The sequence below is a fragment of the Tympanuchus pallidicinctus genome, unplaced genomic scaffold (assembly GCF_026119805.1).
Source record: "Tympanuchus pallidicinctus isolate F22 unplaced genomic scaffold, pur_lepc_1.0 scaffold3, whole genome shotgun sequence".
In the NCBI taxonomy this organism is placed as follows: Eukaryota; Metazoa; Chordata; class Aves; order Galliformes; family Phasianidae; genus Tympanuchus; species Tympanuchus pallidicinctus.
The window spans coordinates 14196280-14262158 of NW_026294747.1; the positions used below are offsets into that span (position 1 = coordinate 14196280).

Consider the following 65879-nt stretch of genomic DNA (forward strand, 5'->3'; position numbering starts at 1 on the left):
GAAAATGGGTTCTGGCCTGAAGCATAAGGAACAGCATACATAAGGCTGTTTAGTAACTGAATATGGTGTGTAGTTTAAGCAACCCTTATTCTCTGTGTTCTCACACAGAACTTTGTAAGTTGAGAATATTCTCCTTCATTTTCCTAGAGAGAAATCTCGGATGATAGGAAGAATTATCTAGCTCATTCCAGACTCCTTATTCTCCTAAAAGATAGAAGTGACCCAAATAACAACAGGAATAGATGCTGGAAAACCATAATTGCAGAGAGATCTCACATCGTGTAAGGGTAACCATGCATGAAATGAGTTGTGAAGGGCACTGACTTCTGAGGGGCCTTTCACCTTAAGACTAGTTTTTAATGTCCTTACACTGGTTAATTTACACCAAAGATGGATGTGTCCCAACCAGAGCTGGATCATTATTCAAGATGCATATTTTAATATGTTTCATGTTAGAATGTGTTCCACTTACTTTACAGAAAGTCTTGTTCAACTGGGGACCAGAAAATGATGTTTTTAGCTTTTTAATTCTCATTTTATATTATATTTCAGCAATGTTGCTCTTTTTGCTCATGTTTTCCTTTGAAAGAAATGCTATAGGCCAATAGCAACTCTGGCTATCAGCTGTTCTGATGGTGCTCTTGGCAATGAATGCAGAAGGCTGGAAAATGATTTTACTGGTGGAATTTCCTCAATACCTTTAGCATTAGACACAATAGAGGGAACATGACTTTGACGTAATAAACCCACTAGGATATTTGCTTAAGGCCAGCCCTCCATGACTCTTGCACATAACTCAATCAAGAGGGGATGGGTTAGGAGCACCATAATTTGCCTTTTTAAAGGTAAAGTGTCCCTCCCTCCCTTTATGTATTTCAGGGGAAAAAAAGTCTTTAGGATCTATATAGGCAATACGTTGACAAACTAAGTATCGTTATTAGGTCAGATAATGTCCTTCAAGCACTTGAGACTTCTGATATGGGATCAACAAAAAAAGAAACCAACTTCCTGGTACTGTGTTCTGAAGTCACCAAATTGTGTATTGTGACCTGTGACAACGTGCTCCCTGCTCTCTCCCTTCTTTCCACAACTTCCTTTACTCTCACTAATGCAAATTAATGACCACAAACTTATCTCAAACTGAAAGAAATGATAGCAGACACTTGGTTCAATAGCTGAGGGCCAATAGAGCGTATGTGCCTGAAAGTATGACTATGAGCATGTCACCCTACCCTGTAAATAGTGAGTAGCCCAAAGCCCTCCAAACTCTCCTACATGGCAATAGGCTGCATGACAGGATATCTCTTCAAGTAGGGATGCTTTATGAGGCTGCGCCTGTGCAGAGATCCCTTATACGTTTTCAAGATACCTTGTCAGTGCAGATCCTTGGTTAGTGGCTCACAGTTTGTTTTAAGCTTGTTAGCTTTGTTAAGATTACATCTTAGATTGATGGTGGACATTTGATCCTTTAGACATAAACTATTGTCTAAGTCTGGGACAAGAAGTGGATCCAGCCACATCTGGTCTCCTTCCTTCCATGGTTCAAGGAGGTTAGAAACAAATGGGGTGCACTCTGATTCTCATGACTCAACAGGAGGGTCTTCTACATGTATGTGTTTAACCCTACTCACTCTGCAGCAAATAATCAATTCTATCCATCCATCTTGAGTCTCATTAAGTTGATGCTAAATGACTGTATTATATCAATGAATGTATTCCTGCTTCTCTCTTATGAGTGAAGTGTACAGTGTAGTCGTTTCCACCTGCAATGTGACCCTCCAAAAAAATGATAAATTTCTCTGTAAGTGTAGTAGGGCTGCTTTTATTTTTGCCTTAGAACTGCCTTTACCACCTCCTACTGACTCCTACTTCTTGCACTATGAAGTAAAGGAGTGGCAGATATTAATCTGGATTTCAAAGAGGTCAGGTGTAAAGAGCTATCAGTTGGTGACTGGTCCAAAACCTAACTGAGAAATGACCAAAATTTAATGGTAGTCAGTTTTCACTTACTTTTCTTGAAGTGGCTGGAGTTTGGAGAAATAAAATTTTCCTAGAACAGAACTAAAAACTTAGATGGGTGGATGAGGTCTTAGATAATACTGAGAGCCTAGGGATAGAGAGGGCAAAGTGGAAGTAAAACAAAGTGCAGAAGCTTTTTTCTTGCTACAAACTTAGCTCAGATTAAAAAAAAAAAAAAAAAAAGTGTATATTAAGGGGTGAAAGTCCATGATTAAGAGGTAACAGATCCTGTACGTGCTACAGCAGAGGTGCAATCTTTAGTGACCCATCAGTAGGACTAGCCAGATTTATCCAAGGCTGCGTAAGACCCACAGATGTGAATGTGATAGCCTAATGTGATTTGGTGAGAGATAGAGATGACCTGCAGGACTACCTGAAAGTCAGGACTCCAGGCAGTGGCTTATCTCATTTATGCCTGAGGCTATCTGCAACTAATCCATGGTTTGAAATGAGGTCCTTGGATAATGTGGATCACTGTGTGGCTGCTGCTTCAGGCCCACTCCACACCAAACCTCCTATCATATGGCCATGAGCAGTTGGAATGCATGAATTTTTCTCAGTGTGCTCCCAGCTGGTGAGGGAGAATGGGCAATGCATGCAGGTCTTGCTGCCAAAGCTTCCTCGCTGCCCTCGTAGCTTTTTGTGCTTTATAAAGAGGAAATGTGTTGACAAGTCTTGTTGATACCTAACTTGGGTTGCCATAAAACTGGAGCACGGATTGAGCTGGAGATCCCACAGAGCAGATGGTGCCTCTGTGGGTGGTGATGAGAAAGCAGCACTTGAACTATTTGAGAGCTTCTGAGGGATGAGCTGTGCCAAGGACATGTAACTGAAGGACAAAGGGGAAAACTGTCTGTAAAATCCTAATGTACCTGGGGAAGCTTAGAGCCAAATGGGTTCAATGTAGTGCCCAAAAGCATTGGTCTGGGAACTACTCCTGTGAAACACACAGAGACGACGCTGGTCTGTTTTCTTTATTTCACCTGCAGGAAGTTGAAAATGCTAGTCACTGCCTTTGAAAACCATAGGAGGTGGAACAGAGAGGGTTTTCCCCTTGGCTCACATGCCAGGAGCAGTATGTAGCCTTGTTTTGTAAGAAGCACAAAAATCTTGTAGCACTGGAAAAGAAAATCTTAACTGCAAAAAATGGGAGAGCCAGGAATGTATTGTACAGGAATGAGTCTAGCCAAAGTAAGCAAAATCTAAACAACCCACACTTCCCAAATTATCTTCCTTTCCTGCTTAATGCACTGTAAATGAAATTCAGTTGGACTTTTGACATTATTGTGGGCTGGATTTAATCCCATTTAAATTGTACGTAGATAGGAATTGATGATAAAGTGATATTGTTTGAACAAATAGCTCACTTCCTTTGCAGTAATTACTGTTGTTAATGTATTAATAATGATAATCATGTACTGCATTAATAATAGCGCCTTTCTTCACCAAGAATCCTAACATTCATGTGAAATAAAACTGTGCTGTACAGCAGTCTTAACTGAAAACATCCAAGCTCTTCCCATAAATCATTCTTTAAAAACATAGGAAGATTAACTTTCCTACCAAATATTGCACATTTAATACCTTTTCTATTGTAAAAGTATGCCTCTGCTCATTCCACTGTAGAGCTTATAAAATGCTTTCCTCTGAAATAAATCTGCAGAAAATCTGCAGTATTAGACTGTCTTCCTAAGGGAGCTCCTCATTTCTTTGTCAGTGCTCCATTCCTCTTAGGTTTGATTTTTCTTTGATTTTCACAAAAACAAGAGAAAACTTGGTGGTACAGACAGAATGCTAATTGAACAATGTTATATTTTCAGTGCTTTCATTCCGCCATTACTGTTGACACTTTGGGTGTGCAGAAACGTGGTAAGGCTTCATTGCTCAGTCTTTAGTGAAATAGGAAGGTCTATGCTTTTTTTACCCAAATAAGCTGTCTGAGGTTCGTCCTGGGTGGAAGACCCTAAATAGCACATTGCTTAATGCCATTACACTGCAGGTCCTGATGATTTAGGCTAGGTGTCTCAACTAGATATGAGGATTACTCATCTATTTATTTATGTAGGTGAACAAAAGCTGTCTTAAATCTAACACAGGGGGACAAAAAACTGTGCTCTAAGTAAATATTCACTAATTTGTAGATAAAGAACCTTTGGCCTTCTTGATGCAGTAAACTTGCAAAACTCTTCCAGTTTTTTGGTTCCACTGGAAGAGTCGTGCCAAAAACTAAAATGTAAGGTGAACTGTTCAAAGGAGCTTGGTCTTTCTTTAAATTCAAAAGTAAAAAGTTTCTGCAACAAACTTAATAGCTTCAAGGTTTTAAACAAGGATGCTTTGGAGGAGTTAGAAACTGGGAAGTGAAATCCTTTCCACCAGGTATGACATTTCATAGCAATGGTGAATTAAGAGTGCCCATCACTGCCTTTATCATACAACCATAGAATGTCCCATGGAAAGGGACCTCAAAGATCTTTTTGTTCCAACTCCCCTGCCATGAGATGGGTTGCAAGCCACTAGATCGGACTACCCAGGACCCCATCCAACCTGGTTTAATGCTGAAACATCTCAGAGCAATAGGGATAAGTGTACAGCATCTGTGCTACTGCATGAGAGTGCTGAGAACTTGTGTTTTTCCTTTTAGAATCTGTGATTATATCATCACTTGCCAAGGTAGACAGTAGAAGTGATCAATGTTGGCACTGTTTTTTAGCCTTGGATAAAATATAATCAATCTCTGTACTTCTTGAAGTACGTTTTTATGTATTAATCATCTTATGGTTAGGATGCAAATTAAATTTATTGGCTTTCTTCACTAAATCTAAAGATCAGAAAGTAAGGAAAGGACAAAGACTGATGTTAAATCAATGCTAAAGGATAAAGTCAAATTGCATTTTGAAAAACAAGTTGAGAAAATACCTCTCCAGCAAAACCAAACCAGAACACAAATCTTTTGGTGCCAAGAAATTTAAATGCCTATTTCTTAGTTAAATGTTTAAGTAGTTCGAAGAATGAGGGGAAAAAAATGGTTTCAGCTGTAGCATTTTGTGTGTGGTTGATATAGTAGCAGTACAAGTCATAGGAATACCCTGCCTCGTGAGTCCACAGACTGAGAATGTGGCTATTATCTGCAGTTCAGGACAATCAGACGCAAACACTTTGACTACAGAAGCTGAATCTACACGGGTAAGCAAAATGGAAGCATGAACGCTGGCATCTATCCAGGAAGCCAAATTGTTAACACTTTACCTCTGTTAAAAATGCTTAAATGATGTAACATCAAGCATTTAAGGCAAATTCTGCTGCCTGAGATTCCTTATTATTCACAGAAGGCATGCAGAAACTTAGCGGCGGCAAATACGTATCTCCGCTGTTATCAGTTCTTGTGGTTATGGAAAAGTAGGAGGTTTCATGCTCGATGCTGTATAGGGCCAATAGCACAGCCCCTGCCCACCTTCCTTTCCTGCCTCTTATGAGCATCTCATCCTGTGACTCACCCTTACTCCCTCTGTGACTGTGTTACCACAGAATAAGTGTACCCTTGTAGATGGAAGTAAATCAGAAAAACGTTTTCTGAAGCTGGAAAGAGTGTCTTTTCCTGAGTCAGCTTTGTCCATAGACCACTCTTTATTTGCAGATAAGAGCAATCATCCAGGAAGCCAATCAGTGACAAGCAGCAGAGTTTGAATTCGTACACACACCCTTAATCCAAATTCACTTCCGTGAGGAGATAAGCTTTCAGTAAGTTTACTAATCAACCCATATGAGTGGAGAAGGCAGAACAGGAGGTGTAGTTTTGCTGCTCAGTTTATTTTCCATGATATACGTTTGATTTAAGTTAAGGTGAAATGAGAGAAGTTCTCCCATACTAATTTCCATCAAAAACATTTCTCTTTTAACAAGCCAGCATTTGTTGATAAATGCAGTCAAAAACCCTGAATTCATCAGTATGGTTGATGTGCAATACATCTGACAAACTTAGAGGCAAACCAACCTGCAGCTATCCTAACATTTGGCTCTGCAGAGCCCAATGATGACATGTGGTTGACCATCAAAAGAAACTGAATTCTTGTAATGCTAAAAGGAATCCTTAGTATGGTCACCAAGAGAGTATGTGGAGGCAGCTTGACGAAGCCCATCCCTTAGAAAGTTTGTTGTTCAGGAACTTTTCCAGATTGTGAAACTGAGGCACAGTTCAAAAGGGAAGAGATGGGTCTCTATGGGTTGTCTCCAGTGAAGATACTCCATAAGTCTGGATCATTCTCACAGGAATTGCCATCTTTATCAGTTTTTCTCATTAGTGCTTTGATAGCAATCCAAATGAACACAGGAGAATTCTTTTGGAACAATACCTTCTTGTCCTTCACTGTATGTGTTTTGAGGAACAGGAATTTTCCAGCCTCATGCAGATCATCTGCTGCTTCCCAGGTAGCTCCTGTCACTTACACTGACACCATACATGTACTAAATCTAATTTGTTCACCTTTGATGTCAAGCTCATTCACACATGATGAAATTGATTTGGGATTGGTAATGGAGAGGAAGAAGATAGACTCTAGTGCCATAAAAGTTGTTCAAAAGCACTTGTTCAGTTAGAGAATGTAAAAGTTTTGTCTGGTAGCACTTTGTCCTGAATTCAGAAATGCAGTGACTTCAAACTTAGCTGCTTCCTTATAATTAACCAAGCACAGAAGCTGAGCCCATGGAAATTGTACAGTAAACACTGCTGCTTACTGGCATAGTGGAAAGAACAATGAGAGCACAGAATCCCATGTTAAAGCCTAATAACAACACAATATACTGTGTTTTGGGGGTGATTCCATTGTGCTGGTATGTTTGATTTAAGAAGAAATAGATGTTTTGGTCAACACAGAAACAAATTCACTCCTGCCATTATGTTTGGGCCCCTTTTCAACTGTCCCATGTACAATGTTTGCTGAAGTCTGCCTGACCAGTTAGGCAGGAGGTTAGCTATGCTGCAGCAGACCTGTGAAAAACAATTTAATGATTTATTAGATCTATTGAATGCAGGTTTTGAAAAGCAAACATAGTCCATTGCAAAAACACCATTAGTGGCACAGTGCAATTTGCTTCATTAATGTTCTCCTCTGACACCTCCCAAAGCATGTCAAAATACCACTGCAGGAGCACTTGGTCACACAGGCTGTGCTCTCCTGAAAAAAACATAAGCCCAATCTAGGATGAAGGAGAGGCAGTCATCTCCTTTGCAGTATGAATACTCAAAGGGAGCCTCTGATTTTGTGACTGAATTTCAAATAGCAGATGAACCACAAAATAGAGATGGTCTTACAAGCCTCCACATCTTCTTGTCAGGCCCAGCAAAAAAGGCCAGGTGACTTGATTTAACTTCAGGCCTTCAGATCTGCAGTGTTGTGATGAAAAATATGTCACAGATAAGATAAGCAGACATTCAGCAACATTGCTTCAATTAGAGTACAAATTGTAAAGCTAGCACTGGAAAAACATGTGGCAGCTGGTTAAGGAGCACTAACACAGGATGTAAGCTGTGCTAAATGTTCAGTTTGGCAAAGGTCCTGGACTTGCCTTTTGCAGCCATGGTGTATGTCAAATCATATATATAGAAGGCAAGACGATGAAGTTTAACTTGGCTGATCATATAGAAATATGTCAACAGTCAGGAACATATTGTTCAAACAGGGAAGATGGACTTGAATGTGCCCTAATAAGCATCAACATGGCCCTTCTGAATTATGTCACTAAAACTCTTGTCTCTGGTCTACAAGTGAATTTTGTTAAGAACCTCAAACAAACCAAACTCTCAAGCCAACAGATCCCCTTTTGTCATCCAGAAGGAATCTTGCTAGGTAATATCTCAAAAACCTGTTGCTCTCCATCCTAAGCCCAGTAGCTTTTTTGCCTTTGCAGTTCCCTAAGAAAAATTGTTTCAGAGCCTTTCATTTTGATGGCATACAAACTATATCTGATTTCCAGATTAAGGAAAAAGAAAAGCAAACACCTTTGCAAAAGCTGTTGATCACTCCACCCATATGCTGTTGACTTTCTGGGTGTAAATGGTGTGTGCACCAAAATATGCAAATTGGCTCCATATCCTTTACCTAAAAAAAGCTCTCTCAACACCAGATGTTTTTGGTTCTCAACAAACATTATTATTTACAGTCACGAGGATTATGGTTGTATGTAGGAATTAGAAGAGGTAGAAAAAGACTGCGTGAAATAACATGATGGGTATGCAATCACATGGATGTATTACTAATGAATGCAGTGCTTTATTGTAAACAGATGATTAGTTCTCTCTTCACACAGGTGGGGTTTGTTTTCTTATTTCTTTTCTTCATTACAGTTATACTGACTTGAGCTAATTTTGTCCTAGTTTATGTTGGCCTAAGTAAAAACAGAAAAGCACCCAGTAACGTCTGTAGTAGAAATATAACATTACTTCAAAGGAATTTTAAGGATAAAATAATGTGCAGTACTTCTTCTTTCCACATGCATATGCTGTGCTAAAACTGATGCAAAGAAATCCATGAAAAGATAATAAGACATTCCATAACTAATATATATATATATAAATGCATTAGGAGAATGCCATTGGTGACATCACTAGACCCTGGTGCAAACAGAAGAAAAAAAATACACCACCTATGAGGAAATCAGAAATTATGTCTAAAAGAATGAAGAAATATTTAAGAGTAATTTAGTATAGCTTTAATAATTGCAATAAAATTCTCATCATCCTGAACATTCTGACATTTAATTAAATGGAAGGCTTTTGAGTATTTTATCTTCAGGACTGATTTAAAAGTCATTTTTCTCTATGTTATCCTTACGTCCAAAACTAATTTCCGGTAAATGACAAACACATTTATCTGGGATTGACATATGGTTGGCCTCAACTCCCAGGTAACAGTGATAGAACAAGAGGGAATGGCCTCATGTTGTACCAGGGGAGGTTTGAGTTACTTGTCAGGAAACATTCCTCAGAAAATATGGTGATGCAGTGGCAGAGGCTGCCCAGGGAGTGGAGTCAGCATCCTGGAGGTATTCAAGAACCGCGATGTCGCACTGAGGGTGTGCCTCAGTGGGCATGGCGGGGTGGGTTGACAATTGAACTTGGTGATCTTGGATTCTTTTGAACCTTTATGATCGATGATTCCATGGTTGAATTATGGATCTTTTCCTGAAAGTTTCACACCCGTGGTTGCAGTTTTCTCTCTCTCTCTATAAAAACATGGGAATGCATCTTGGTACTATGAAGTGTAATAGGAATTTTTAGCTTTTAATTTGCTCTGCTGATTGTGTTGTTATAATTACGCTCTCTTGATATTGTAAAAGAAAGATCAAGACTGCGAGAATGAATGAAATAGCAATTTATAAAGTTTCATTTCTGGAATGTTGACAGTACCCATGGTACAATTTCAAAGCCAGAGCACAAATAATACTATGAATAAAGCAATATAATAATCTAATCTAAGTCAAACAGTTTTAAAGAAAATCACTTCTGGAATTTTTTTTCACCTTGACAATTCGTCTCATTTAAAAATACTGCAGATGGTTCAGATGAAGGTTATTTTCTGAGACATTGTTGCAAACCTTTTCTCAAAGAAAACTAAGATATGTGTAAAATCAGCTGAACAAACACCTCTGTTTGACTCTGCCTCCATAGAGAGGAAGAGCACTTGCTGCAGGCTGCAGAGAACCCACTCTGGAGGAGGAGATGGCTCCTTCCCTCACAATAACTGCACAGCCTTGGTGGGGAGGTTTGGGAGAGCAAACCGTGCTAGAGAGTGAGAGACATGGGGTGATCTTGAAATGGGAGTGCAGATGGGAGAGGAGGTGCAGGGGCCTTCAGTTGACCCAAAGCAGACTTCAGATGTGAGGGTGAGGAGGGCTCCCCAGGACTATGCAGAGAGCTGGTCACCACAGCTGCGCTAAGGGAAGGACTCATTCTTCCTCAGTACAGCTGAAAGGGGACCTATTGAACTCAGCCTTTTAAAATCAGCTTGGCCCAAGGGCTTTGCAGTTCCTCTTCTAAGAGCAATCCTGTTGATTATTAGTTAGTTTACTGAATTCCAGCTCCATGGACTGGAAGCATCTGATTCTGTTTTTTTGGTGGTGGTGGTATTTGTTTTTTGTTTGTTTTTTGGGTTTTTTTGTTGTTTTTTTTTTTTGGGTTTTTTTTTGCATAAGAAAACCCTTTTTGCTTTAAAAACATTCCACTTCAGCAAATTGGGTAGCTGGGGATGCTGTCACACCATGTTTGTCACTTCACCACACTGCTTTTCATGTCAGCTCATACCAAATACCAGACTCAGAGAGAGAAAGGGCTTTTCTCACTCTGCGATCCGGCTGGTGCAAGCATTAATTTCACTCTAAGGATTGTCCTGAGCCACTCTATCTCTCATGATGTGAACTGAACACATAATGAATTTGTATTTCCTTCAAGGCAACCTGTGCAGCTGAAGCACGACTTGCTAGTCCAGTTAGGATCCATTAACAACAAAGATTACATATTTCAGTGTTCACTCTGTTGTTTTCACTGTGGGAACAAGGAGAAACGGTTCTTAATTACTAATAATCTTTTGCACGCATTACTGACAGACTATTTTGTTCACATAGTTGGAGCCTGCAGTGGTTTACTTGCGCCGTGTACAAAAAAAATTTGTCTTTGCTGATAGTAATGAAAACTTTTTTACTTATTGTTTTGTTAGGAGAATCCTTCTGGTGTAAAGTAGCCTGCCCTATGAGGGAAATGAAAAACTGAAAACGTAGCTCACTTTTAATCCTGTAACACAATAATAATTAAAAAATAATATTCCTAAATTATCCCAGATTTATACACTAGAAGCTAGGAACAGAAACATCCTGAAGATATTGGGAAGGAGAATTTAAAGTGATTCAGTACCAGTGAGATGTAAGCATCTTGTGGAACTCCCGGTCTCTTTCACAGTGATGTATGTATTCATCAAACAAAATAATGACTTATTTCTTTAGGATTTTTGTAGAACAATTTTGCTGTCAAGTGTGATGATATGCACGAGGTTGAGCTATGTGGCATTAGCACTGATCTCTGCTCTGGTGACAGGACCCAAGGGAACAGCAAGGAGGGGACAGGGGAGTGTCAGGTAGGGGTTAGAAAAATGTTCTGCACCAGAGAGCCAGTGGCATGGAAAAGGCTCCCTAGGGCAGTGCATGGCATGGGCAAGAGCTGCTGGAGTTCAAGGACATTTGGACACTGCTGTAGACCTAGAGTTTGAATTTTCCATGGTCCTGTGTGGAGCCAGCAGTTAGACTCAAAGGTGCTTGAGGGTCCCTTCCAGCTTGGGACATCCTGTTGTTATATGACCCTACGATACTCATGTCTGGGATGCAAAGAACCTACTTTCACTGAGTCTTACTCTGAAGTGAACAATCACCATCAATTGCAAGCCACTTAATTCGTTATTAATAAAAATGACAGGAAGTTGAGCATTCTCTCATGCACTGCTCTGAAAGCAAAATATGAGAGTGCTGGGAAAATATTTTTTTCCATTTTTTTCTCAGATGTTTTTCCACTCATTGATTTTGAAGGAGGAAAAGGTGAACTATTAGGCATAGCTCCTATTTCTGCCAGAAATCTTTGTACGACCAGTAATTGAATACCTAATTATCCAATTATACAAGTGTGCATGTAGGGTGAGAATGTGCCTGAAACTGCTTTTCATTTTAGGAAGGCTTAAAGGATCATTATTACAATACAGCATGAGCAGAACAACACGGATTATGAAAATGTCACCAAATTAACTACTTGTTGCTGGAAGTGTGCAGATGTCCAACCATGTTCATTAACACTGGAAAAGAATACCCACAGTGATGTGACAGAGCAGACCTGGTTCTCAGCAAATGGCCTCTAGATGTGCACTTCATCATACAGAGTGAGTGTAGCAGACTATAACAATTTTTTGAAGGGTTTCCCAAGTCTGTTTATATAGGAAGGGCATGATGAATGTAGCAGCTCCTGAAAACTTTCCTGCGTAACAGTAAGAAAAAAATGAATTTACACTTATACCACATTCCCAGAAAATCTTTTCCATGCCTAAGTCTAAAATGGCCGTATGTTAGAAAGCTAAAGAACATAGAAAATAAGAAGTGGAGCTTGGAGACCTATAAGTAAGTTGGGGCACTTGGGGAAGTGAAGAGAAACAGATCTAAGGGAAAAGCTAATTCCATGCAATTAAGTAGCAGCATAGAGCAATGGTTTGCTGGCATGGCTACATGGCACTGCAGTAGCCTTTTGTTTGTAGAACAATGCTCCCCGAGGGTCAGATTAAACTCTGGTTTTAAGCCAGAATTTTATGGTATAGCAGGAAATGGATTGATCACTACAGAAAAATGTCTGGATACACAAAGGTATGAGGACAAGAAGCTGTAAAGGAGTGGCAAGGGACTTGCCTCACAACTATCTTTGAATAGCAGGGTAGGGAGAGGTGCTGACACAGAAAAAAGACATTTCAGAGCGTGAACATTTCCTCAGTGATCTTTGGAAATTCAAGCCAAATGTAACTGACATATAAAACACATAGAAATGGCAACAAACTCCTTGGCTGTCAAGTTATCCCAATTTTAATCTCCTTTTGATTTGCAGAAGTGATGCTAAGAGATACTGAGGTCATTCAAAATATGACTCTCTCTATAGCATGGGTGAGAATAAGGACAATTACTACAAACTACATTAAAATAAAACACACACAAAAAACATTTACATGTCCGCTACAAACGTCAAAGATAAGTGAGATGAAGCCTACCTGAAAGAATGTACTGAATTTGATGATACTGTTCTCGGTATCATTCTTGTTGGACATATGGGTGAAAGAATCATTCACTAAATGTGCTGAGGATGGTTGTGATATTCAAGGTAGGGCACACAGTTGTAAGAATTTGAGGTAAATTTCTGAGGTGCTTCTCAATTGAAATGTATATGTTGATGTATATATGCATCAGCTTCTTACATTGCTTTTAAGGATTCAGACAGTGTAGAGCTATACTTATCTTAGACTGCGTATGAAGACAAGAGCTCGGTGAGAGCACTTCCAGGAGACAGCTGAGCTCATAGGAGAAGTGCATATTAATTGTCAGTAACTACACTGCAAGTTTACAGTGTCTCAGATGCATGTTTATTTTGCCTGAAGGTAGATGAGATGAACTACAGTCTAGCTACCCTGTCTTACTTCTACCCAGTCATGTCAGTAGGGAACTTCACTGAATTTGTTCCTCTGGAGGATCACAGTTAAATAATTTCCTTCCCAACCAGATTATTTTTAAAACAGTCCTTCACATAAAGCAAGCTTGGATGAAGTGGGGCTATCTATAAACAGAACACTAAACCTAGATTTATAGGATGCCACCAGACAAAGTCCCTCAAATCAATTAATTAATTAAAGCCAGTATCCTAGAGATGAAAAGTTTGTCTTCATAGCTAGGGAAACATAAAGTGCATAAAAAACTAAAACTTTGCAGCTTCCTGATCTAATCCACTTTTGACACAAAGCCAATTCACTGGGCACACATCTGAGGGTGTTGCTTTACTAAGAGAGGAACTGATGTTGTCAAAGAATTAAACTGATGTGAGAATGGCCTTGTACAGGGTAAACTGATACTTAAAACTCATTGTTGCCCTGAAGATATTATATAATCAGATCTTCTGAAGTGTGAAAAGAAAGATTTTCACAAGTGATTCCTTTGTTTTGGTGTGTTTGGAAAATTGTCGCACTTCTTTCTTATAGACCATGTTTGGGATGCCTGACAGAAACAAGTGAGGCACCTTCAGATTCACAAATGAAATGGTATATACCAGTGCAAAAAGTTTATAAACTGAAGTGTTACAGTTGCATAAAAGAGGGCCCATTACCTTCATCCTTATCTGGGATCAGAAAGAAAATAAAAACAAGGCCAAGAGCACGCACTTGAGCACAGAATTCAGTAGAAGAGTCTTGCCCAATGCTTGGTTGCCCCTTACTTGCAAGATGATCCACTGAACTTGCCATGCCACTTCTTTTTCTAGTTTGTTACTAATCAGGTTACTTTCCCAAGTCATACTTAGACAATTTTTTTCATATTTACAGTACAAATTTCTCATTCTAATTGTTAAGCTATTGCATTGAAAGAAAATAGTTGCAGCATTCTTTTAAACAATCCTTTCTGCATTAGAAAGCATGTACAGTTCGTGGTCTTTGTTTTCAACCCAAGATTACAGATCCTAGAATAGATTGATATTGATACAGCACACTGTAGATAAAACCAGTGGTCTGATTCTACAGGCAGGGGAGTCACTCAATAGAAAAGTCTGTAAAAGAACAGTGCCTCTACTCAAATAAATATTCAGAGCAGACAATTAGTTTTCTCGTCCTCTTCGCAAATTCCAAGAATTGTTAAAACATAAACAAAAAAATTAGCTAAACTATGTAAAAACAGGAATTCAGTTTTCCAAACCACCTAACCAGTAGGCAAATCAGAGTTCACATTGTAATGGCAATCTAGCACAGTTCACATCAGTGACATGATAATGTGTCTTTGGACTTGCTCAGCTGACACAAGGCAGTATCTCTGGCAAATATTTATTTTAGTAATATGGGGACAGTATACTTCCTGGTATTTTTTTTCTCAGAACCTCAGTACCATCTTCTCATAATAAGAAAAGAACAGCTACGAGCTAAAACCAGCTGAGCCCTGGTTTGACTGGCTCATCCAAAGGTAGTTCTCCTGAGTCTACCCTAGTAAAGTGGATGCCAATGCAAAGAATTCACACAGAACTGAAGAAACAGTACTTGGAGCAACGCCACTGATCTTTCTTGCATTATGCTGGAGAATGTCTGACTTGCAGACTGGAAGAGTTTCTCTGAGGCTGCAAATGAGTGGTTGAGCATGCACATATGAGAAGTAGCTGCACAGTTTTTTCCTGGCAGAGCTGGCTGTAGTCCTATCTTGGTAAACTTGGTCATACCCCACAGGCCAAGTGGGGCTTTCAGGCAGATTTTTGTCCCTATATTTTCATGCATGTGGGGCAAGGGAGGGTGTTTGGCCCATTGACTGTCTCTGAGCTGAGGAACCTGAACGTTTTTGTTAAATTGACTTCACCTTGTTGCCTACATCTTATCCAACTAGGACTCTACATCTGCAAACAGAGGATCCTGGCCACTGGCGCTGTAGACAGTACAGCACAGGCCAGGTAAATGCCAGACTGACTGAGTAAGTGAAGTAACAAGGATGGTTTGAAGAGAGAAGGGTTTCATACGTTCCTCTGTTTGAAAGCACACAGCAGGTGGAAATAAGCTGTTCTAGCTCTAAGCTAAAATAATTTTACTTGCCTTTCATTTGTCTAAAAAGCAAAATGCATGTCAAAAAAATGAACAGGAAAATAAGCCTTTCAGTCAATGGCATTCTCAGTTTTTGGATAAAGCCTCAGCACCAGTAAAATACACAGGAGAACAGACTTCTAAGTGCGTCTGATAAGATTTTTTTGTGTTTCCTGTCCTTCTCCCATCTGAAAATAAAGCAGAAATTGAAAGGGCTTCCACTAATATTCTAGCTGAGAAGTCCTATTGAGAATGATTGATTTCCAGGGCTTAAATGAGTTTGTATCTGAATACTTTCAAGTCTGTTTAGTCTTCTGATGACAAAAAGCATTCAAGGATGATTTCTTCCCCCTCAGGAAAAGATGGAAAGGAAGGAACGTTCCTCTTCCTTGCTGATGTTCTTTGCATTGCAAAAGCAGGCCTGTGCTTGATTTGTATCAGTAAAAACATTATCTGGGCTAATGTGCAATTTATAACGTGCAAATTATGTGTTGCAAGCAAGTGCAACACATGCCTTCCAAGGGAGTTGCATTGCACTGATGTTTATCTGAATTATTTGAGGATTTCTATCATTTATACCCAAGCTGGTCCATTGACTACGACAGAAGTTGGGAATGGAAGGTTTACTTGCAATTTGTTAGCAGCACAAACATCTTGCTGAATTTTTTTGCTGGTGTTTACCAAAAATGCCTGCACTGTGTTATTCCCATTGCAATAAACTGTTCCCACTGCTATTATTAGGAACAACCAGCCTATCTTTCACTGTTTTTAAAGAAACAAAATAAAGACAAAGAATGAAATAGACCTCCTCTGACTTCAGCTTTCTCGCTCAGCTACAGTGGCTCTCAGTGCAGCAAAATGAGTGCCTTCCCTAAGGCTTCTAACACACCATTCTCAGGAGGAGAGAAATCATTCCAGAAAGAGGATGGAGAACTAGTTATTTAAAACCAGCTGTGCTGAATCCCACAGAAACAATGTGGGCTGCTCTGTTGCATCACTGTAACGATCAAATAAGCATGGACCTATCACATAGGGATGAAGAAAAAATTATATCATTCAATTCCTACACCTATTCAAAGTCAAGAATTCCAGCAGCTTTAAGATCGGTTACACCATGATGAGACAGCATACTTGAAAATAACCTGACATCGATTACAATGATTTATTATGAAAAAGAATTAAATAAGAGATTACTTGGAGCTCAGTAGCTGCAGCATTTTAAAATGGTAAACTAAGAGTTAGCGCACTTGTTAGCTGCTGTGTTAGTTCAAAGCTATGCGCTCCAAAACAGCTCCCAAACCCCTGCTCAGCAGGTTGTAGGTCAGTGTGCTCTTAAGTCCCAGTTCTTAGTCCCCTTTCAGGTCACAAAAAGCCCAAATTGCTCAAGCAGCTGAAACATCTGCCTTACCTGCACGCTCTGAAGGTATTGCTGAGCTATTTTGACCCCTGTCTAGATAAAATACTGTCACAAACACCCTGTCTCATGGAACGTGCTATCTGGGAGTAAATTGCTTATACCACTAATCATAGTTGTGCAAGGAGCAGTGGATCAGAACATTGGCCTCTCACACCAAACGCACAGCTTGAACTTTGATGTTAGCTAATGATGAAAAAACAGCGAGAGGACGTGAATCTATTAATATTGTAGTGTACACTTAAAGCATGTTTTTACACTCCTGGTGTAGTATTTGCTGTGTAGAAGTTAAAAGGCACCTTGCTTTTCTGCAGTGACCTTGATTTTGTTGCCAAAGTAGGCCTGGGACCACGGGGGAGCAGATCACCAATGTGCCCCTGCACTGAGACCTGCATTTCCAACTGAACCACCTTGTGGAAATAATTAATGTTCCCCTTCTGAGGAAAATCAGTTGAAGCATCTCATCATGATTTTGTAATGTCCACTTTCTTCAGGCAGGACTTTTGAAAGGCATGAGCTTTCTTTGTAGTGCTTTGTGATAACCTTGGTTTATACAGCACTATGGGATTAAAGCCATTAGCTACCTTGCCCCTTTAGCAGCATCACTGAAACAAGAGAATGAGTTCCCTTTGAAATGCAGTTTATTCCACAGACATTTAGAGCAAAATCTTCAGCTAATTTCCATAACTGCATATAATATCAGAAAGAAAAGGCACAGGAGAGAAGTACCATCACTTGAAGGTTACTCACAGCTGTTTTCTAAACTACCCACTTGCTAGAGAAGCGTGAAACAGGAGCTGAAATGTATCCTTTAGTTTATGCTCATGTTCTCCTCTTTGGACACTTGGTTTCCACGCATCCACATTCATCCACGTGCACATACGTGAATTTGAGTGTCTTATGCTCAGAGCAAACCAGTTCCACCTTCTCTATGTGACTCTTTTTTTCATGGCAGCAAATGCATTTATGTTCCATTTCATTGTTCTCAAAGGAATACCTACAGAAATGAGATTTGCACATCAGTCTACCAGTTGTTTTTTTCCTAAAACAGTCTGTATTTCCCACTCTGAACAGAAGTGCTTCTAATGAGCAAAGGAACAAAATTTACTATTTATTTTTATGCTTATACATAACAAGCTTTCCCCAGGATGCTACTAGCCATGCAGGGCCAGATCCTCTGAAATCAGTGAGGAAAATACCAAAAACTTGGGGGATTTGAGGTTTACACACATTGTAGCAACATTTGAACAATTCATGCAGATGAGACCAAAGAGCAGGAAAAAACTCCATCAAAGCCCAGAGCCATGAAAAAAAATGAGTAAGGACAGGAAATTAATAAATTAAATGGTCCCTTTTTAGAGGGGCCTATTTTCGTGACTACGATAAAGGCACTGCTATCGCACCAAGGACATTTTGTCACGTTGCTAACAGCTGCTGCTCTGCACACCCAGTTTCCCAACCAGGAAACTTCTTTAAACAAGAAGCCAGGAAGACACAGAAAAAGGTTTCCTACTTACACAGAATAGGTACTGCACGTCCCTTCGCAGAAGGGCACTGGGACTGGAGCAGCAGACTTACAATGCTTGTGAACAATGTACTGCTCTTTCATGCTGCGTTTGCATTTATGTGGCAAGTCAATACCTGTGGGGGAAAACATTGCTGTTAGACCAGTGGGCTAAAAGAAATTTGGAAAGACATCTGCTGGGAAGCCCAGGGCAGATCGTTCTACTAAAGTGTCTTGTAGTTTAAATGCAAAACATAACAAAACAAAATGCAACACGCAACACACACACACACACACAAAAACAAAAAACAACACAAGAAACGACAAAGAGAATACAAAGAAGCACCAATTCAACAAAGCAATTCCCCATTTGTCTAGAGACTTCTCTGGTGACTGGCTCAAATAAAGACTTATGATGAAGTTCATGTAAGCTGCTGCTGAATGAAGACAAGGAGACATGAAGTGTTCTGTTAGCTAGTTAGTTAGTTTGTATTATAACTACTATAAGTGATGCCTGTTAACATTTATTCTATGACCACCTCTAGTTTTAGGGTGGATTTTACGGTGTTCTCATTGCAAGAGCAAAGTAAGCTTTGAGCCTCAACTATGAGGCTCTGCTGATAAATGAACAGCCTTCCATTCTATGGAAAGTGCAAGCTCTCAGTGCATGCAGAGGGCTACAAGCAGTGGAGAACCTAGCCATATTTGAGTAGGGGATCAGTGATTTAACATACTCACAAGTCTTGCAACAGCCATCTGAAGTCACATCAACAGTCCCCTGTATTGAAAGCAAACCAGAGAAGTTCGGATACTCAAGTCTAGCTTGCACATCTTGTTAAGCAGCTGGTAGAAACAAGGGGAGTTCAAAAAGATGCCCTCATCCTTAGCAACACACCAACTCCTCATTACACCCATTTGTGTACTGTGTACCAGTTTTATGGAGAACAGCTTAAAAAAAAAAAAAAATCCATCAGGGAGCATCTTTTCTTTAAATCTACTCAAGCCACGTGGGATGCTCTGTAACACATACCTGACTTTACCTAGGTTCTGTTGAAGCCAGCACAAAAGAGGCAAATTCAAAGCCAAAGAATGACACCTGCCTCTGAAATTGAACAGCTTGACTTACACAAAACCTACCCCAAAGGTAATTCAAGTCAGTGGCTGTCAGTTGATGAAAAATCCTGCTTTGTCATTGTCCCATGACTCTCCTCTTTCAAGTTCTAGTGCTTTACTTCACAAAAAGTGTGCGCACTGCTCACAGATACTTTTGTTATGCTTCCTAGGACAGTTCATCCAGAGTTGAAAAAGCACATTTCCTTCGAATAGGATGATTGACTCAGAAAGGTCAAGAAAAAGTGAAGTGACCCATTCAAAAGAGTAAAGAAATCTCCCAGAGCAATGGCATGGCTCATTTCAAGAGGCTTTTTTCCTAGTTCTAAAATACTTACTGGGACGCAGTTTGATTCTTCAAATGGTAGGCAGACCTTTACTGTACTAGTCAAGGAGAACTGGCCCCCTGATTCGGTGCATGTGTACTGAGTACAGTTATCATATGGTGCTTTATAACTCTTTCCAACCTGAAAAACAACAGGAAGAATAAATAAGTCATAACATAGTATGACAATACAAGCAGAATAATGCAATAGTAATGCAGCCCCTGGCAGAAGGGCTGGGATGTTCAAATCAATCTGATAGTGCTGAGATGCTGATTTCACATCTACCAAGCTCATTCACTACCAGCCTCCACAAAATCCCTTTTCTGGTCACTTACATGGAAAGGAGCACAAACTGGTGGCAGAATAAATATGGAGGTATGAACAGAAATGCTAAGAGATACCATGATGTATATCTGGTAATATGGATTGAATGAAATATAAACAAAAGAAAAGTAATTCTACAGGATTTCAGCTGTTTTTTAATAGATGGAAGAAAAGCAAATCGTTTGAAAGAGGAAAACAATCTTCATGATAGAGGTTAATGGATAAAACCTCCTCATGGTAACCACCTTTTAAGTGGAAGCATAAAAATTCTATATTGGCACAAGAGAAGCCAATTTCAACATAAATTTTCAAGGAAGGAAAGGATGAAACAGAAAAGACGCAGAGCTCAAGAGCTACCAGAGGAGAAATACCACATAAAACAACAGCCACTGGGTGAGACAGTGTCATTGACTGTTCACAGCAATAGCAGGAGATAATAAAAGCAGCCAGCCAGCCTGAGGCTCAGCTCACATCTACGCAACACTAAGCTGAGAAGACCTAGTGTATTACCTGGCTGTGTTACTGAGGTGCACTACATACACTATAGCAGCTATAACACTTTCAATTTCTGCCCACCAAATTTGTAACAAGTGTTAGTACAGTTCTATGGCTTGCTCAAACTATTCAGCCCTGTATCTTCAGGGCAAGATAACGACTCTGTTTCCAGTACTGGAGCAATATAATGTGAAGCCAGCTCACTTATCTCTGCAGTATTACACAATGCCACCACCCCTACAAATTCCATCTCTCTGCTGCATGCCAGGAAGAGGGAGTGACATGATTTCCCTTCCCGACAGAGATAAATTATTTTCGAAACAGCACTGTCTGCAAGATGCTCACAGCAAAGAGAGCAGTCATATAAACTCTGATGTATACTTTGCAAATACAGATAATTTCTAATCTCTGAAAGGTCTCTGCAGCCTCAAAATGTATGGCACTACTTCTAAAAGCATTGAAGTCAATTCAGCTTGGCATGCAAAGCAAGGGAGCGCTCACCTCAATGGTCACACTGCCAAATGGAAAGTTTGCCACACAAGCCACTTGCTGACACTGGCTGCAGCACTGACCTTCCTTTTCCACGTAGCGGAAACCCTGTGGGAATAAGGCCACCATTTAGCTGCACTATCTTGTTCATGAAATACCTTTGGATCAAAGCCACACTGGAGATAGCAGGGGAAATGAGCCCACCTCTGTTTTCCTTTAGAAAGCTGTTGGAACCACTTTAAGCCTGACAACTAAAGCTGGCAATTTCTTTCCAGTTTTTAATAGTGACCTTTGGGGCGCTTCACTTACCGTGTAGACCCTGCTTTAAGCTACTCTTCTTTTTGCTAACACACAAGTTACAATAAATTAATTCATCATAAGATTATTTGCAAAGTCTACCACCAGTGCTTGATATGATATGATTATTCAGCAGAGTCGTCACTGTCAAACACATGAAGATTATGCATCAGTTATTTCCTTCCCTGTGCTTTAGGTATCTATCAGTCTTTTCATGGGTGCTGCTGGCTTCAAGATGAAGGATAATGGTTTTATCAATTTTTTAGGATGGGTAGAGAGTCTAGCCTTATCTGGATGAGAAAGAGAAGGAACCATTCTTTGCTTATGTTCAGAAATAGACTGAGCAGTTTTTGTTCAGACTCTCAACTCATGAGTACTGAGTAGTGTCTGGAAACACATAAACAGCCATGTGGTTTCTCAGTGATCTTAATTTTTGAGCCAAAAACAACACCAACAGAATGGCATAAACATCATCTTTCAGCAGTAAGACTTCTCCTTAGTAGCTCTGCAGCCATTCATCTTCAAGGCATCCCTCCTTGGGTAATTTCTTCTGTTTGCTAGAGCAAAAATGGCCAGCACTGTAAAAAGGACTTTACAAAACTTGAACAGAAGATAATATCCTGCTACCCTTCAGCAAGACAGCACTTGTACTGCCCCAGATTTACAGTACTCTCTCTCAACAGCCTTTGTTGGTGGTGGGGACTGCGTGCAGCACTGACCTGCTGGCAGGTGGTTTGGCATTTCACTGGGATGCATTGGATGCGGTTGGTTTGCGTCACAGCATCCTGCTCATCCGTGCACACACAGTCTTCACAAGAGCTTTTTGGCACCACTGCTCCAGGCTGAAAAGATAAAGGAAATCAGAGAGAAAACAGGCAATGGCAAGAAATTGGTGGGTGTGAAGAAACATACATCCCCCGGACTATTGAAAAATAATGATCATACTCAGTATTTATTTTTGGCAGAACTTCCTGGAAAGAATGTCTCAGATCTTTAATTGTGAAACTGACACTGTCGATATCACAAGTTTTGCATGAGGTTGACACACCCAAGTGTACTGACCATACTGTGTGAGTTGTTACATTATCTCATAAACTCCATACTTCATTTTTTCTTCAGTTTGATCTATCTATTAATCTCACAGCATCTAATAAGCTTTTAAATTTGTGTTCCATCACAATTCTGACTTCTACTCTCTAAAACCTAAGGATCTCTAATTATTTTGTTTACTAATGAAGCTACTAATCTCTAGGATTACCTATTCATTAATATTTCCAGTAACACATAAGGTTAGTGGCAGGAAACAGTTATGGACCACTTTAATCTTGTTTCTTATGTGATTGTTGACAATAATTAGTTCATAAAATTCTGATTCAGGCTGCATTAACCCATGGAAAGAAGTATCTGGAAGAAGACCTACCTTAAATTCAACTCCTTCAGAAACACATACACCTTTTGGTACTGTAAGAAAAAGAAAATGAAAAGGATGTGCTAGGAATGATATTACCATTATAGTACTCAGCTCTGAATTCTTAGTGTTTTAGAAGACAGAGAGTAGAATTGGGTTTATTTGCTAAGCCTCCATAGCCTGCACAATGGAAGGAAAAGCACAGCTAGTACACATTGCTAACGGTCATTCTGAAACCCGTGGGCAACATCTGCTCAAATGTTATGCATTCTATATCCTGGTATTTTCCATATGGGAAAACTAATTTACTTCACCTAGTTTTACCCGTACTTGAAATTAGATGAGCTTTTCTTTATTGTTAGCCACCTTGCTAGTTACTATGTAAATGAGAAGCTGGGTGAGGTACGCAATTCCAGAAACAAGATTTGGCAGCGGAACTTCTAGATATGTTCACTGTAATACAAATTCAGTATTTGATCAATCACACACTGATATTTCATTGAATATTATCTACAGAAAACTTACAGCACTTATTCTTGTTCCACAAAACACACCAGGGAGGGACTCATTTAGAAAAACTAAAATAGTTCAAGGAATTAAAAATCATAGTATCACAGAATCCTAGAATGGCTTGGGTTGGAAGGAACTTCAAAGATCACCCAGTTCCAACCCCCTCCCGTGGGCAGGGCTGCTGATCACCAGATCAGGCTGTCCAGGGCCTCATCCAGCCTGGCCCCAAGTGCCTCCAGGGATGTGGCATCCACAGCTTCTCTGGGCAGCATGTGCCTGGGCCTCGCCACCCTCTCAGTGTAAGACTTCAAAGGAGCATGTTAGGGAAACATGGTACTTACTACAGGAGAAGATAGGGCAACAACCATCCTCAGATATAGCTACCACTGGCTGGAAACCTAAGTCGCACGCTGTTTTGTTGATAATGCAAGTTTTTATATCACATTCTGCAATGGACAAATGGAGATAAAGTAAATCAGATCATCCTGTCCAGCTGTTTTACTCACAGCCTAAGGCTCAAACATCCAGAAAATAGATGATTCTCAAACCAAACATCTTTCGAGGTTGGGTTTTGTTCAGGTTAAGTTTCTTGAAGCTTGACCTGCTGCAAAGCTCTTTTTCTTACTGTAAAGCATATAGTTCTAGCCCATGTTTTCTCTACTGGATGTCATCTCTAACAAAATATACATGCTCATCAGAGAAAAAGTGAAATGACAGAGATAAGTGTTGGGTTAAAAGCAAATGAGTTAGAGTGGAAAAAATGAAGAGGTAGTGGTTGAGGGTCAGAGACATAGAAGTAGGGAGATGCAAGGCAGAGCACTCTGCTCTGAGCAGTGCCCACCGGACATCCAGAGGAGGCAATGAATCTTTGTTCGGGGGTATGAAGGAATAAGGAAGATGAAAACATCCCAATGCTGCCAGGATAACCTTGTCCTGCAGTGTCCTATGGACGTTAGGAATAAATATCTGGGGCCTGAGTAGACTATGAGGAGAAGATGCCTAGTAGGTCATAGCAGTAGTTTAGAATACAAATTGAATTAGAGGAGGACTTTTTTGACAGCAAGAATAAATTACTACTCCAGTGCGCTTGTTTGAATCTGCTAGCTGTTGGGTCACCATGAGGCAAATGATGCTACTTGATGACATGATGGCACATGAATCAGTGACTTACCACAGACTGTCTCTGTGCAGCATGGATCATCCAGACGTGGTTTTATTTTACGTACAAAGCCCTCTTTAGTGCAGTTGATTGGTGGGGATTTAGCACAAGGGCGGGGGAAGCAAGAGATATTGAAGGTCTCTTCATCACAAGTACAGTATTGACAGTCATGCTCCCAAGCCTCCCTAGGCTGTAAAAACAGTAGAGGTAGTCATTAGAAGAAAAAAACTAGAAGCATTAGATTAATGGATGCCTTACCTGTTTCACCGATCCATCTTGTGCAGTGCAACCTACAAAACAAATTAGATTCCATTAGTGATAACTGAACTGGGGAAAACAGCAGAAGCAGCAGGACAGAAATAGGAGGCTCTTGAAATCTGAGAAATGGACACAAACAGAAAGATTAAGTGTGAAAATTCACAGGTTATGTAGCCAAAATATCTTATATTAGCTTAATAGTTTAAATATGCCTTTGATCTTGCAAAAGTTTCACTTTATATGTAAAAGTAGGAGGAAACTGTCAATCAGAAGCATTTCCAGCCTACCTAGGAAGGGCCTGTATGAAGACCTCCTTCATTTCCTCTGTACCCAGAACATCTCCCTTATGTGCACTTCTACATGGGGCCTTATCATCCCACCTTATCCCAGTTTTTACATTATTTCTTACCGCAGACAGAAACACAGATGCCATCATGTTCATTCAGCAGAATATTTCCATCAGGGCAGTAACATCCCTCAACAAACACTGGTGTGTTGTTTTGTGAGGGGAAGGTGTCCATAACAACTTCTCTGCACAATTAGAATACAAACAGAAACGAATGAGAGGCAGAAACGTGCGCTAGGGACAAGCAGACAACTAAAACCCAGGGGAAAGTTATCTTTGAGCCTTCCTTGGGACTCCTCAAGTTATGAGCCTTTGCCATAGGAAATGACTCACCTGCTGAAGCAAGTGTTTCTTTTTGCTTCCCCACAAGGCTTGTAGACCTGATCCCGAGCACAGGTGGCCTCTGTAGAGCATCACAACACAGGAATTAGAAAGCCCAGGACCACCTGTACCCTTCAGTGCATGATGGACAAGCAGCCCAAGCTCCTGCCCGGCAAGGGGTCCCTGCATCTTCAGCAAGAGGAACTTCATTAATTCCGCAAGTGCTTGCAGCAGTACCAGTAGTGCTTAACCAGAATCAAAGGCCCCTGCGCAGGCAGTGAGAAGAAAAGCTATGCATTGCCATCTAGTGATGAAGTTGTAGCTAACACGAAGGGGAGAAAAGTGAGAAATGTCCCAACCCACTCTGCAAGCTTCTCAGAAGAGCCTATGGACCTGCTTCCCACTTGTTTTGCACTATTTATAGACTGCAATTTTTTTTTTTTTTTAATTTGTTCCCATTTTTCTTAGGTCCTGAGCAGCTAAAGAAGTATTGATGCAGAGGAATAGAAATGCGTGTGTACATTATGAAAAAGCTGATCAGAGCCACTTCTGCAGCAGGTGTTTGCCAGGCTTACCGCACTGCCCCCTCGTCTGCCCCCTCCAGTCCACACAGACCCCGTGGAGCCCACACAAGGCTGCATATGTCTGCATGCTCTGGCACTCAGTGCTGGGGTGCTGCTGTGAGCACCTGCTGGCCACACATGCCTCATAGTAGGGGTGCGGGGGGACCACGTGGTGGCACTCAGTCAGGTTCCTTTGCAAAGGAAGGAAACAAGGAAACAGAGCATTTTACTTCCTTGCGCTAGAATTCAACTCAGCTGAACCGATCCCCACTCAGAGAAAACATCAAGGCAAAAGTACAAAGAGAAGTTGCTGTGATTGGCAGTACACCCACTGAGTGCATTGGGGCGCTGGCACAGGCTGTCCAGGGAGGTGGTGGATCATCATCCCTGGAGGAGTTCAAGAACTGTGGAGATGTGGCACTGAGGGACGTGGCCCAGTGAGCAATGTTGGCAGTAGGTAGATGGTTGGAACTGATGATCTTAGAGATCATTTCCAAACTTAATGATTCTATGGTTCAATTAAGAATGAGCTTTACCTCCCATTCTTTACAATGCTTTGAAACAAAGCAATTTTACATTGGAATGACATGTGCAAAGACAAGGCTTCTGAGCAGTTCATGTCTGTAATTTTATACATTGACATTGTAATGTCAACATGGTTGGCAATCATATTTTAAACAACATTATTTAAAAAACAGACATACACATTTGCTTGCTATATTCTGACTGTATTCTTTTTCATCCACAGCATTCAGACAGGTGCTGAGTGATTGCTGGTTTCTGCTAAACTTATCAAGAAACCACAGGCAGAGGGAGCACACACAGTTAAGGGAGGTCTGATGCTGCTGCAGCTGAAAAACACCTGCCAAACTTGGGAACATTCTTACATCCGTTCACTGCTCAGTTTTGGAAGGTATGCTAGAACTCATATTTTTACTGTGTCCTATAAGCAACTCACCCAAGTAATATAGTTAAGCACAAAACTGTCTTGTGGACTTATTATTTGGCCTCCGTGGAAGTTATCTTACCAGATGACTTTACACAGCTCAGAAGGCTCACAGTGCTGATAATTTTCAATCTTAGCTGGTTCTGAGATGCCTGGGTTACAGTATCTGTTGGTAGAAACAGGGACTTTCCAATCCAAAGCCATCTCTTTGAAGGACTCAATGACTTCACCATTCCTCTTTCTAGCATCATCAGACTTCTGGTTGGTACATGTACCTGGTTGCAAAATATAAACAAAGAGACAATTCAGGGCTGTTTGATGCTGATAAAGCTGTTTTTACATAACAGAATAATACCTGGTGGGAAGTTCTTGTGGGAAAGAAATGACACACAGAATCCTGAATGGGCTCAAAAGAGCTTTGTAGAAGGCTAGAGGGAATAGTTTGCCATGAAGATCAGAGCTAAGGTGTTGCCTAGTGCATTTCTCTGGATGGCTAAAGCAACTGAGATGGCTCTGACTTGTTGAAGACCCTACATAATGAGTAGGTATGATCAAAAGTAAGAGCTTAGAAAGAGCTTGTCTCCAGCAAACGTATAGAGTGGAAGGAAGTGGCTCAAAACATTATCTTCTGAGAGTGTCTTCCTATTAAAAAGAGATACATTTGTTAAGATTTCTGTAACATAGCAATCATTGAAGTTGCAAGAATTTGGAAATGAGAAAGAAGGAGGAAAAATTACTGTGTTCTTTACTGTCAGCTGATGAGCACACTCACCACACAGTCCCATGGTATTATTATAATACTTTCCAAAAGGGAGTTTTATGTAAAATGCAAGTCGACTGTAAGAGACATAAACTTCTAACTCAGGTATTTCAACAATAATGTAAAGGCCAGAACTGGTTATCCTGATTCCATTCTTGGAGATGTCTGGAACAACTTTCTTATCATTAAACAAAACCTAAAAAGAAGAGAAACAAAAGGTCTTTATGGATATTTTTCTGTTCAACAGTATATACAATTCATGTAACTCAGAAGAGCCACTTCTCAGCTCTCAGGTACACAAAATGAAATCTGAAAAAGGCAGTCATTTAGACAGTTCCTGATTATTCCTTTTTAATATGTTGTAATTTACATCTAAATACTTATGTTAAGAAAAAAACACCATAAATTGTGTGACAATTTCAAGCTTTTGGAATATACTAAGTTTTGCTGATACAGAGAAAAAAGAAAGAACAAGGAAGTAATGTAACTGCATTTCCCACAGTTCTATTTTTCTCAAGCTTCATCCTTTGACATGGCAAGGCATTTGGCAGTAGAGTAATGTAACTACAGCAAAGTAATGAGAGCTCATTTTAACAAAATACTTTACCAAGTTTGTTTCTTTTCCATGTTCCTTTGCTTGTGTCAGAATAACAAGAGAATTGGAGTGAAAAATGAGTAGGGACATTGAACAAATTGCTCCATCGGTGGCACCACAGTAGTAGTTATCTATGTGAATCCAGAACTTTTGAGAGCTGGGCTGAATTAACTCCACGAGGACATACGTGCAGTTTTCTTTGAAGTGATAATATGTTCCATCAAAAGTCACATAATGCTCATTTCCCCACCCACTGCAAATACCTGGAAGACACACTTCAAGTTTAGTTTCTCAGCCTCAAGCTGGTTTTAATTCTTTTAATCTTTTTCAGTGAGATCTGAAAATACTAGTTTGGTGAAGAAAAGCTAACTTAGCAAACACATTTTTATCTGCTCTTAATGCCTAATGTTTTATGTGGGAATTCTGCTCTATTTCACCTTACTGAATCAATACAAACATAATACAAATGTTGTCCACAAAGATTCATAGCAAAAATTTCACAAATTCACTTGCCACAGTACTTACACTGGCACTCAAAGACTTCACAGCAACCAGCTTCATCACGGTGTTTCATGAATGGGAAACCATTGACACAGAGTTTCAGCTGCTGAGGAGGACAAGTGATGCTGGACAGTTTAATATTATTTTCTTCTCCCAGGCAAGTGGCAATCTGGCAGTTTCCAAAGTTCCATGATTCATTGAACTATTGACAGATTGAAAGAGATGGAGAAGAACATAGCAAAGTAATGTAACAAACGTATGTACCAACCACACTCCACTCACATCCCTATCTGGTATGGCATTATTTACTATCTAGTGTCTGTAACCCAGAAAATATGACGTATGTAGCAATCAATGCAGCTATGATATCTTCTTCTGTTCTACATTTTGTGCACGTCTCGGGAATAAGGTCTTGACTGCTTCTGCAGGTGTGACATGACTAGATGTGGTTTCCTAGCTGTTCTTCAGCTCAGGTAACTCTGCCTGCCTCCAATGCTCTAGCTAAAGAACTGTATCTTCGTTCAAGACTCTCACCTTTCTAGGAGGAACGAGCCCAAGACAGTCGCTCACAGGAACCAACGTGGTAGCAGGAATTAGGCTTGTTGCATTGGGAGAAGCTGTTGGTGGACAGGCTTCAGAGTTTGGTTCACAGGTCTCAAGGGCCTCAGTTTGAACGACTTTACACTCTGCCCAGATTAATTCAATCTGGCACGATGCATTGCAAATGGAGTAAGCACAATGACCTGATATATTCATTGGCAGAGAAACATTTTCTCCTGGAAGGCCAAAACCAAACAGTTAGTACTGAATTGCCCCTGGAACTGGTAAATGTTTGCTGTGAACTCTCAAGGACTATGCATCACAGATCAGACACATACTCAGCCTTGCATGGAAGTAACTGGGTCTGCCTGCACCATACATTCAGTGTGTCTGCCTGCTGAGCACTGAATCTAATGACTGGATCAGGTCTCAATTCATCTAAATGAAAAGTGCTCAGGGAGAGAGAGCTACAGGTGGCAAATCTGCATTTCGTCAGCTCATCTGTAAGTACACTGGAGAGAATTGAGTATGAGTCCAAAAGAAGAGAAAACTGAGTGTATCACTGAGTGCTTCACAAAGACCATGATATACATGTTCAGGAGCTACTAAGAGATAAAAAGAAAAGCTTTCTCTCCTGTAACTTTGGAATAGGAATGTGGATTACAAAACTGTGTTACGTTATGGGATTCAGGAGTTGTGCTGCATTACACTAAAGTTAACATCTAATATAAGCTTTCTTATACCGGGGATATACAAACCAGGACTATGTTACAGGATGCAGGTGAAAAGCAGTTTTGGAGGTGTTAGTTACAGTTCAGAGATGTAACAACTTCTGGTAATGTGTAATTGCAGCAGTCTGAATCATCACTCGCTGGAGCACATTTATCTAGCAGTACATCTTCCCACATCAGTGGTGCAGAAAAAGTAAATAGCTTGGTTTCTCACCCATTTGTATCAATTGTCCATTGTCAGTGCAGAAACAGGGAGTGGCTTCTGTTGATAACGGTGGTAACGGTGATGTTACAGGCTGCATAAGTTGTTCTGCAGAAAATTAAACCAGTTAATATCCAAAGCTTCTGCTACTCTATCTATATTCAAGCTCGATGACATCTATCACATTCTCTACATTTACAAGAAGAGGAACAAAGTCACTATTACACACCACCACATTCTGTACAGGTTCACACTAAAAACAGTCCATATATCTTAATGACCCCCATACACACACTATGCTACCAGGGTAATGCACACACTCCTCCAGGTGTGTGCATCAGGTATTTTTATACAGAAGAGAGCAAGTCCCCCTTACACTGTCTCTTATTTTATTCCCAACTAAGGTCTTCTTGTCTTTCTAATCCCATAGGACTTCTCCTGACCTTGGAGAGGTGACTTCCAGTGGCAAGCCGTTTTATTCTGTAAAGGCTAGTTGTAAAGAATTTGTTGATTTAAATACAGATGGGTCACTTAGAAATTTAATGAGGCCACCCTATACTCTGCTTTAAATAGCCTCTCCTTTCCTAGCTATAACAGCATTATATGGCTTATTCCAGCTGTTACCAAATGTAGTAAACAGGAGACAAATAAGCTTACCATCAAGTCTTCAGTTCATCCACTCACTTGAATGGAGAAGATGTTAGTTTTGATTGCTTTATTTTGTACAATTTGCTACCAAAGGATATATTTTTAAATCACTGATTTTTTTTTCCTATAATCATGGCACAGCTTCATTTTTTCTTTTGATCTTTTTCCTGCAACTTCTATTTTATGAACAGATTAAACCACAAGGTAGCTTTATTTTCTTGTTCCAATGAGTCATTTGAGACTGACTTAATCCAATGTAGAAAACAGTATACAGTAAGAACAATAGTGTGAAATAATAGGTGACGAGAAGGAGAAAACAAGATTTAGAACTACGAAATTTTTGAGAATAACAACAGCAATGTCAGCTATGGAAGACCCAAAGATACTGGAAAAGCCATGTTGAAAAATGGCTAAATCTATGCGATCTTTACATTGACCATAAGGATTTCAAAAATTACACAAAATTACAGACTTGATAGTACCTTGTGCTGGTGCGAATGGCGTACTGCAGGGGATGAATGTTTTAATGATCACTCCATTAGGGCCACAGAAAGCATTACCACACTTAGTCCCATCGGTCTGGCTGTATATAGTTTCATTTAATGAGTAGGTCTTCCCGTTGTAGCAACAAAGGCAATCTGAGGCAATAAAAGAGTAAATACCATGGTACCAGAGAACACTGCCTCATAATATAAATATAAATATAAATGAGAAGAAAATCAAACTCTGGATTTACAATTCATGTATGCAAAACTGAATTACCAATCTGAAAAACATGACCAGTTTCTACTTGAGAAGTTGCACTGGGAGTCTACCTCATTTTTTTTTAAATGAGTTGGAATTTTTTTGTTGCTGGTTCTTCTTAGAGTCAGCTTATTGGCTGGTGAAAGTATCAGAACTGGCACTGTCCTTGTCCAGTATAGAGCACAGGGATATTCCCTCTTGGCAGGGCATATGGCTGGGACTAATGCTTTGATAACTGTTAAGACCCTGGAGCTTCCATTACCACTAGTGATGAATGTGCAGCAATGAACAGCTTCCTGTAAGTATATAAGAAGTGCTGTAGTTTTTTGAGAATGTGTATTCAGGAAACACGAAAAGATGTATCTATATTACTGTAAAAAAATTAGCACAATTGAAGAAGTGTTGTTGACTGAGTCACGCTGCATTTTGAGGATGTGGCTTCTCCTATATAATGGCAATTAACAAGCAAGTGTGTCCCTGAAGCACATCAGGCTGCTCTTAAGCCTAACTGTCTAGGTATCTTATATAGTTAGAGGACAGAAAATAGCACCTCTAGAAGATTTCTCAACATGTGATGTTGGGTGTTCCAGTCTCAACGAAAGGTGATCAAACGTTACCTTTGGAGTCTTCGGTACACAGCTTCTCTTCAGGATTGCTGAAGACAAAGAGGAGGAGAGAAAACTTGTTTTTACTGACTTGAATCAGTATGTGGAAATACGTGTGCAATGATATCTGTCTGCAGACATAACTATTTCAACAAAAAAGCCTGCTCCTTCAGGTTTTAATGGTTGTTGCTGCCAGCAATTCCTGTGAACATAAACTATACAGGGCACAGCTCTCTAGCTATGTATCTTCCTTACCATCAACTGACCTACCATGAAGTGCAGTCAGGGAGGGAGACGCACTCCCTCCTCTCCTCATCAAAATAGGGCTTGTCAGGGCTACACTCTGGGTAACAGCCTGGAAAGTTAAAGTAAACAAAATGTCTTTAGCCTGCTTTACGAAGATTCAAGGCAATCATAAACACCTCTATCAGATGCAGATTTTATCCCAGTATGAACATGATCCAGTATAAATGTTATTCATTTTCCCATTTTCCATATCCCCTTTTTCCCTCTCCTCTGAAAGTTTTAATGAATTCTGTCAACACGATTATTCTTCACAAATTTAGACTCAGTGAATTTTTATCTCTGCCCAGTTTAAAAATAACATGCAAATTCTGCTTCAAATGGTACTATGGCACAGAGAATTAGCCTCAGGTGAGGCACAGTCAGTGAGTTTCTAGAGCAAATGAGATATTCCTCCAAGGTAAGACAGCAATCTTGCTGCTTAAAGCATTTAAAATCAGACAAGTCTTCAACAAATTGCGTCAAAGTCAAGGAAGAATTACCTTCTAAACTGTACAGTATGTTTCCACATTTTCCTTGTGGGTTCCTGCAGGTCTTTAGACAAGGTGCTCCACAGGGTTTATAGAACCACTCATGTTTGTCAGGTGGATTGTAGTAATCACAGAACACAGCTGGGACAGAAGGAAAAACAAAAACAAGAAATCCTCCAAGTCTCAGACATTGGGAAGGATTTGTTTTCTAATTCTTGCAAACAAGATCCTATTAAGTCACAAACATGTTGAGATACCAGAATTCTGCTCTTCTTTCTCCCCCATGTGCCCAAACACACGGAGCACCTCTTTTCTGTGTGCATTTCCAGTGCAATACTTACGGCAGATGGCTGGCGTTCTCCAGTTGATACAGACACCAGCTGTGCTACAGCTTCTTGCATAAGCAGCCACCGAGGTACAAAAGCACTCACAGTCTCCCACACTGTCACAGCCACAGAAGTCAGAAACACAGGATTCATAATATGGTATTGGATTCACCTATCAAAACACCAACAGAGCTGTTATCACAGCTGTACCTCTTGCTCTACATTTTAATGAAAGGGCTCTGAATTTCTGCCATCCCTGGCAGTTTCTTCAGCAGAACTGTCTGTGACAGTCTGGGCTTGTCAGACAGAGCTAGGATGTTTTACAAGAGGTACTTTTCTATTTTCACCTGTCTGGTAGATGTGACTTTAAATCTTTTCTTTCTTATTTGTGCACTGGCATTTACAATCAAGTATCTTTCCAAGCATAATTTCTGCAGAATTAAACTACCTGGCTTTGGGTTAGCACAACTATATGGTGCGTGTGCTTTCTAATTGATGGATAGTGATGGAATATAAAATGAAATTGTATTTTCCACTGAATTTCACATTTCTTGCATTATAACCTGTATCACCATGAGCTATCCAAGGAAATTAGGCCAAGTTCACTCCTTAAGTGACTTACTAAATTGCACTGAAGCCTCACATAGGCATTTTCATTAAGAATTAGCAGCTCTGTTTCAGTTTAAATTAATTTGATGTGTCTAAAATGAACAAAGTAACTTTTTTCTTTCGGTAATTTGAATAAACTTTCCCAAGGATACGCATAAAAACAGCCCTATGGTGTTATCTCCTGATGTTACAAACTGATACCCAGCTTTTAACGTCTGGTAGCCAACTATTATCCTCTTTGTCCTTGGTTACTCAAAACAGGCACCACTGCTTCCCCAGTGCCAAACAGCAGGATTTATCTGCCATAGCAGTAAGGAAAGGTATTGAGAGAGGTAGCCCCTGTTCTCAAGATGTTGTGTAATAGCCTTTAATAGTAACAATTTGTGCACAAATGTGCTGTATAATAGCAACTAATGCCTGGTGTGAAAGTACTGATGGTGGGAGAATAGGATTACCTTACTGTGGCATGCTTCAAAGACACTACTCTTAATGATGCTGCAGTGCTTCTGTCCCAAGGCAGATTTGAAAGGCTGATCAGCACACAGGTCTGTCATGTTGATATTGGAGCAGGTGCTTGTTATTTTCCAGCTGTTTCCAAACTCCTGGATGCTCATCTCCACAGACTGCCCTCTGGTTGTGAAGTCATTCCTTGAGCGGCCATCGAAGTCCCCACAAAGGCCGCAGACTTTTCCCTGAGTAATTTGTGTAGGCGCAGTAAGTGGTTTGGTTATTTTAAGTGTAGCCCACTCTTTGACAGAAATAAACTACAGAACAAGCCAAGGAAAAATAGCTGCGAATTTCTAAACAGCCATCAAAATATGTTTCAGAAAAAGCTGTACTAGAAGTGACAAGATCACTCTTTTAGCCCACCAGTACTCAAAATATCTGGCTTTACTTCTAGCTCCCAAATTTTTGGAGCATTCCATACCAACTGGACAATGAAACACGAAGCACGGCCCACTCACTGCTTCTTGCCCACGGGACTCAACACTTCTCCAAGCCCTGAATTTCAAACTGGGGTTTCAGTTCTGGGTGTATGACTTTGAGTTTGAAATTGTAACTCAGTCTGTTCTGCACCTACCTGGAAAGATGGTGTCACATGAACAACAACTGTCGTCTTCTGGTCCCACATGAAGCTCATCCCTTGAGTTGTTTCAATCACAATATAACCTCCTCTGAGATCCACCTTATAATTCTTCTCAGCTCCTGGATCAGTGGCTATCTCCTGAATTCTTCCTTCTAAAAGCCTGATTTCACTGCTCTACAAAGAACAAATGTATTGCATGGAAGGAAACCAAATAGAGTAACGGCTCTGGTATTCTGGCTTTTGTCCTTCATTTCATTTTTCTGTAGTTCTTGCACTACGTCTTGGCCTATCCCAGGACACGTGAGCGAAAGACAAGACCCACTGAGCTCAATGGGAAACATCTGCCCATGCATGACAAGTCTTACTTCACGGTCACATAAATTGTCCTCATTCTAGATGAAATCAATTTTGCTGGCACAACAGCTCCCGAGTGCAAGGGTAATTGGGCATGCCGGAACACTCCTTGTCACGCCACTTTCTTTCACCCTACCCTCACCCCCCACTCTGGGATACGTTTCTTTGTTCTTTTGTGTTCGCTTTGGGGAAATGCTAAAGCTGAGCTGGAAGGAAGAAACTCTTCCCTCCATGCTTGACATCTGCCCTGTGCACAAACCATGGCACAGAAATATGCAATATGGTCTCTAATTTTTTTTTCCCACCCATGCACCACTAATATCACAGATGCACACATACACACGCAGAGTGCTGTTGACCCCCTGCCCCCTTCCCTGCAGAAGTACCCAGCCCTGCTAATGCCAACTACCTACACCTTTTTCAGCTTGCTTGCCTTTGCTTTCCAGCTATTTGATTAACATAGGTACTCTATAGCAACAACGGAGCTGGAATATAACGGAGCTGCAAAATCAAGACTACAGCTCCTCAGCTAGGAATGATTCTAGACAAACCTCAAAAATCAGTGTGATCTTTAGGGAGCAGATGGAGAGTGACTTCCCACAGGCATTGTTCTGAATTACAATTCGGAAGGTGCCAGCATTCATGTTATTGGGACAAAAATCCTTAGAAAAATAAGATAACATTGAATTAGATCTTTTCATGTAATTACTCCAGTCTTAAACATTTTCAAGAGCTCTAAATACATCAACCTGACTTCTGCTTTTTTATCATGAGTTCACCAAAATTCCAGGCATGTTAGAAGAAACAGTTGCTGAACTGTTCATACTTATTTGGCCAGGAATTTCAAAGAGAAAAGCTGAGATAAAAAAAGGAGCCTCTCATAACACCAGTCCTGCATAGCCAACACGTTTTTAAATACTTCTTAATATTAGCAAAAACAACTGTGATTTGGAGATGAGAAAGTCTCTCATTCAGTACTACCTTATTACATGTAATTGTGGTACATGAGTTGAGATCCATATGCTAACTTCTACATGCTTTTGATGGAAATAAATAAATAAATAAATAAATAAAACAGAATCACAGAATCATTTGAATTGGAAGGGACCTTAAAGGCCATCTGGTCCAACTCCCCTGCAGTGAAAAGGGACACCTACAGCTAGATCAGAATGCTCTGTCAACCTGCTGTCCCTACTGTCACTCTTGAATGATCCAGAGAAACATTAATTTTCAATGCCACATCAATCCCCTCCTTTGCAGATGGTGGATTTACACCAGGAAAGGGCAGCCTAGCCCAGAAGTTAATCATTTAGGATCACACAGTGCCCTCTTGTGTCATTTCTGAGGGTTAATTGCTTTGGTTCTGTATGGAAGATATGTATCTGCTCTGAGTACAAGAGCAGGGGGGGCTCAGCTCAGCTCACCGGTGTTCATTACTTTACATGAGACAGCCTTTATAGAATCATAGAATCATTTGAGCTGGAAGGGACCCTTAAAGTCCATCTGGTTCAACTACCCTGCAATGAACAGGGACATCTGCACTAGATCAGGTTCTCAGAGCCCCTCCAGCCTGACCTTGGGTGCCTCCAGGGATGGGGCATCCACTGCCTCTCTGGACGATCTGTTCCAGTGTCTCACTGCCCGTACTGTAAAACACTTTTTCCTCAAATCCAGTCTCAACCTCCCCTCCTTTAGTTTGAAACCATTTTTCCTTGTCTTATCAAATCATTTCTCAAATGGAACCTTGCAGTGTAAGCTGTGAAGAGCACGTGGATAAGAATACAAAAAGTGGGATACCTGAGCTAAGATATAGTCACAGTCTCCCAGGAAATCAAACTTCTCCCCATCAAAGCTCATGTAGTGCCCGTTGCCATACACAGTGCAGGTTCCTTTGCAGGGATTGTCTGTGCAGTTCCACTGCCTTTTGTTACAGGTGCTGGGGGTTGAAATGCAAAGGTTCACCATCTTTGTATGAGGTGTGTTTTTTCCTTAACTCCAAACATAGGCTGAATAACTGAAAGTTGAATCCTCTGCAGTGCTTCAAAGTAATCTACTCTGAGACCATGCCATATAATGGACTGCTAATTACAAAATTCATGTTTTCTATCAAGACACATTGTGTATTTTGATATTTTTTTTTTAAATAGCACTGTAATCATTAAGGCCTGACAGCTGACAGTGGGGATTTAAGATCTAAGTTCAAGATGAAGAACTAATAATAATATAATAATAATTCAACCATATTTAACATACCTTGCAGCCAGTTCAGTTCCTTATCACGGTGTGCAACCCAACACTACCTCCCACCCTCCCCTGGCAGACTTCACCTCCAGCTGAGGGGCAGCACAGACAGAAAATTTTTGTTGTTGTTCCCTTAGCACAGATACTCTGCAGTTATTTTCCCTGTGTGCAATCTGTTCTCATAAGAAAACAAAGACCTCACTGCAATAAAACCTCTTAATGGCCTCTGGGAGAACAACTGCTTATCAGGGTTTGGCCTCACATGTTAAACGTATTGCTTGTACTAGTGATAATCAAAGCAGTGTTTCTGGCTGTTATCTTCTCTTATTTTCTCACTAAATAATGGGTAAGGATTCAAAGAATTTTACCCACCACGATAAATAATATCTATGAGAACTACAGCAGCGTTGTACCAGCAGTTGGAACAACTGGAACATTCATCTGTCTTACTGGGAGATCTGTGCACCCAGAAGAATTGCAGGTTGCTGCAAGATCACTGTGGTTCCTCCTTCCTCAACATTCAGCCCTTTTCTGGGGGTGAGCTGAGTCCCACAGTGACAGACTCCATTCTTCCTTATACAATGAGCAGCCACAAACCAGCCTGGATGTGTCTGGGATTTCTAAAGCTGGAGTGGAAGCAGTTTGTAAAAAACGATAGAAATTCTTCGACATTTGGTACCCATTCCCTTAAATACAGGCTCATGCATTGTGGTGCAGAGAGGGAATGCTCCCTTTTTTAAATTTTTACTAGATGTTTAATGATTCTGATGGTGAAGAGAAAGGTTTCAAAGGCATCCTGCCCCATGGATGTACTATGCACTATTTTTAACAGCCTTTGTTACAGAATGAGACTCCCTGGAATAACATACCATGTGTTGCAGTCAACTCTGATGGTTTCACCAGGTTTATAAAAGTGCCCTCCATGGACACATGGACATTGGTCTTTGGGAATACATCCCCCATTGCCATCCAACACCAGCCCATCGGGACACATGCAGCCAGAGACACATTCTGTGACATACTGCATATATAAAAACATGATACAAGGCAATATATTAATGCACAGAACGTACAGGGAACCAGAAGTGTTAGTGCTGCACTTCAAACTTTTGGGATTGCCTTTTCAAAATCTTACATGCCAGCAAGTTAATAACAATCAGGCTACGGGCGTCACAGCTAGGTGAGCAGCTGCAGCTGCAGTGTTATCAGTGGGGTGACTGGTCTTGTGAGCAGTGTAATCTGTTACTGCCGGCGTTTGTTCAGGACAATCACACATGCACAATCATGTTGTCCCTCACTCGTGACAGAAGGTGAAGCCCTTACACAGTGCATGTCCTGCGTCTTACAGCTCTTCTGACACTCTGATCCAATGGCACCAGGACCCGCCGAGCTGCAGTTGAAGTAGTACATAGGAGCTGGGCAATCTATGGGATGAAGAACATTGTAGGAGGGTCATTTGGTGAAAGTGATAAGGATGTCATCAGCCCCTCTGTGTGACTGAATTGGGCATTTCAGAGGGCAGCATATGTCTCTCATTTACAGTTTCCATTAGGTTTCCATTCTGTCTACCAACAGAAGGAGGCAAACAACCTCTGAGCTTGGGGAAGTATCATCTTTTAAAGAATTCAGCAACTCTGGGGACATTCTTATAAAGACAACTGTTACCAATAACTCACAAATTACAGGGAGAAAGTAAAAAATGTGCAAAAGACTAAAATGCTACAGAAAGCAAGAGATGTACAGAGAAACATTATAAACACTAGCTGACACTATAATGCTATTATTCAACAAAATCTCACCTTTTACCAGGACAGTTTCTCCAATGCAGTCTAATCTTCCTTGAATGCATTTGCTAAAGAGATTCCATAAAATGAAACACATCAGCTCTTCACATTTGTCTCTCTCACTAGAGAGAAAGCCTCTGCGAAGCTTTGCTAGTAACACAAATAACAAATTCCCAGCAAAATTAATATTTGGTACAGATGTGAATTGCCATCCCCAGAAGGAAGTTCTAAACATGAAATTCTTTCCTTTCATCTGCCACTAGTTTAGTGTATGCCTTTCCTAAATCAAGAGTTTCCTCAGCATTTCTCTTCCGCTCTGTGAGATGGGAGTAGTACCTTCTTAAGTAAGAGGCCTCCTAAATTACTAAGCGAATTTGCATTTACAAAGCAGTCAAAAAATTTTCAGAGAGAAATCCAAGAGTTGGAAGAGAGAAAGAGAAAACACATCTAAAAATAAAAATACATTGTTTGCATAATTCAGCCCTCTTGTGATATTTGTTTGCATTTATTTGCTACCCTGAGCTGGCTGAAAATGAGGAAAAGGCAGTTGTTTTGCACTGGAGATGCAAGAGAATTACCTTACCTTTAGTATTCACCTCCCTAGTTTTCTCCTTATGTTTAAAAACTGAGATTTTGCTTCTTTCCCTTGAGCAACATTTTTTTTAACAGCCTGCAGGATGATGCTAGGGGGATGTTTTGGACTCCTTTTCATCACAAAGCCCCTATCTTGCTCCTGCTGTAAGTGAATATTTTTTTACTCAACAGTGAACGTTGCATAGAGACAGGTCACAAACACTACATGTTTTAAGGTTCTTGTTTGTCAGCAGCAATGTAGGATCTTAATCTTCACTGTGGCTGCCAGTCCTGCCAGGAGATCATTTGCTTTTGTAAAATCAAGTAGAAATTAATCGTGATTCCTTACAGTAAAATGACCACATTCAAGGATTAGAGCAGGGACTTCCCCAGCAAGCCCAGGTATTCAACCTTTGTATCATTAGTGCAGCTTACCACAACAGCTTGTCTTCCTGAAAAGAGTTGCCAGGCTGAACAATCTTGCCTTTGTAGTAGCAAGGACAGTCATCTGGAGTCACACATTCCTCCTCATCATTGAGGTAGGTCCCTTCAGGGCAACCACAGCCCTCCATAGGAGCAATCTGAACTTTACACAGCGGATCAGCTTCATCCAGCGAGCGGCAAGACTGGTTGCAGTACTTCACGCTATAGTTATAAACCATAGTCTCAGGACACTCCTCTGAGGGATCTTTGCAAGAGAAATAAAATGGATGTATGGCATTCTCTGTTCAATCATCATTCATGCTGTTAAAGCAGCTCTCTGCAAGTTGAGATCCATAAAAGTACATTTTCCTAACCAGAACACCTTGTCTCCCAGTGGTCTGGGAGAAGCCTGCTCACATAAGCCTGCCTAAAACTAGGTGAAGTTGAATTCTGAAATACCCAAGAGGGTGTATCTTGACTGAATAAGAGTCAGTGTCATTTTGTATTTGTAAAATTTACAATTCCATCTTACGTCAAGAATTGAAGCCAGTAACTTCTCGCTTTTCCATGTAGATAAATACGAATTTTCTATCCCTAACTAATGATTTATTTGGATAGGAAAAAAAAAAAAAAGGAAGTATTGAGCTATTTTATAGGGTTAACTTTGGGCATTAAATGGGCAGTGATAAGGAACTTGCTAATCATTTGATGGTACCTCTTCTTTTTATCCTTTAAAGAAATGAGAAACCAAATTTTTAAGCACCTTGTTGGGTGGATCAAACAGTTAAATACTAAAAATCTACAGATCTCAACTAAACCTGTAAGACAACGAAAAGCTGATTAATCTTTATGCGCTAATAAAAAATATTAACTTAAAAACTCTGCCATAAAATCTGCAGTAGGGATCAGTAGGATCATGTTGTGTAAGGAAATATCAGGAATGCGACTTTCAAGAAAGGCTGGCATCCAGATTCTTCTGAAATTCAATGAGAACTAGGGACCTAGCCCTCTTGGACCTCTTTTTGACTCAGATCCCCACAGATAAGACCCACTGCTTTGTTTTTCAGACATGCACGAAGGTACCAGAAGGTACAGGAGGGTTGCTTATGGGGAACTGCGCTAATCTTTGCAGCAGTATTATCACCATATCAGCCATAGGCTCTCCATGCTTAAACAAAGCTCTGTATGGTTTTCCAGTCAATGACCATTGTATGCTTTCTTAGATTAGTTTGTGTGCTAGGTGTGTGTACAGATGGAAAACCACCTCCACCAACAAAAGCCAGTTGGTTTCCTGCTCTCAGCTGGAGCAGGCATGATATCCCATGGGTCAGTTAGGCTGGCCATATTTTCATATTTCATAGGAGTGTTATGAGGATGCAGCAACTGGTATACAGAAATCACAATAGGTCAAGTAATAAAGATATTAATAAAGTCCTTGAACTCTAGTTTATATCACAATCCATCTAATATACCAAAAGATTTCACTGAATGGGTGTTTCAATTATTAATTATTAATAATATAATTTCTAACAAATGTGTCTCCTTTCTCCCTTCAATTATTTGGTGGGAAAAGACCAATTTTGGTAAAGCTAGGTCTGGTAAGAAAAAGGTTATTTGGTCACAGTACCCACAGTCACAGATTTGTAATCTTAGATTATGTGGGTATCACAACGGAGGCATAAGTGCATAGCACATGAGCACACCAAAGATAGTTTCAAGGCAGCTTGCACAAGGAGAACAGTGATGTGATTTAGAAGAGACTACTAATCCCAGAAACTAGTAGCTCAGCTAATGGTTTGTGTTTCCACTAAGGACTGCCATACATACGAACTGCCTTCCATTAGCAAGTGGGGTTTTCTTTTTCATACACTCTACTTACTGCACTGCAGCCACCCTGTGCAACACAACCTGTCTCAGATTGTGCCTGCAGTGCAGCACAGCTGCACACAGCTGCAGGAGCTGAAAGACCCTTCCCACCTGCCACCAGGGGACAGAGCACTGAGAGTGCAGTTGTTCTGGCCCATTTACTTCTTCACTCCTGAATAGCACAACCTTCAATCTTATCACAGGCATGTTCCCAAAAGATTATTTCCTCTTAAAAAAAAAAAAAAGGCTAAAATGATCATGATAATTAAGCCATTAGAACTTTTCTCAAGGTTACTGCACTGTTAGAGTCAACATTGCCTATTGTGTCATGAGTCAGTTTTTCAGACCATTGCAGCAGAATTGTCTTGCTTTGGTGTGCAGTGTGTCAGTAATTCTATCCTGACAACAAATCTCTCCATAGACAGGGACTGGCTAGTGCATAAATCTGCATGAGTCTAGGATAACAGGCTGTAGACTGCATTGTGTTCCCTTATAATCATTTCAGCACAGACTTGTTAAATTGTTCTTACTCCAACCTTCCATGCCTTCTACAAAGCACCAGCTGCATCGTTTCTATTAAGCATTCCACTTGGCCTCTAGCTCAGGTAATAAAATATATCATAGCTGCATAAAAATCATCCTTGTTATCTTTCTTATTCAGATAAGTTATTAAGAAGCCCATATATTTATTTTCGTGTTGAAGAAGGTAAATCTCACTTGAACTACCTGGTAATTAATAGAAAAATGGAAAATTTCATACTAAAATTCAGAAACTACAACTCATGAATTTTACTCTCAGCTCCGATAGCATCCCATAATAAATTCTGGCAGTAGCATATAAATAGATACTTATTTGTGGACTCCTAACCTAGGATTTACTGACTATGTATATGCTCAAATATACACTTACATTCCAAGAAACTTTTATTTATTCTTAGATAGTCCTGAGATGAATATACTTTTCAACACTTTCATGTTCTCAGAAAAAAAGCAACACTTATTTATTAAAAGTTAAGTTATAGCTTGAAAAAGGCAATGAATGAGAACAATACTGTGTGCATGGCCAATGCCTGAGACAGAAAAGTTGAGAAGTACTGTAAAAAACCTGTCAGGATTACAATGCACTGGGAGGCCCATGGATCCTAAACTAATCTGTGACTCCTTGTGATTCAATACAGAACTCACCTGATGCAAGGAGCATGCATCCTAAGAACCTCTTCATGAAGTGATATTGGCAGGTAGAGGTTTTTAAAAATCTTATATATGCTTATTCTAGTTTTCAAAGATCTATGAGCTTGACTGAGCTCAGAAGCTACAAGCTGCCACAGACTGCAGTCTGAAGATGTTCCCCTGCGTCCCCACTCAAGACATTATAGGATGCATACCACAGATCCCCTGCCTCCAGCCCTGAAGGGTCATGCCTGCTGCAGCACAGTCTCTGGAGTAAGTAGAGAGCACACTACACAGTGCAACTTCACTCTTCTCAGCATTGCAGGTATCGTACATACACCTCTAGGGGACAGAAAAGGACATGGGTATTAGGCCTGGTTCACAGAAAGAGCAGGGAAATATTCAGCAATTTAATGGGGTAAAGGGTAAGCCACAGTTATCTGACTAATAGGTATCTGAAGACACATAAAATCTTACACAAAATTTCAGGCTCAGGTATTTTCTAAGTAAGCTGTATCTCACACAAACCCTACATGAATTTTCTGCAGTTTTTGCAGGAACTGCTTTACTATGCACAGAAATGTGGGAACTTGCTAGCTCATCAGTGATGTTATACAGCTGAGCACCACGAGCTGTTATGGGCAGCTTCCTGCATTTAAAATACAAATAGAGTAACGTCCTTCCACAGTAATAAAGGAAATGTGAACACTGTTAAAGTAGTGTATATTCTCCCACTGGACATCAATTTTAAATGAAATCATGAGATCAAAACCTCTTGGCTTGATTCCAAACAGAAACACTGGTTTATCTTTTTAAAGACTAAACAGTTTTCAAAAGCAGCAAACCCCATTTGACTTATTTTTCTTCAGGATCATGCAACAGGACTGTCGGTGATGGCAGTGCTGCTCATGGAAGACAGTCACTTAATCAGTATTTTCAGGACAGCAGGCAAAAAGACCCACTGTGTCTTGCATAAACTCTCATTTTATTTTTCTCATCAGCATCAGTGAACTTCTTTGCAAACTCACATTACTATAATCCATTTTACTCCCAAAGACCAGACCACCTCCCTGGCAGATCAGCTTCTGGATGAGAACAAACCACTGATTTAGACTACTGGCTTACCTTGATGTACACAGAAGGGTCTACAACAGAATGGCAGGCAGCAAATGTACTGCTTGTATTAGACAGAAGAGCACACCAATGTTGGGCAAATTTTTCTGAATGGGAAAAATATTGTCCACAGTTACTTAAACCAAATTACTACTTGAATTTGTTTTCTTACAAGTTATCACACACTTCTAGAAAGTCCTGAAGTGTTCCAATAATGCGGAAGGAAATAGTGGCAGGAACAGAGTGAACAGTCATTTTCCTGAAATAAAGGTTTCATCCTCCTAATACTAACACTATTACAGTGGCTGGATTTACAAAGTATCTGACAAGAAACCTCCCCATTTTCATTGTTTTCCATTAAACTTGTCTAATTCCTCATGAAATATGGTCATGGAATTACACAAAGCATATCATAATAAGTGAGATGTTACAATATATGATAATACCTAGGAGACTACACTGTAAATCTCCTATATATTCAGATCCAGTCAAAATGAGAAGCTGGACAGGCACCTGGTACAGTACAGTGCCTGCTGAAGTCAGTAGTGATGATAACTTATTAAGCCCAGCACAGCTGTAGCAACCTGGGTTGGAAGATTGGGCCCAAATACTGACAACCAATTATGCTCTGCCTTAAGCCTAAATTGCTCTCATTGATGCTGTGTATGCTTTTCAAGTCATCAGCAAAGAAGGTGCTGGCCCTTTTTCCAGAACTGTATATTTTGTTTTGCTTTGTTTTGCTTTTTAAAAAAACCACAGCTGTCACCATAGAGGCTCACAGAAAGCAACGTGTTCTCTCTAGAAATAGCCTCAAAGGCAGAGACAGTTGATGTTTATGAGACTTCTAAAGCTTTTTCAGTTATTTATCACATGAAAATTATTTAGCACTGATAACTCAGGGATGAAAAGCCTGCTACCTTTATCCACACTGTTTGAACAAGGATCTTCAAAGCTGTCCTCGACATCAAAACAGCTGGCTCTGGTTTTCCAAGAGTTACCAAAAGCAGCAGCTGAATCTTCTACAGCTCCAGTGGCTGTTCTGAAATCGTCAGTCTGGATGTTATTGAAATTGCCGCAAAGACCTTGAGTGGATGGCAGCAGGGATAAAAAAAAGAGGAAGAAGAGGACGAAGAAGAAGAAATCATAATACAAGTGGGAAAAGCAATGACTTCAAGATAAACACCCTTATCTCTATAATGGTGCTTGCCTGAAAGAAGCTCATTTTCCTGATGTCCCCACAAATCAGACAGGACCATGTATTTAGTGAGTAATTGTTATTTCCTGTATTAGTGAGAGCACAGAAATTGGAAGCTGATAAATATGATACAGTAATCACTAGCAGGCAGAGAAGTCCCTTCTCCAACATTTACAGTCAAAGAAAATGGCAAAAGCAAACCAAAATGAGTTGGAGGGATCAGATGTTATCCAATCACACAGATAGGAAACAGAGACACAAAAAGCTTAAATGATGTTAACAGGAGATTGGTGGCAAAACTGAGAACACTGCCTGCATCTCACAAGACTCTGATGGAAGCACGCTTCTACAGATAGAGTCCAAAAGATTTGCACACACTAAACATTACAGAGTTTATTTTCAGCAAATTGAAGGTTTTGGCCAATCTTTTGTTGCAAAAAGGTGTAGATTTAATCACAGGTTCTAACATTAAAAAAGTCAATATAAAATCAAATATTTTGTTCAATTAAAGTTATAGATAAGCAGCTACAAGTTGTTAAAGAGTGAACTGAAAGGATATGATAGTTCTTACCAGATGTGCCATTCTGATAAGAATGATCAACTGTTATGGAGAGCTGCATCAAAGGTTTCATTTGCACTTGAATCTGTACTCCAGCTGAGCTCAAGATTTTGATGAAAAATGTTGAGGGTCTGAAGATGGTGATGCCATCTAGAGAGGAAAAAAGTGAAAGGAAAAAAACTGGTTCACAAACCTTTATGAGGCTGAGAAAACAGGAACTCCATTTTACCAGCACATTCAGTGTAACACAGGAATCCCCCAGGGAGTCCCAGACTGTATCCACCTAAATCAGTGACCTTATAATGGGCAGGATCGGGTTCTTCAGAGACAGGAGCAGGAATCAAACTGTAAATTGATGTAGGCTGTTCTGAGAGAGTTGTGGAAAAAGACATTTACCTTTGCTTACTGGAAGCTTCACAATGAAATTGTTCATGTAGATATTTCCACAGGAACAGATTTTTATAGTCTGTAGAGAAAAGAAAAAAGCCCGTGGAAATGAATGCACATGAGACAGACAGTAACAACCTGACAAGCTTCCTTAAGCATTAAGAAGCAATGTCTTCAGAATATGGTTACCTCTGGGGCAAATATAACTCAATGTCTGGATTCCATGCAATGGCACAGAACAAATTTGTAGGCTATAACAAAATGAAAAACCCTCTCCACAGGTAGCAGCCTTGGATAATTGCTCTTGCATATCTAGGAAGTTAGCTATCTTTTTGAGAATTGCTCTCGAGTTGCTACTTATGGGTTCCGATGCATCCCACTGGATATGTGACATACCTAATACTTCATTTCTTCATAGGGGAAAACCTCAGGAATCAAAATTTTTGTAAAAAATACTTGGGTCCTGTAGAAATCTCCATTCTTCAAAAAGAAGTGAATGAAAAGTTTGAAGTTGTGGAAAAGACGGGAAAAACTGACAAGGATAATTTTGAGCCATTAACCTCTAAAGAAAATGGAAAAGCCAGAATCCAAAAAACTGGGAAGAAAATAACTCCTGTAGAACAAAACTAATAAACACATGCACTGCATCATCTGCTGCCATTAATCTTGCAGTCCCAGGACTGCACCAGACCAGAAAGAGTCCACGGTATTAGAGAACATAAATGAACTCTGTGGACCTAAATAAAAGTGACATTCTGTGTGCCAGCTAAAGCAAGTTACTTACTGTTCTTCCTAGTGTGACTAAGACATTCTTTAAGCAAGTCATTGTCTTTGACGTCCCACACTGGATGATCTCCCCAATCACCACAAATGTGTCATTGGTGTTCTGAAAACAGGTGAGAAAAGGGATGTGCAGAAATCATTAGCATGCTATAATAAAAGGAAGAAAATACATCTCTGAAAGGCTAAAATGTAAGAATGAAAGATCTGGGGCATTTAATTTCTAACTGCAAGTTGCTGAATTTCACTTCCAAACCCAATGATGTTCACTGCCTTTCCCCTTTACTCTTTCCTTGCATCAAGCTGTGTGGATAGTGTATGTGCAGAGTCACATAATACTCAACTTTTTGTGACGGAATCAGCTTATCCACTTCATTTCTACAGTCACAGATGAAGAAAGCTTCAGGAGAAATGCTTTAATCTACATTAATATATCCAGTAAGAAAATGAATTCATCAAAAAAAAGGGATGTAGAACTGTGTTGAAAATGCAAAAGCTTGATGCTTAGCATCACAGTTGAACTGCACTCCACTGCAAATAGAAAAATGTATGTGATTTAACACTGAGTGTGTATTGAAGTGCATTGCTGGACTGAGGCCATTTAGTCAAACAAAGTCATACAGAGCTCCAGCACAGCTTAATGCTTCATGTTACTCTAGAGATTCAGGAGTGAAATGGGAGATTGTTCATACCTTAGCTAAGACATAATGGCAGTTACCATGAAGACTGAACCTCTTATTATCAAATGTTGTTATGTGGAATCCTCCATCTATACTGCAGCTTCCAGAACAAGGCAGAGAGATACAGCTCCAGTGGCCCCCTTTGCAAGTACTGTACAAAACACAAAAATGAGTAGTTAGAATAAATATAGCTGCAAAAGAGCAAAGGTTGAGATCTATATCTGATCAGTTCCTCTTTTTTTTTTTGTCTCATCAGCTGCTTGTTTTTCAGCTGCTTATTAAATCCCTGAGGGAGAAAGATTTTATATTAAAACCCTACTTGTCTGTCAGTATGAGTTAATTGCACTGGGCTTTCATGCTATATCCTTCAGAGACACTGAGTTGGTCAAATAAGAAATATTTTCCAAGGCCTAAATCACTTACTTAACTTTTTAAAAGAAATAGCCTCTTCAAACAGGATCTTGTATCACTTCATGCTATTGATGATTCAGCAAGTTGCTGTTGCAAATTTTCAGAGGCTGAATTAATGAGCAGATGTGAAAATTAGAGCTGTTAATGCAAGAGGAGAACAGCCAGGCCATGTTCATGTTTTGCGAAGGCTGAGCCTACAGCTATATGGGAACCACTCAGAGCCGTTCAAAATTTGGGTTTTTGGGAGTATTTCCTGTCTTTGGGAATGGGGTAGGAAATAGTTAATCCAAAGGGATTTGCAGAACTTCTGTTCTACCCAGCCATGCACCACAGAGTAATTCTTTGAGATCCAAGCTTTGGAACAGTCCTTTAGAGATCAAGCAGTGGTTGGAAAATTACTCACTAGCATGGAATTGCTACACTTTATAGAGGCCAATGCTTCTAAACTAATGGCAAAGAGTCTCATTTTTCTGCATTTTGGTATCCCAGGCTTAATACTTGCTGGCAACTCCAAGTGAGGGTGATAGCAATGTGTGGTTGAGGGTTGCCTCAAAGTTTTTCCCAATGTTGTTGCTATTCCGACCCCAGTTTTTTGCATTAGTGCCATAGTTACTTAGGATGTTAGGAACAGTCATGATTACTTAGGATGTTAGGAATAGTAAAAAGGATTAAAGAACAGAATGCAACTAATTTATGCTTTCCAATAGCTGCCTCTATCTTGTTAGTGCAATCAAGTTCACAACAGTACCAGTTTTGGCAAGGAGTGGAGTAAGTCCCTCCAGATGAGTAGACTTTGCCTTGAAACATACAGGGACAGCTGTCTCTGGGAACACATTTTTTGCCACTGAGGTCATCAAGGATAGTTCCTGTTCAGATACATTGGTTGGTTAATACTTCTTAGTAAGTCTGGGGAACACCGTGAAGAAAGGTCAAAACAAATTAAAAAACCTTGTAGCATTTCTACAGATAAATGAGTGGGGCATGTTTTATCAAAAGTAACACACCAGGCTCCCTCAGGCATTAACTGATGTGAAAGAATTCTCACTGGGGCTCAGATGAAAGCAACATAAGATAAAATATCCCAAAGAATATCCCTGTGCGTTACTGGAGTTCTACACAATGAGCAGGATTACCAAGTGCCAGCCAGTTTCCATCCATTTCTAATAGTGAAACTGATAGATCAAACCTCAACTTCTTCATGTGCAAGACTGCTCATGAATGAACATGCCAATGCATTTATTTTATATATGACACAACCTACAGCAAGCCTTATTCTCCACTAGGCTACATATACACCTAGACTTGTAACCGGGAGGCACTTCATCAGACATCCTCACCTATACCTCTACTAACTAGAAAACTCCTCTCCTTTTTCCACATCTTTTGAAAAAATGTCCTTTCTGCCCCCTTCTCCAGCATCAGGATCTTGAATCTTTAGAGATTTGGTTCTTCCAAATCCAGCTGGATACTTTCCTATGGGAACTTGCTTTAGCAAGGATTTGGACTCAATGATTGCTGGAGGTCCCTTTCAATCCCTATGATTCCATAGTTCTGTGATTCTGAGAAGAAGGAAGTTGTTAAATTATACTAGAAGAAACAGTTTATTCACTGATTTGAGTGTAAAATCATAAAGGAAAAAAACAAAAAACAACTCACTAACTGAAAAAGAAATATTCTTTCTTTGTCCCTTGTAGTGTGGCCTATTGGAAGAAGCAAACTGCCTTACCAGGAGGACAGAAGCAACCATCTGTACAAGGGGCTTTGCATATCTTGCTCCTTTCCGGGTCAGCGCAGGTGTCAGCACAGGAGTTTCCACATTCCATGTACTCCATGTTGCTTGGGCATTCCTGATCTGCAAAACCAAAGAAAAATGCGGTATGTTAATGATGAATTTATGAACACTTAAAAATCACTGCATCACTGCCCAACTCCTTTTTCCTCCCTTCTCCCAAATCTTGGTTGCAAAACTTTCTATCCAGATGTGCCATGTCTTGTTACCCTCTAAAGGAATGTCTTATGATTGCTTTTACTTCATCTCTGGAAGAAAATAATAATAATGTTGGGAAATATTAGCTATTAAACATTATTTAACTAACTCAAGGTTGGCTGAAGTCATGATACCAACAAAAGACACCAGGAGTTGCAATAACTTATTTTTATTTAGGCTTCAAGTAACTCTCATTCTGGCATTAATCTTCCACCCTAGTCCACAACAGCTATTTGGAAGAACTACCGTTAGTCTTCACCCCAGACTGACAGAGATTTCCTGCTCAGTAGCTGCAACTACTGAGTAGGAAGGAAAGGAGCAGCTAAGAACAGGTATGTTATACTTCTGTGTTACTTCTTTGGACTAGACATCAAAATTTTAAACAAGGTTAGTTATGAATTAAATGAGCGTGGCAAAACTCAAAGAAGAACTGAAAAAAAGAAGAGAGAAGATGCTAAGTTACAGTTACTAATTGTTGAGCAAAATCAAGTTAAACTTGTTGAAGCTTTTCCATTAACAACATTTCTGTCCAAGTACTTCTACAGATTGAGTCAGTGTAGTTGAAGGAGGAAATTATCTTTGCTCTGCTGGTATTAGGATTCATGCACATATGTCCAACATCCAGAGCAATACTACTTACAGCAAAGCTCTTTGCTTCTCCATTCCCCAGGATCTCCTTTGCTGAGGACACAGTCTCGAGAGTATTGGTTTAAAGTGCTGCATATGCAGCTGGAAACCAAATCAGAATGAGAAGAATTAACCTCACAGTTGCACATATCCTCAGTGCAGGTAGCTACATAATCATCAAAAGCAACCACTTTGGGGCAGTTTCCAAATCGAGACAAAAGTTTCTTGCACATCTTTTTCTGAGGGGAAAAAAAAAAAAAAAAAGAGGAGGAAAAGAAAAGCAATAATTGACATTTTAGCAACTTTCAGGCTGATGGATGTGAATCCTAACCTCTGATGATACAAGTCCATGATCACATAGACCTCCAGAGGTCATTCAGTCTAACTTTCTGTTAGGTTCTTTTTCTCTGACTGGACGCAGTCATAAAATTGCATATTTTCCCACTTATCTATTTCTTTATCACTATAGTAGGACAGTCCTTCAAGTATAAGATAACATTCTGTTCTCTAAATAGCCCTTGTTTCAACACAGTCACTCCAGGACTTTAATAGTCTAGGAAAGTTTATACTTCTTAGCCATGCATACTTACATATTTACTGCATCTATTGTCATCCTCTGTAGGATGTCTTCCACTGTGGTCATCTGGCCTCACATCAGGACACTTTTCTGATGGATCCTCAACTTTGTGAAAATTCCCAAACTGCCTTGGGTGCATTTTATATCCTGCAAAATACCCAGCTTCATCTGAATAACTGCCTACAATCCTTTAGATCAGTTATTTTGCTATAAATATGTACCTCATCTTTACCAAATGCCTCAGTTTAACACAGTATATAATTTCCTGGTGTAACTTCCATTTGGGTTAGGATCAGGAATCTGGCATATTTCTATCAAGAACTGCTGACAGTCATGGCAACAATAATCACATGAGACTTGACTTTTCTATTTCATCTCATCACTTTCAAAGACTTTGGTTCTTTATGAGTACATATGATCTTACAGAATTTTGTATTTGTATGTGTAATGGTCGTACAGATCAGTTTGCATTGTACTACTGCAACCTAAAGCATGTGCATTCATCCAGTAACTTGCTACTTTGTATAGGCTAAGGAAGATGGGAAAACAGGCACACAGCATTGAGTACAGGGACATATTTTCCCAAAGCATTACCAGACACTTGATCCTACATCTGAAAAATCTTTCTGACAAAGTTTGAAATTTAATTATTCTTTCCAAATGGCAGGTGACGGTATATTGTTTGGGACTTAAAAAGCCCAGATATTACACAAAAGGCTGATGTTAAAATTTTGGCTTCAGTCCTGCACCAAATACAATAGAATGCAGGCTTTGCTGCCTTCATTCCATCTCAGAACTGCATCTGAAGATGTCAGTGGATGGCACTGTGGTTTCTGCAGAGATGCTCAGTGAAGTCTGCCTGGGTCACCCATGGCACTTTCGTTTCATTACGTAGCCAAAACTAATCACACCTGATACCCAACTGGAAAGAGATGAAAGCAGAAGGGCAGAAGTGCAACCATGCCTCATTTGAGACTGCAAATGCCTTAAAGTTTGGTACAATCAGTGGGAAACTTGGCAATGCTGCTGCATGACGAGTAGGCAATTAAATTGGGTCAGTGAGGTTTGAGAGACACTTGCAAGCAGCAGAGAATCTCAAATCATTCCACAAACCTTTGAAGTGCTTCATCTATGGAAATGTTTGGGTATTTCAAGATGTCTGTCCAGAAACCTGAAACCCCACATAGAAGAAACAGATGCCAAGTTTCATGTGATGTATAACACACTCCTACATTCAGCATGCTGTGTTCATGGCCTACCGTCCAAAATTAAATCATTCTTCTTATTGCCATCATAGTTCCCACACAGACCACATATTTTCTCTTTATATGTTTCTTCCAGGTCCAGCTAAGAAAGAAAAGCAAAGAGGAAGCTCAGGGTTTAAAGGTTTCTTCTCCCATCAGCAGCATATTACCATATGTCTCGCCACAGAAAAGCATAGTGGCAGAAATTCTCGTCACCTGTTTGTAGCAGTTACATTTTCCATTACAATCCTGCCATAAAACCTACTGACAGACAGGCTGAATTTAAACAGAAAGATGATTTTTCAACAACTGGCAGTCCTACCTATCAAACAGCCAACTGAAGCATTCTGAATACTGGACTGATCCTTGGTTCATTGTCTCCCAGTACAGACTACTGGATAGATAAGTGTATCCTGATGCTGAAAGCTACAAAGAATCAGTTTCTGGTCAGCTTTTAGCAGTATCTGATTTTTTTTCTAGTTCATAGGCTAAATGGAAAACTTCATAGAATCTCTATGAAGGGATGTGCCCAGCATAACTTGTTCTGCCAATACATAGAGGCAGCAGGGACTGGTTAACACAGTATGGCTTTTCTAGACAGAACTTTTGCAACTTATCCCTCTTACATACTTGGAGGGTAATACTGGCATTGCTCAGGTCTAGCTATAAATGGCAATACCTTTCCCACAGGTGTGTCTCAAGCTAAAACTGTCTACTCCACAGGTGGTGCCTATGATGTCTCAGATATGAAATAGTACAAGATGGGATGGGGGATGATAAATACTTCATTAAATTAGATCCTGAATTACCTCTCGATTGCTTCCTGATATATACTTTTTTTTCCCACTCTGTTCACCTTCCACTTATTTTCTGTCTCTCAGGACTGCAAAACAACTTCTGCTTATTTAATCTCAATCCTGACTGAGGAGAACAAATGCTCACACACAAAAGTTTAAATACACCACCACTGCAGAGGGTATTTTGGACTGAAAGTGTATTGGGGAATTGCCCCATAACAATGCCTTGGAATGAGAGATGCCAAGGTCTTCTCAAATGACCACACAGATTAGTTTCCCACAAAAGATGTGCATTGGGAAAGAGCTCGGATCACCAGCTGTACCCCATATAGGAAGCAGACAAGTGCTGTCTCCAGCATTAACAGTGGAATCTTTTGTCATGTAAAACTGCTTAGAGAGGCCTGGGCATTGCAACCCCACTCTCTTGTCTTCTGAAATCATTACCTACTGTGGTAGGCCCTGTCAACATGGAATACTGTGATACTTCCCCACCACCACTACCTCTCAGTTTCTTATATTAACATGGTGCCTGCTTTTCATCATTGATGAGCTTCACTAAGAGAAAAACAACTAACTGGCTGTTCATACTAGGAGAGTGTCAGCCCAGTTCCACTTCAGCGTCAGACCCAGCTTGGAGGTGACTTGGAAGTAAGTGCAGGTGTCCTCAATCAGGACACTCTTCAAGCTGAAGGGCAGAGGGATCCTGGAAATTGGAGGGAACAAAACAGATTACATTGGGAAAAAAGAACAAAATGATTGTTTTTTAAAAAATCAAAGCTTCCTAGGGATACAGGAAAAAAGAATAAGAGTCAAAAGGAGACATATAAGCCATGAAGGTCAGCCTGCATCCACACTAATGCATTAAGTGTTAGTATTATCACCTTGTCTACTGTGACATTCTAATAACCCACAACACAATTTTGGTCATGAGCATGTCATTACATGCTCATACAGTAATGTATCACATTAGCCACTCTACTGACACCGAAGTAGCTTCTCTGCTTTATGTGAATTGGGGATCTAACGCAGAGTGTTACAGGGAGTAAGATCCCAATACTGGGATATTGCTCTGCATGAGAGGATCCACAGGTTCTCACAATCTCTCCAGGCTTTTCCTTGTCACTTGGAAGTGATATTTTTGTCCGTTTTGCTACCAATGCATAGATGTGACTCAGACCTGTGTTACTTTTTGATCTTACCAAGACAATTAATTGTCACTTTCCTGAAGCCTGAAAAATAGATCAGAAAATGGCTAGAACATGTGAGATTTTTGCCCCTTCAATTTAGGAGATACATCTGAGTGATGTTATCTGGTTGTTTCAGGATGGATATAAATAGAAGGCAGTACATAATGTGTGTGATCTTCTCTCCTACAATATTGTGAGGGTCCTTCCCAGAGCCAATGCCTGCCTCAGCCCATCATACCCAAATGCTGGGAGTAGGACACTGTAATACTCATGGAGTATTTTTAACCTTTTTTATTTTATTTTATTTTCAGATCACTTTCTGGTTTATTTCAGATTGAAATTAAAGATGTGAATTTTGATTTCTAGAAATTCTGCCCTTCGTGCTCTTTGACCCCATGGCAAGCTGTGATCTGCAAAGGAGGGCCATTTCTGCACAGTCTGGAAATGGTAAACTTTTTCTGAAAGGATGATCTGTTCCTGAGTAGCAACAAACAATGCTAAGGTTAGTACCACAGAAGTAATGCTTTGGAAAAAAAATACAGATTTTCTACAAAATTCATTTTATAATTAAAGCGTTGACTTTAACTTTCCCCTCTCCTACCCTTGAATAAAGCAGCATCAAGGAAATCTACACTTTATGCTTTGTTACATACACATTGCCCTTTCTAAACACGTTGTTGTTGGATGTCAGGGGGAAATTCTTCACAGAGAGAGTGGTGAGGTTCTGGAACAGGCTGCCCAGAGAGGTTGTATACCCCGTCCCTGGAGGTGTTGAAGGACAGGTTGGATGGGGCCCTGGGCAGCCTGGTCTAGTATTAAATGTGGAGGTGGTGGCCCTGCCTGTGGCAGGGGGGTTGGAGATTCATGATCTTTGAGGTCCCTTCCAACCCTGTGATTGTGTGATTCTGTGACCTCTGGGGGCTGTCATTTATGTTCTTCTTGCCATCTCCACTACTCTGACTCTTCACAATACACTGTTCAGTGTGCTGTTAACACACACAGCTCTTTGAATGGTGGGATACCTTTTCAGACAGATCACACCTTGCTAATACCTAGCAATAAGACCACAACACTAGAAAGCAGCAGCAGTATCTTTACTTACTGGTTCCCATTCACTGTGATGCCTGTCTCTTTCACCTCCAAGACCACTCCATCAGTAGTGACAGTGAAGTAGATCAGGTGACTGTTTTTGTCACTGCGTCTGATTTTGATGTTGAAGTCCTGGTAGCTGTCATTGCAGTGAGAAGCAAAGACGTATGTGCAGGTTCCAGGAAAAGTGAATTTAACGTGGTCAAATGTGTGAAAGTGGAAATTGCCCCAGGTGGTACACTCGCTCCTACCAACAGTGGAGACCTGAACTAAAGAAAGATTCAGAGCATTGAGGTTAATGATTCACCTTGCATGAACTGCTTTGTTTTTTTCTGTTGCTGCTGTTTAAAATTGTAAATGGAAAGATTTCTGAATTCAGAAGACGTAAAATCCTGGAAGATGCCAGGATGCACCACAGGTCACCCAAGTTGTTAGCAAAATGGCAGCCTTCAGTCTCAGCAGCTGAGGTTGCACCAGCTTCAGAAATCAGCTCACACCTGCTTGTTTTTCATCTCAGACAAACTTATTTCTTGGAGCTGAGCTGTATCTCCGTCAATGGTGTTGATAGGAAGGCTGCTCCAAAAGTAATGCCTCTTATTTGATTACGTTGGCCCACAATGTCAGAGGAGGATGTTGATGGTGCAGTAGTACTGTACTACAATAGTAGTACAGTAGCAGTCCCACCAATGTTCCCATGTTACATTTTATTGCTGTGTAACAGATGGCAGCAAATGGGCAGTCTGACAAAATGGCATCTGACATGGAAGTGCCTATGAAGCAAAGATGTGCCACTGAATGTGGAAAAATTAGGAAGCATTGCTTTTGGAGGAACCTGGATACTTGAAGTGCATGTAAGACATCTCTTAAGAAAGTAATTTCCATATCGTTGAAGCATAAGGCAAATAGGAAGCAAAGAAAGCTACGTATAGAATTAAATAAGATATTCTTGCTACACTGTGCTTTTGGCATCTCTTTTGGTCCTATCTGAATAGCAAAGAAAATGAACAACTTTCTTTGCATTGTTGACACATCACATTTAGGAATATCAACACACAACGTCCTTCAAGATCAAATCAGAATCAGCCACTGGTATATTGAGAGTGTTATGAGATGTTCAAATCTAAGAAGCAGCATCTTGAAGTCAGAAGTATGCAACAAAAGCTCAAGTGCCAAAAGGCTCTTACAAGAATAACTTGTTGAAGAGACTGTAATTTGCTATAGGAGTTCACAGCAGTGAAGTGGAATGGTTTAATTTAGCATTTTTTTTACACAATAATGAAGGGAAATGAGAAATTTTCACTCTTTCTTGGAAGTGTATTTGCTAGAATTACTAAGACAGCAGTAGCAGTCACATCAATTATTTGTGTATCAAGTGATTAGAAAAGTATAAGACATTCAAAGCCAAACCAGGAGGTAACAGTGAAAGAGAGCACAACAATGTGGTTACTCCCAATGGAGTAACTCACACTGGCCAACCAAGTCTAGCAGGCATTATATAAAAAATGTATGCAAAATGTATTAAATAGGGCGTCACTTTTTTATGATGCAAATTACATGCAGAGAGTCTGCTTTTTTAAGATTAGTCACATAGGACATAAAGCAATTGATAAGCCAGCCAGTGCTGGAGGAAAAAAAAAAAAAAAAAAAAAAAAGAAACAGCAATAAATGATTTAAATGACTTAAATTAAAGATGAGAAGGCAAAATGCAGTATCTGGCATGCCTACAGCTTGAATATGTTACATCTTTTCATTTAACAACTCGTTATCAACTATGGACATCAATATGTGAAGAAAGAATTTGGATTTTTTCTTACCTATCTGAACTGGTTCTTTCCCCTTGCAAAAACTCCAAATGAGGCAGAAGATCCAAAATGACCTCCCCTTTTTTATTTCCATCTTGCCATGAAGTGGTAACTTGAAAATCCTTCTAGGGAAGTGTTTTTTTCTTGGCTTATAAGGCAGATTTTTATAGTCCAGGAATTTGGCGTGAGAACAAAACATTGATGGCAGAGTACCTGAAAGGTGGAGCTTCATTCATTTTTCTCAGTTGTCCATGTTCAGCACCCAACAACCCTCTGTCTTTTGGAAAAGTATCCATTTCTCTCTATGGGGATGGAGAATTGTGCTTTTCTTATCTCCTTTCTTTAAAATGCTTGTTTTCACTTTCATTACTGTGTTGCTTTTTCTTTGATTAATAGCTTTTTCTTTTCTTTTTTTTTTTTTTATAGCACTGGGTTAGAAACAAGCAATCATTGCCTTTTTTATAGTTTTTCTCTTGCTTGCACATTAACGCAGTCCTCCAGCTCAAGGAAGTGTTTGTCACTTCTGCTGTCTTGATGGCTGTATTTCTAAAGGTTACAACTAAAAATACTGTAAGATCAGGCATTATGTACAGTTATAAAGAGTCATAAGCATAAAACATTCAGAGGATTCGGTCATGATATCTAAATCAAAATCTTCCCTCTTTTAGTTTGAAACTATTTCCCCTTGTCCTGTCACAAAGATCCCACTAAGGATTCTGTCCCCTTCTTTCTTACAGCCTCCCCTTTAGGTACTGAACAACACTATCAGGTCTCCCTGAAGGAGGGAACATGTCAAGGAGAAATGATTTCAAACGAGAAGATTTAGATTGGATATAAGGAAGAGGTTTTTTACAAAAAAGGTGGTGAAGCATGGGCACAGGTTGCCCAGAGAGGTGGTGGATACCCTGTCCCTGGAGAGACCCCAGGTCAGGCAGGACGAGGCTCTGAGCACCTAATCTGGTATAGGTGTCCCTGTTCATTGCAGGGGAGTTGGACCACATGGCCTTTAAGGATCCCTTCCAGCTCAAACAATTCTGTGATTCTATGATCTGAGTCTTCAGGCCAGAGCAGCCCATGGACTTTTTTCTTGTTGGCAGGCAGTGAGCCAGCCTTGAGGACTGTGCCTAGCTCACCACTCCACCAAGCTTTCTAGTGTGAACAAAGTTAAATGTCCTAAAACTGCCCCCCAGTTCTTGCAGTTGTTCCCTCACACATTTCTGAGCCACTTACTCAGGTGCAAACATCTGCCAGACAAAGATTTGCAGCTGCTGCTGCTCTTAAGAAAGTCCCGCAGTAGCAGGTGAGAGCATTGTGCAGTGCATGAAACATGAGTTCACGTTACCCCTTTCCCACTGTCTGTGCCTCATTAATTCCATTGTCAGTCGCACTCGAGGCAGGGCACTACTGGAAGGTAAAGTCCGTTCTTGAAGCCATGCCATTTTGGCTGCTGTACAAACTGATGGATTTCACAGCACCAGAGATGGAAGTAATAGATTTCTGCTTCTTTTCCTTTTAATCGTCCTCCCCACTCTTCTCCACCCTAGCAGTCATGATGTAGAACTGCAGGATACCTAGAAAATAACATAAATATTGAGAATATGACATTGTAGTTATGAGGATGATCTGAAATCCCACACAGTGCAACAGTAACACTCAGTGTCAGCAGACTCTCACCATAACTTTTAGATTGAGTTTTGACTGATGGAGCCTCCTTCTCGATTTTCCCACATCAAGGCTAGATTCAAAATCTGAATGTAGAACTCTGTTAAGATATAGCTCTTCTTTTTTAAATCATGGTCCTCTTCCTTTCCAATTCCCACACAGGCAATCAATACATCTATTTCATTCACATTGATATGACAGCAGAAAAAAAACAAACCAAGAACCCAGAGATCTGATTCCTGACTTTAGAACAAAATGCCTTTGTCTCTGATGGGTAGCACAAAAGCAGCAGGAGCCACATATGAAACAACTGCCAAAGATACAGATTACAGTGGCCCTTACATGATGAAGCCATAGTGAGACTGACCACCACAACTCCCAGCCCTTTGTCTCTTGCATGTGGTTCGGGGCACGACAGAGTGGGCGGGAGGGATGAGCTAAAGCATGACTTAGCCCTGCAAGCCCCAGTTAGCACATACGGACCTAAGAGGAACATGAGCAGCACACGTTAAAAAGGTGACCAAAGGACAGACAGAATAAAACAATTCATAGAACTACCATCCACTTCTGCTCCATTCAGAAGAGAAAGTAGCATCAGACACCTGGCTGATCTCTCCTGCAAAACAAAAAGGGGAGTCAGGAGACCCAATCCTTTTGCCATGTATCATTTCTTACCTCTGCTTGTCTGCTCTGTCAAATTTGCCATTCCTCTGCCATTTCTTGGTGAGCACAGATCCTGCCTGGGACTAACCAGGTCTCCTGCTGCCAGGTTCTCTGCAGAGAACATGAGCTACATTTCTTGAAAATCACAGGATGCTCCAGTACACTGTAATCATTTCAGAGCAACTGATAGGTTTTTCAAACGAAATTTTTGTAGGCAAATGTGGCAACACTGAGGGTTTCAGAAGGACTACGTGGTAGCTTTTTGGAAGGAAATTCAGACCAACAGGTAATTTATGAATATGTTGGTTGGTTACCATGGAATTGTTGCAAAGGCAGGCATGCAAGTTATAACTAATCCCCCTGTAGTGAAACACTGGGAAAATGTCTCTTTCCCCTATTGGGCCCTCCAGCTCACAAGGCCTTCACACAGCTGCAGCTGTACTATCAAAAAGAACAATTCCTTTTGGCCCATTTACAGCCCATTTCATGGATCATTTGCCACTAAGGGGTATGTGATTTTAGTAAATGCAATTGGCAAATATTAACTCAGCTTCTTTATCGCCACTGACTCACTGGAGATAAACCGTCATGAAGGTAATGCAATACATCAGTGACTCACATCCCATGCAAGCTTGGTAAAGGGGCAATCAAACTGGAGGCATCTTAGGGGTCAACACTGCTCATACCCAGCAACAAGTCTGGCAGTTGCATTTGAATTGCAACCTCTGTCAAAGGGTAATCCCATATGTACTGTAACTGTCCAAGCTACCAAGACGTTTGTAATTCTCTGTCCTGGGTGAACACCAGTGCTGGAGGGTTTGGCCTGGAAATCCTCTAGTATTCCAGACCTTTTCAGGCAAAAGTAACTATACTATTTCTTACAATGTATATCCAGTGAGAAATCATGTTTTACCAGCCTGGCCTAAATGATAACTAGAGAAATGCTATTTACTTCATTAAAAAGGTAAAGTTAGCTGGGAAAACAACTAGTTAGGAATTGGTATCAAGCCCTGTTGTGCTGACATGGTAACATCTGAAATAAATTTGGCAAACTATTTTGCATAACCGATGATTACAACACTGTTTTGCACCCTCCTAATTGCCAAAATAATTCAGCATGGATTATGTTCTTATCCCATAAAATTCAGGGAATTTACTTCAAAGATTTATTTGGTTCATTAAGTTTGTATCCGCCATACAGTTTGAATTAGCTGGGGGCATAAGGTGAGCTCTATCAGGCAAAGCTGATTGTCTATCAAAGCACATGAAGAATGCCTTTGGTATTTCAATTTTCATAGGAAATGAGTGGGTGTTTTCTTACATTTACAAACAAAAAGAACTCCTTAACCTCTCATTTCGTCTTAGGGTTCCTTGACCTTTCCAGAACTAATCAAGGACATCAGTTACTCCCATTTGCAGGGAATCAGTTCAGCTGTTCCTTTTCTGTTTTTTTCAAGAAGATGTAGATCTTTCAAAATCCAAACCCATGGATTGCAACGACATGGCTGACTGGTGTTTGCACACACAGGTCTCATTGACCTATTGGCACTTCCTCACATAAGAAAGACTCCCTGCACAGAAAGCCATCAGGAGCCCTTGGGCTTGCTCTACCCAGAAGATTTTTCTTTAAATAACCTTCCTAGTGAAAAATGTAGAGTAGCAGAATAAAGGAAACCCTGACTCCATTTGAGTGAGGATATGAAAATTATGCTTTATAAATTACAGCTTCATGGGTTTCAGGCTAGAGCAGACACTACCCCCTCCCTTTTGTAAAAGCAGTTTCTTCCTTCACGGATGCCAAGGCAATGCAGAAAAGGCCACTGCATATTTAATACTGAAGTCAGTATAACTGTGAAATTACATGAAATTATACGAAATTACACATGGAGTCACCATCTTCACCACACTGAAAGTTACTAGAAACCCAAAGAAACACAGGATTTGACTTACTGCATTCCTATTCAAGGCCCTCAGGCTGCGTATGTTTTCAAAAGGGAGCAGGAGTGTGCAGCTCACACAGATACTGCAAACAAAGAGTAGCTACACTAGTCCAGAGAGACAGGCTATTGAAATGTCATTGCTGTGCCAGGGCACAGGCACTGTGCAAAGCTGTATTCCTCAATCAAAGTTCCTGTTGCTTTTGTTACTGCTTAAAAGAGAGCTGTGTGAAGCAACATCAACCCCAGCTATACTTGATTGCTGCCGAGTAGTTAGACATATATTGCTTCACTTATGTAAGAAGAAAGAGATTTTTTCTCCACCCCACTCCCCACATGCTTGCAATACTTGCCAGAATGTGAAAATCCATGATGCTTCTCTTGTCATTAAGTCAGACAGAGATTAGCTGCCTGGAGATGGTCTGTTTCACTTCTGCTTCTGTGAGTGAAACCAGCATATGTGTGGCTGGCTGATGACTAGTCCTTCCTTTTAGCCTTCAAAGCAAATGAGAATGTTCTACCTGCCATATATACCACACAGTTCAAGAAACATGTAGACGTGATACTTAGGGACAAGATTTAGTGGGCAGTATTAGTGGTAGGTGGACAGTTGGACTAGATGAGGTGTTTTTCAACCTTAAAGGTGGACTTAGAGGTGTTTTCCAACCTTAAGGATTCTATGATTCTACAGTATGTCCAGGAACAAATTTCCAGGATGATTCTTAGAAGGTATTCTTTGTCTACCACATAAATGAAAACAGAATCGTCTCAGAAATAATTTATGTTGAAGAGGAATTTCTTTTCACTGGAAAATCTCTAATCTCATGGAACTAAGGAAAATTGGCAGCGTTTGGGAGAACACATTTCTTTATCAAACGTGGAGAGGGGAGCTAGCCAGAAGCATAGCAAAATGTGACATACATTGCTTTCTGTCTTTATATCAATCTGCAACAGAAACATGTTTCAATATGGAAGTTGTTGCACTGAAGAAATATCAAAACTACATTGAGTTCTACAATTTTTTGTAATTTTTATCAAAGTTTAAGTCTTGAAATAAAGTGCAAGTAGGGGTTTTTTTGCTGTTCTAGAGACAAGTTTGTAAAAGGAATTCAAGTATTCTTACATATGAATGCTGAAAAACTGAAATGTTATAGGAAGTCCAGTTTGAAGTCCATGCCAAATTTTAAAAGGCTATGCTGAAAAAAAAAGAAGTATCATGATTTTCTATATTACTGATGGGAATATGGCTTATATGATTACCTGATTGGAAGGTAAGCTGTGAGGCTGCCAGTTAAGAGCACAAAGTTTTTCAGTAGTCCGAAAAGACTGAGTTAATTTAGGAAAACAGGCTTAGGAAGGGGGCTGCTTAATTAGAACTTGTTTTCCATTAAAATACCTCCCACTCTCCAAAACTGCTGCCAGAAGATGAAATATAAGAAACTGTTCAACAGTATTTCAGCTTTTTGCGGCACCTAAAGTTCGCTACAGTTTTCTTTCCTATGACTTTAGAGTTTGTCAATCTATCTCTGCCTTCTCTTTTCACAGTATCTGAGTTTGCTTTGCTACACAAGCTCAAACAGTGTATAACAAGCACCGTAACTACATGATTATTTACTCAGGGCTTTGCCTTTGCAGAAGTCCTTTGATTGGGGTTTATGTGCAGAGTTTCATGTGCTTAGTTCGATGAAGTTTGGTTTAGCGAAGTACAGTTCAACAGTAAACATATGGAAAATTCTACCTTGCCGTTCCTCTCCCATAGCATAAAAGGATGATCTCCTAAAATTAAATTACATCATTAAACAAGATAGCAATTAGATCAGAAATCTCTTCCTTGTGTTCCTTTGCGAGGGGTTGTTCTTCTTTTGCATGGGGTTTTTTTCTTCCACTTCTGAATCCTATCCACCTCACCTGAGATAGTAGCAGTGATTTTTGACATGCTGCTATCATTTGCCTTTCTGGCCTTGGAGCTCTGGAAACAGTTGTCCAGCAATGATTCACGACAGAACTGTGTTCACTTTAAGAGAAAATATTCTGAGAAGTTCTCCCCCTATTAATGGTAGATTCATATGAACAGCAGTGAGTTTCCAGAGCAGCTCCAGATAATTGGGAAGAGGCTGTCCAAGACTGAAACCACCTCAGAAAAAACACCGTATGAGAATAAAAACCATGTACTTCCAGACGTGGTGCATACCACAATCACCTTGCTTGCAAGGAAGCATGTAACCTATTGGTGAAAGAAGACTTGGGGTGCATCTCAGGGAATACTTGTGTGCAACCTCAGCTTATTAGAGTAGCCAAGCATTTCAGAGCTGGTCCCCAGCTGCAGTGCTCTTTATTCATTGACAATGGTACCTTCTCTGAGCTACAGTCAACCCACTTCAGCATACTGCACTGGTCTCCTTTGCTGGGCTGTAAGACTGCTGCTGCCAGAAAGGATTTGCCTGAGCTTTAGATCACCTTAGAGGAGCCTGTATCTGAGGCAGGGATTCAAAACCACAACCTCTAGAGAGCAAGGCAACGATCTGGGGTATTTCAGCCTGCCACTATCTGTTCTTCCTTTCCTTAGACTGTATGTGGCAGGGGGGGTTGAACTTGATGATCCTTGAAGTCCTTTCCAACCCAGGCCATTCTATGATTCTATGACTGATTCTGTGATTAGGGAAGGCAACAATAGAGTTATGCTTTTTCTGTTTTGTTCACCAGAATGGCCATGCAGGCTCAAGCGCTGTAACGAAGGCTTTGGGTACAAATTCAAACCCCATGCTTAAAGGCATTTTGTTTGTCTCTGGCTTAGGGATGGTATGCCAAAATGAGGCCAAACCAAGCAGCTCTTGTAGAGCAAGAGCTAAGGCTCTGCTTTTGGTGCCTTCAAAGCTGATGTAGCTAGAAATTCCACTTGCATACCAAGAATACTTCCTCCTTTTTCAAGGCAAAACTGCAAAGCAACTGGAGATTAATAGAAGTAAGAAACAAACCTAATGGAACCTCTTTTACAGCAACTGAAGTGGAAAACTAGACAGAAAGTATAAGAGGAGAAGAATACGAGTCTCAGGTATGGAGACACGCCAGTGTTTTAGCCAATCTGTCAGCCAGATGAACTCTTCTGGAGCTTTTGCTGCTGTTCCTTTTTGCTAGACACTGGAGATTTCCTGGAGAACTGAGAAATTCTTGGAGGCCAGCTCATGCTCTTCCAGTACCAATGCTTTGGTGAAGTCAGTTCCCTTTTATGTCTTGCTTGGGATCAGAAGATTCCACTACCTCCTCTTTAGCCACTAAAGGGGCTATTAAAGCTTTGTGAAAGATCTCTTCAGTTAGTCTCCTGCATTTTCCAAATTAGTCTGAGATTGTATCCTGCAGATGCAACAGTTCTTGCTTAAGAAGTTAAATACTTTGTGGGTCAGGAAGGGAAAGTCTCCATTTGCTTTCAAGGGGATTGTGGGAAGGACCAAAACCTCTGCTCACTCTTTGAATGTATGCAAAATTAATGCTTCATTCCTTCCTCTCCCTTAAAAAGACTATTTGTGGATTTCTCTGCTAGAAAAGGTTTTAACTGTTCAAGATTTGATTTTGTCATCCAGTTCAACACAGGTGTGAATTGAACCACAAAGTTCCAAGGTGATGAAGAGTGCAGAAAGGAGGTTTGACATGTACAGTTTAACCTGGAACTGCAAAGCACTTGTAAGTAAGAATTCTCTGACAATGCCTCCTTTTGGGAACCTACTTATACAGAGCAAAACCAAAGGGGCTGCTGTATTCCTAAGCACTGTGAAGAACACCATGTTTGCATATGTATCAATTCCTGCCAGAAGAATTTATTTTAATGCTTACTAAAA

At 40.2% G+C, this 65879-nt stretch overlaps 1 protein-coding gene across 4 annotated transcripts; it reads right to left on the reverse strand.

Annotated features, from left to right (window-relative positions):
• Positions 1-14706: 14706 nt before the first annotated feature.
• Positions 14707-60488, reverse strand: LOC128085414 (mucin-5B). 4 transcript variants are annotated; one of them, XM_052692730.1, is made up of 48 exons: positions 60122-60488; positions 57797-59355; positions 55996-56251; positions 54295-54409; positions 52925-53012; positions 51679-51812; positions 51102-51327; positions 50201-50326; positions 49223-49340; positions 48076-48214; positions 47388-47489; positions 46613-46682; positions 46229-46366; positions 45380-45544; positions 44475-44569; positions 43565-43691; positions 40326-40578; positions 39333-39385; positions 38857-38957; positions 38403-38554; positions 37090-37228; positions 35844-35954; positions 34933-35112; positions 34307-34543; positions 33258-33414; positions 32929-33057; positions 32414-32498; positions 32156-32193; positions 31277-31432; positions 30159-30254; positions 29208-29449; positions 28698-28875; positions 28185-28435; positions 27590-27773; positions 26900-27092; positions 25884-26062; positions 25321-25390; positions 25051-25172; positions 24642-24673; positions 24396-24573; positions 23566-23670; positions 22727-22767; positions 22026-22148; positions 21022-21117; positions 19714-19842; positions 19004-19043; positions 18279-18402; positions 14707-17758 (listed from the first exon to the last, which is right to left on the reverse strand). In XM_052692730.1, exons 2-48 carry the CDS (start codon positions 58014-58016, stop codon positions 17584-17586), a joined length of 6468 nt encoding a protein of 2155 aa, XP_052548690.1. In that variant the 5' UTR covers positions 58017-59355; positions 60122-60488; the 3' UTR covers positions 14707-17583. The 4 variants fall into 4 exon arrangements, with proteins under 4 accessions (XP_052548690.1, XP_052548691.1, XP_052548692.1 ...); XM_052692731.1 differs by lacking the exon at positions 60122-60488 and adding an exon at positions 59459-60106; XM_052692735.1 differs by lacking the exons at positions 55996-56251; positions 57797-59355; positions 60122-60488 and having other exon boundaries at positions 14708-17758; positions 54282-54403.
• Positions 60489-65879: the final 5391 nt, after the last annotated feature.

What these genes read in the sequence shown, in the direction of transcription:
- LOC128085414 (XM_052692730.1), bottom strand. Translation starts at nt 58,016, where the DNA reads ATGAAGCTCCACCTTTCAGGTACTCTGCCATCAATGTTTTGTTCTCAC. An exon ending in TGGTTGCTTCTGTCCTCCTG is followed by an intron (nt 49,341 to 50,200) that starts GTAAGGCAGTTT and finishes GTATCTGAACAG; the next exon opens with GAACTATCCTTGATGACCTC. An exon ending in TTGCCCTATCTTCTCCTGTA is followed by an intron (nt 22,768 to 23,565) that starts GTAAGTACCATG and finishes TTTTTCTTACAG; the next exon opens with TACCAAAAGGTGTATGTGTT.